At 44.4% G+C, this 72,089-nt stretch overlaps 1 protein-coding gene across 1 annotated transcript; it reads right to left on the bottom strand.

Annotated features, from left to right (window-relative positions):
• Positions 1 to 18,808: 18,808 nt before the first annotated feature.
• SMO (smoothened, frizzled class receptor) lies at positions 18,809 to 67,748 on the bottom strand. Its single transcript, XM_040343244.1, has 12 exons — positions 66,807 to 67,748; positions 53,087 to 53,292; positions 44,974 to 45,183; positions 41,878 to 42,050; positions 40,031 to 40,250; positions 37,207 to 37,330; positions 29,219 to 29,311; positions 28,216 to 28,324; positions 24,583 to 24,768; positions 23,064 to 23,212; positions 21,154 to 21,288; positions 18,809 to 20,000 (listed from the first exon to the last, which is right to left on the bottom strand). The coding sequence occupies exons 1-12, from the start codon at positions 67,051 to 67,053 to the stop codon at positions 19,408 to 19,410; spliced, it is 2,445 nt and encodes an 814-aa protein (XP_040199178.1). The 5' UTR covers positions 67,054 to 67,748; the 3' UTR covers positions 18,809 to 19,407.
• Positions 67,749 to 72,089: the final 4,341 nt, after the last annotated feature.

Genomic DNA, 72,089 nt, shown 5'->3' with positions numbered 1-72,089 from the left:
TTTTTGCACGTGCATTTATGAATTTTAATGCACATTTCTGTCCATTTTAACAGCACTTTTCCATGAATTACTCATGTAAGATGGTGTAGCAAGGTGTTACCATTGAACGTATCCTAACAGACTGCAAATTGTGCCTAAATAGGAATTTGGCTCCCTCTGGTGTTCGGCGTGTGCTATAATATTGGAGTTTGTTTGGTTCAGTCATCCCAAAAACAAAGCATTATGGGCATTGTGGTACAAGAGACAGAGACTCTATGGCCAAGGGTTGGATTGAGACTGCATTACCCACAAGGTCATAGTGCTACCAAAAATGCAGTGCATCACGCACAGCCTGCTGGGAGAACTTATTTGAGACCAGGGAGGCCTCAGCCCGCTCTCTCGGGACGCCATCTTTCAACAGGCAAGATGCCTGCTGTGAGCGTGCCTAGGCCGGAGAAGCCTGGGCCCAAAGTTAGAGAGAGCGGATCGCCTAGCCTCGAGAGGGACCGGTCTACACCTCACAGCTTCTGGGGTCACCTATCCACCGGTACCCAATGAGTGGCCGCGCAGTGGACCAGGGACCTCGTGTTACAGAGAGACTGAAAACTGAAGGGAAGCTTCGGACTGAGAAAACCGACGAGGCAAGGTCTTTCGGTGAGAGGGCACTTGCCTACCAGCATAGTTAACTGTGTCGCAGGAGTGTAGTTTCTATAGTTCCACTTGTACTTGCTGGCGTCTGCAGCGCCGCAAGTAGGGACACATTGCTCCCGGGAGTGATACACCGACTTGGGAGAACTAGCGTTTATTTTACCACCACACTGTATGCATCAAGTGATCATTCTTTCTCTTCACCCTGTTTATTGGAATACAAATAGATAAGTGCACCAACAGAGCTAGTCGAAGATTAACTGACACTTAAAGGAACAGTCACCGGTCTTCTCTATTCTCAGAAGTGTTGTGTCCGGAAATGCACCCGTTGAACTGCTCACTAGAGGGAGTCATACAGTTGTAAATTTATGGGTTTAATATACTGTTGGCATCACTTTGTTTATTTTGCTGTTTGGGTGAGTTGTGTGAGACTTGGTGGAGAGGTGTCCCAGTGCTGATGTTATTGCATTGGGAGATTCCTCCACCTCACACTGAGGCCTCGTACACACGACCGAGAAACTCGACGGGCGAAACACATTGTTTTGCTCGTCGAGTTCCTTGTGAAGCAGTCGAGAAACTCGACAAGCTAAGTTTCTCCATTCCCGTCAAGGAAATAGAGAACATGCTCTCTTTTTGGCTCGTCGGGTTTCTCGACAGTTTCCTCGACGAAAATGTACACACGACCGGTTTCCTCAGCAAAAAAATATCTCCCAGCAAGTTTCTTGCTGGTTTTTGCCGAGAAACTCGGTCGTGTGTACGAGGCCTTACTCAGGTCTGACCCCAGGTCAAGTTATTTGGGTCTGACGACAAAGAAATCTTAAACCAGTTGTGTACTATTGACTTTTGCAGGGAGCTGTGTGTAGTCAATATTATCTGTATAACCATTGTTTTATTCTTATGCCAAATAAACATCTTACCACTGGTTAAGCTATATCTCGTGTGGGACTCTGTCTATTGCAGCTGTGTAGCAGGTGACCAATACCAAGGTAATAATATCTAACTACATTTATTATTGTGTGGTATCATTGTGGTCCCCTATTGCCATTTGGGTTCCACAATCATATTATTGTCCAGTTGTGCCAAGGGAAGATCGAGAAAAACTTCAGGGGTTGACAGGCAGAGTGCAGGCCCAAATTCAATCCAGCAGCTCCTTCTGGGGTAGTGCTACAATGATAAAAGGAACATTTAAGAATGCAGATTTTTTTTTTTCATAGTGCAGATGTGCTAAAGCTCCCATAAAATAATAATTTTCAATATGGTTACTCATTGCATCAAAATTTAAGAACATACTGAGCTGAGTAAAACACATTGTGGTAGTTCTGTGCCCTGCCACGGTGTAAAAAGAGTTAATGACCCAAGATTTTAATGCAGGCAAGTTAAGGGGCTCCAGAGAAATCGTGTCATTCAGAGGAAACTGACGAAATCCTGATTTGGGACCTGGACCCCGAAGATTTTGTAGTGATCTGGAAGGGATGAAATCTCCAATCCTGGATCCATGTTTTGAGAACTGGCATCACACTAATTGGGCAGGTCCATGTTGGACTTTTAGGAGAAACCTGTATGGGGTTCTGTGCTCTATCCCGGCAGACAGAGGAGGCTTCTGCCAAGGAGTCAGGAGGGCTCCACCTAGGTGAGACAAGTGGAAGTCAGAGCAGCAAGGGGATGCTAGGTATGTGTCCAGAGTTGTACTGCATGTATAAGCTGAAGGTGGATTACTTTGGATGGAAATGCTGAAAACCCCTGTGAGAGAAACCGGTTAATTTTGATTTCTGAAACTTTAAACCTTCTTTAAATAAAACTGGGCAAGAAAAGACCTTAAAAAGAAGAAAAACAACTTTAGACTGAGTCCTAGGACCCAGCGGTGACGGACGGAGCGGCTGAGATGGCGCGGCTTGCTAATGCACGGCACAGTATGTACGTCCGCATCCGGTCTTTATTTAAGGCCGCTGGCTCCAGCTACCAGATGCTGCTGGAACCCAGGGACACAAGCATGCTGTTACTAAACATCAGGAAATTGCTTGAAACTTTAACTATAGGGAAACCATCACCTTATAACTATGCTTTGTTGTGATATAGTCTATGGCCATTTCGGAACATATATTGAGCACCTTATGCTATATTGATGCAGTTTTAAACAATCCTTGCTGTTATTATACTGCAAGTGTCTCTTTTCTTTTAGCAGTTTTTAATTGCCTCCCCTTTTTCCCGTTTTATTTGCGGATAGCCTTAGGCCTCGTACACACGACCGAGAAACTCGACGGGCGAAACACATCGTTTTGCTCGTCGAGTTCCTTGTGAAGCCGTCGAGAAACTCGACATGCCAATTTTCTCCATTCCCATCAAGGAAATAGAGAACATGCTTTCTTTTTGGCTCGTCGAGTTTCTCGACAGTTCCCTCGATGAAAATGTACACACGACCGGTTTCCTCGGAAAAAAATATCTCCCAGCAAGTTTCTTGCTGGTTTTTGCCGAGAAACTCGGTCGTGTGTACGAGGCCTCAGAAATAGGCATTGGTGGGTTTAACCAGTTAGCAACCGCCCTATAGACGAAATACGTCTACAAGGCGGTTGCTTAACTCTGGGAGGGCGTCAATGTACGTCCTCCCAGAATCGTGCTCCCGCGCGCCCTGTGGGGCGCGCACACGGGAGTCTCCGTGACCGCCGGGTCCTCCGGACCCGGCTGATCACGGTAAATCGCCGCTGATAGCGGCGGTTTACCACGTGATCGCTCCGTCCAATGACGGAGCGATCACTAGTAAACAAACCGGCGTCATGTGATGACGCCGGTTCCTCCCTCTCCTCTCTGTACCGAACGGTACAGTGTGAGAGAGGAGAGGGGAGAGAGCGGAAGCAGCAGCAGCTGCTGCGGGCTGGATCTGTGACACATGCAGTCACAGATCCAGCCATCGATCCCTCCCTGTGCAATACTCTGCAGTACCAGCCATACTCTGCAGTACCAGCCATACTCTGCAGTACCAGCCATACTCTGCAGTGCCCCCACACTCTGCAATGCCCCAAAATACTCTGCAATGCCCCCACACTGTGCAATACCCCAAAATACTCTGCAATGCCCGCAATACTCTGCAATGCCCGCAATACTCTGCAATGCCCGCAATACTCTGCAATGCCCGCAATACTCTGCAATGCCCGCAATACTCTGCAATGCCCGCAATGCCCCGCAATGCCCCACAATACCCCACAATACTCCGCAATACCCCGCAGTACTCTGCAATACCCCACAATACCCTGCAATACCCCGCAATACCCCACAATACCCCACAATACTCCGCAATACCCCACGTCGTCGTCTATGGGGATTTTTAAGTAGCGAAGTTTGGCGCCATTCCACGAGCGTGTGCAATTTTGAAGGGTGACATGTTGGGTATCTATTTACTCGGCGTAACTTCATCTTTCACATTTATGCAAAAGAATGAAGAAAAAATACTAAATTTGCCAAATTTTATAACAGAAACAAAGAAAAATTATTATTTTTTTACAGAATTTTCAGTCTTTTTTCTTTTATAGCGCAAAAAATAAAAAACCCAACGGTGATTAAATACCACCAAAAGAAAGCTCTATTTGTGTGAAAAAAAGGACGAAAATTTCATTTGGGTACAGTGTTGTATGACTGAGTAATTGTCATTCAAATTGTGAGAGCACCGAAAGCTGAAAATTGGTCTGGTTATTAAGGGGGTTTACGTGCCTAGTGGTCAAGTGGTTAAACAGCATTCGTCCCTCGGTATTGAATCCACTGCAGAACTTGTTTTTGTAAGTTGATCGTCCTCTAATAAGTCTTTATTTCCACTTTGGAGATTTACCCCCATCTTTTGACATTCAAATACAATTTGTTATATTTTATTACCATCTTAGCTGGTCCTTGAATGCCCTCTATGGCCGCCTGTAGCACACTGTTCCCTTGACGCAGACAGACACCTGTGAATTCTGGCAGTGTTTTGATTAACATTTCAAGAGACAAAGGTAAGCAGCATCGCTTTGGTAATAAATATGCACATGTACAGGGAGTGCAGAATTATTAGGCAAGTTGTATTTTTGAGGATTAATTTTATTATTGAACAACAACCATGTTCTCAATGAACCCAAAAAACTCATTAATATCAAAGCTGAATATTTTTGGAAGTAGTTTTTAGTTTGTTTTTAGTTTTAGCTATTTTAGGGGGATATCTGTGTGTGCAGGTGACTATTACTGTGCATAATTATTAGGCAACTTAACAAAAAAAAAATATATACCCATTTCAATTATTTATTTTTACCAGTGAAACCAATATAACATCTCAACATTCACAAATATACATTTCTGACATTCAAAAACAAAACAAAAACAAATCAGTGACCAATATAGCCACCTTTCTTTGCAAGGACACTCAAAAGCCTGCCATCCATGGATTCTGTCAGTGTTTTGATCTGTTCACCATCAACATTGCGTGCAGCAGCAACCACAGCCTCCCAGACACTGTTCAGAGAGGTGTACTGTTTTCCCTCCTTGTAAATCTCACATTTGATGATGGACCACAGGTTCTCAATGGGGTTCAGATCAGGTGAACAAGGAGGCCATGTCATTAGTTTTTCTTCTTTTATACCCTTTCTTGCCAGCCACTCTGTGGAGTACTTGGACGCGTGTGATGGAGCATTGTCCTGCATGAAAATCATGTTTTTCTTGAAGGATGCAGACTTCTTCCTGTACCACTGCTTGAAGAAGGTGTCTTCCAGAAACTGGCAGTAGGACTGGGAGTTGAGCTTGACTCCATCCTCAACCCGAAAAGGCCCCACAAGCTCATCTTTGATAATACCAGCCCAAACCAGTACTCCACCTCCACCTTGCTGGCGTCTGAGTCGGACTGGAGCTCTCTGCCCTTTACCAATCCAGCCACGGGCCCATCCATCTGGCCCATCAAGACTCACTCTCATTTCAGCAGTCCATAAAACCTTAGAAAAATCATTCTTGAGATATTTCTTGGCCCAGTCTTGACGTTTCAGCTTGTGTGTCTTGTTCAGTGGTGGTCGTCTTTCAGCCTTTCTTACCTTGGCCATGTCTCTGAGTATTGCACACCTTGTGCTTTTGGGCACTCCAGTGATGTTGCAGCTCTGAAATATGGCCAAACTGGTGGCAAGTGGCATCTTGGCAGCTGCACGCTTGACTTTTCTCAGTTCTTGGGCAGTTATTTTGCGCCTTTGTTTTTCCACACACTTCTTGCGACCCTGTTGACTATTTTGAATGAAACGCTCGATTGTTCGATGATCACGCCTTAGAAGCTTTGCAATTTTAAGAGTGCTGCATCCCTCTGCAAGATATCTCACTATTTTTGACTTTTCTGAGCCTGTCAAGTCCTTCTTTTGACCCATTTTGCCAAAGGAAAGGAAGTTGACTAATAATTATGCACACCTGATATAGGGTGTTGATGTCATTAGACCACACACCTTCTCATTACAGAGATGCACATCACCTAATATGCTTAATTGGTAGTAGGCTTTCGAGCCTATACAGCTTGGAGTAAGACAACATGCATAAAGAGGATGATGTGGTCAAAATACTCATTTGCCTAATAATTCTGCACTCCCTGTATATATTAAGTTGCTATATATTTTAAATAAATTAAATATTATGTATGTGATATGCAATTTCAAATTAACTCCTGATGTAATCGTCATATGTATGTTTTTTTGTTTCTTTGATAGAAGGCTTGTACCTCTAATTGGACAGCATCCCCTGAAAAAAACCGAAATATGGGCGAAACATGTTGGGAACTTTACTCATTAGTGTTGTTTCCATGAAAACTTGTTAAATTGTACTTGCCAATTGTTATGTTTTAACAATTTTTTATTTTGCTCTTTAAAATAATTTATTTTTATACATTATTGTTGATACCACCTCAATTTATTCTGCACCCTAAAAATCCCCCCAAAAAACTTTTTTTCCCCATCGACCTAAAGGTTATGGCTAGAGCTTGAGTACTGCATGTATAAGCCAAGAGGCCAAATGTGGATTTATTTGGATGAAAATGCTGAAAACCCTTGTGAGGGAAACCTGTTAATTTTGATATCTGAAACTTTGAACCTTCTTTTAATAAAACTGGGCAAGAAAAGCCCTTAAAAAGAAGAAAAGCAAGTGGTGGTGTCCTTAAAATGCTCCATCATTTGAAATGAGTTTTCACTTACATGCATTATATATTGCAGGAAAATATACCTATTTGAATGGACTCTAAGGGTGGAGTCACAACTATGTGTTGTGGTAATGCGTGGCAAAACCACAATACACATTAACGCATGGGTCTAAATGCATTGCTATGCAGTGCCATTCATTTTAATTGCCTCCAAACATAGACAGGGCACCGCAATGCAGGTTCCTTTTGGCTTAACTCATACATGCCAAGGCTGTGGGTCTGATTTTCTAAAGGCGAATAGGCTGTTCACTTTGCAAGGTAAGTTTCCTTTAGCTTAGTGCAGGGGTGCCCAACCTTTTGAAGCGCGAGGGCCACTTAACCAACTTGGTAATTGGTTGCGGGCCACAATCAGTGGAGGGGGCAGATGGCAGGTCCATTTCCGCTCTGCATATGCAGAGCAGACACGGACACAGCCGGATCGGATTGGAGGTAGGACACAAGTCGGTTTCATCTGCCACTCCTTGGAAGTGAATGGAGGGTCCAATTGGGTTGGACTGACCATGTGAAAGCGGCCCATGGCTGCGTTCACACGGATGCGCTGCGGTTTACCCACACCATGGGTGCAACACAGTGGACCTTTTGGCTTTTTCTGCACTTTGCAATAGACTTCTATTATATTCTACAGGTTTGGTGCACTTTCAGAAAGCTCACCAAACTCGCAGGTAATAAAACAGAAGTATATGGCTCAGTGCAGGTAACCTTGAGGTGATTAGTTTAAAAGAAGCCCAGTAACCACTGCAGAACAGATATGCCCATATATACACTTATTTGAGTAATAAACTGACCTTTAATAACAGTATTCTATTCCATCCCAGAGCAGGTCGCGGGCCACATCAGAGGGCTCCGCGGGCCACATGTGGCCCCCTGGGCCACTGGTTGGGCACCCCTGGCTTAGTGGATATGGTAAAAATTCACTGTGCAAATAATACCTAATCACATGCAAGGAAAAAAATATATATATTTTTGCTTGCACATGATTGGATAATTGATAATGGCTTCAATCCATTCAAGAAATTAAGGGGACTTCCCTTGCAAAGTCAACAGCCTTTTTGCCTTTAGTTAATCAACTCCTGTGTGCATTGAGATAAAAAAAAAAGTACAGGTGCAACATAACTTGTCCTGTGAAGTGCCTAAAGTGTCTAAACGTAACTTGAATTATTGCACAAACAAGGAATACCCAAACTCAACTGCCAACGTAGTAGAAATGCATGCCAAGACCAGGTGCTCAGGCTGGGGTGTCAAACTCCCCTGGTAGAAATTCAAAGCAAAAATTGATGCCTGCCACCCGCTAACTCCTATAAATGTTCTTTACTGGCTACGTCATGTAAAATAAGATCAATGCTAACATATTTCAGCTAATACAGCCTTCCTCATAGCTTTGAGGAAGAATGTAATAGCCAAAACACGTTAGCATTGATCTTGTTTTACATGATGTAGCCAATAAAGAACATTTATAGGAGTTACCGGGTGGCCAGCTTTAATTTTTACTATGAATTAATGCACTTCAGTTGTGTGAATCCAACCAAAGCATTTGTACGAGGTCTGAAAAAAAGATCAAACACACTAGCAAATATGTAAAAGAGAGCACATTTTATTCATATTTACAAATCGGAAATACAAAAATACAAAATCATTTTGGTAACAGCTTTTCCTCCAAGTTTGAGGTTTACAAGTTTTATCTGCAAACATGTATTCTGTCAGCACAAAACTTGCTTTGTGTATTTGTTGCAAGGCACAGGTTCAGAATGCCCAAACTTCACTGATCCACCACTGTTTGAGTGGAAACCTTTTCACCTTGTACTATATTATGCCAATTTTATTAGAAAAAAATAAACAAAACAAAAAAGGTATTACAAGTTCAAATCTACAGCAACAAGCAACTAAATAAGCCAAGCATGATATGTTATAGAATAAAAGACATAAGCCAAGCCGGGCTGTCTTTAACATAGGGCAAAAGGGGAAGCTGCCCCGGGCCCAGACCTTGTTGTGGGGCCCAAAGCAGCTTCCCCTTGATCCCGCATAGCCCTCAAATAGTTGATAAAAGGATTCGAGAAGGCCCAAGAAAATGTTTGCCCAGGGACCAATCAATATTAAAGAGGGCGCTACAGCCAAGTACATGCGACAGGAAAATCGCAAACCTCCAAACATTTCAAATCAAGTCAGTTAAAATGACTGTGAAACACACAATTTTCCAAATCATCATCACGCTTTTGATACAGTCCTTACCACAACTCTAAACACTATTACAAAGACTACAAAACACTGATATGTAATAAAATGAGTCAATGTGGTTAGACATTTAAAAGCCAAGTCACTTCTGAGTTAGTATTAGATTCTGACAATGCAGATCTGTCAAACAGCTAATGTAAACAACATGAAAGAAGAAAATGTTAAGATGCTTTTTTATGATGTATGAAGAGCTTGCCAATTTTTTACATCCAAATTTGGTGGTGTTTGAAGGCACATTAATGGAAGTCTTTTGGTTGATTTCTTATTGACTACATGTTACTAGAATGTAATAGAAAAAATTATAAAAATTCAGGAATTTCAGGGGTAGTGTTAAGCATTGTAACGGCAAGATCACCCAAATCTAAACTGTATGCTTGGGATCTGGGGAATATTTACAGTAAGATTCCTCAGTAGATCCCCAGCTTAGCAATCATCTCCTTGCCTGTGCCGTGTACCATATCTTTTGTAAATGCAGCTGTTGCAACACTATGATCTATTCTGTATAGTGTATATTGTGAATAGGCTGATGGCAGATGGTGCTGTCAGTATAAACAGTACAGTAAGGAGGTTTTGGATTCATTAACCACTTCAGCCCCGGACCATATTGCTGGTCAATGACCGGGCCCCTTTTTGCGATTCGGCACTGCAGCGCTATAACTGACAATTGCGCGGTCGTGCGACATGGCTCACAAACAAACAAAATTGGCGTCCTTTTTTTCCCACAAATAGAGCTTTCTTTTGGTGGTATTTGATCACCTCTGTGGTTTTTATTTTTTGCGCTATAAACAAAAATAGAGCGACAATTTTGAAAAAAAATGAATATTTTTTACCATAATAAATATCCCCAAAAATATATAAAAAAATATGTTTTTTCCCTCAGTTTAGGCCGATACGTATTATTCTACATATTTTTCGTAAACAAAATCGCAATAAGCGTTTATTGATTGGTTTGCGCAAAAGTTATAGCGTTTACAAAATAGGGGATAGTTTTATGGCATTTTTGTTAATATTTTTTTTTTTACTAGTAATGGCGGCGATCAGCGATTTTTATCGGTACTGCGACCTTATGGCGGACACATCAGACACTTTTGACACATTTTTGGGACCATTGGCATTTTTATAGTGATCAGTGCTATAAAAATGCATTGATTACTATAAAAATGGCACTGGCAGGGAAGGGGTTAACACTAGGGGGTTAAGTATGTTCCCTGTGTGTGTTCTAACTGAAGGGGGGTGGGACTGACTGGGGGAAATGACTGATCGCTGTTCATACATTGTACATTGTATGAACAGACGATCCATCATTTCATTTCTCCCCCTGACAGGATCGGGAGCTGTGTGTTTACGAGTGATCGCGGGTGATCGTGCCCGCGCGTCGGCACCAGGGGCGAGCGCGCCCCTATTGGCTGAAACGCGAGAGGACGTATAGCTACGTCGTGATCTCGCGCAGCCGAGTCGACCTGCCGCCGTATAACTGCGGCGGCGGCTGGTCAGCAAGTAGTTAAGGCTGGCCATACATTATACAATTTTCTTGTACAACCTTCCTTTAGATTTAACAAAACCATATAATATGAGGTCAAACCTAAACACTTTCAATTTGTATACAATCAGGTAGGCACTACACATTTCAAGGTAACTCTAAAGAAAATTGTATGGTGTATGGCCAGCCCAAGTCTGCATTTCAAACTTGTGTTCAATTTAATTATTTCTAATAAAAATCGATTGGGAAAGAAACAGTACTGTAGGAAAAAAACGTTTACATGCTACCTACGATGAGGCTGATTTACTAAAGGATTTGCGAATGTTCAAAACAATAATTTGAGTTAAAATTCACTTCAAATACTCAATCATGTGAAAATAAAAATCTAATTTACTTATTTTATAGGCACATAATTGGTGAATATTCAAACATTTATTGTGTAAACAATAACCACATTCTTGGGCTGCTATGGTATTCGTTTTTGTACACAAAATAGTAACCACATATTCGTAACCACAATTTATTTGCTTAAAGGGGTTGTAAAGGTAAATGGTTTTTCACCTTAATGCATTGAGGTGAAAAAACATCTCAGCATTAGCGCCTCCCCAAGCCCCCGTTTACTTACCTGACCCTTCGAAAGTCCTCGCCGTGAACGCGCATGCTTCTCGGCTCATTCATTGGTTGATTGAAAGCAGCGCAGCCATTGGCTGTCGCTGCTGCCAATCACATCCAATGAAGCGGCACGCCGGGGGGCGGGGCCGAGAGATACAGTGAGCGGCTATGGCCGCTGGCTGTATCACAGGAGCGCGCCCGCAAGAACTCATCACCATGCAAGCGAGCTCGCATGAAGGTGATGAGTTCTTGCGAGGGGGAGCAGAAACAGCCGCCGAGGGACCCCAGAAGACCCTTTTCGGGGCCACTCTGTGCAAAAAGAGCTGCACAGGTAAGTATAACATGTTTGCTATTTAAAAAAAAAATAATTCCTTTACATACCCTTTAAATATATTCATGAAGACTTGTCTGATCTGTGGAGAATCATATGCTTTATTGACACACGTCTTTCTGGCTTAATAATCGGGCAATTCCCTTAAAATCACACAGGTCTGAATGAAAAATTGCGGAATCAAACAATAAATCGCAAATCGATGTACAGAGAATCATACAATTCAGGAATCCAGACACAATGGGGGAGATTTACTAAAGCTGATACACACAGAATCTGGTGTAGCGGTGCATAGCAACCAATCAGCATTTAACTTCATCTTGTTAAGTTTTTTTTTATCTTATTACATTCTATGCATTAAGATAAAAAAACCTTCTGTGTGCAGCAGCCCTGCCCATACTTATCTGAGCCCCATCTCGATCCAGCAATGTTGTAAGAGTCTCGGCTGTCCGGGACTCTCTCACCTGATTTGCTGAGAAACAGCAGCGTGCACCAATGGTGCCCACTGCTGTCAAAGTCAGTGAGCCAATGAGAAGAGAGATGGGGTGGGGCCGAGCCACTGCTCTGTGTCTGAATGGACACCCAGAGCAGCCACTCGGCTTGGGTGCCCTCATAGCAATCTGATTGCTGTGGGGGCACTCGGCAGGAGGGAGAGGCCAAGAGCGCAGGCGAGGGACGCGAGAAGAGTAGGATCTGGGCTGCTCTGTGCAAAATCACTGCACATGTAAGAGCAAGTAATTATATGTTTGTTATCTTAAAAAAACACAATTATTATCACTTTAAGCTTTAACAATACAACCTAGAAAGTGATTGCACAGCTGCAACAGATTCTGTGTGCTCCAGTTTTATTAAATCTCCCCCTTGTCGTGAGTAAATTGTATGATTTTCTGCAGACTGGACAAGTGTCCCTCAATATGCTTAGGTCAATTGAAAAAGTTGGAGGTTTGCCTTATGTTTAAATCAGTATAATTGTGGCCATCAGTGACCTTTGTGCCAAGCAGCCAAGATGGCACTGCAAATACTTTACATATTTTAAGTAATCACAGGGGGTGCTGACACTATACTGCAGAGTACAAAGTAGGGCAATATGCCTTCTGGAATCCCTAAAGCCTAATGGATGATCCAACACTATGCAAAACCTGGTCTGGTGACATGGCATTAAAATGACATTTAGTAAAAATATTTACACAATAACGTTTGCATTTATAAAGAAAAAAATGCATAGCAATTCACTCAGTCCATGTGCATGGACAATCGCTCTGTGCAATTGTGAGAAAAAAAAAAGTTATTAGCCCCAGAGGTTGTCACCTACGACGAAACACGTAGTGTGGAGCTAAGTGCTGACATCATCACTCAACCGGAAAATGTACATAGAATGGAAGTTAGCATTTGCCAGCTGGAATACATTTTTTACTGCACAGTTGGGCCTGTTGGATGCAGGACTAAAAATGTTTTTTATTTTACCGATCTGAAATTAAATGTAATGTTGTCTATGGGACATTGCACACAGCTGAGTAAAGATCAGTAATACAGCGTTGAGTACAGAGCAATAAAACAAAAATAGTAAATTTTAAGTTTTTAAGTGCAGTAATTTACTTGATTGTTTACTCGCTTAAGGTTTACGTGAGTATATTACAATAGTAATAATGGAGAAAAATGTTACTCGTCTATACACTTGCACACTTTACTCTCCTATGCTCAACATTACTGAGGTTTTTACATACATTTTTTGGCCTCTTGCACATGGGGGTCACAAGTTCCTGAGTACACATCAATAAATTATGGCGCCTGTGTACAAGCCTAAAGCCTCTTGCAAATGGTACTGATGTTTGAGAATGTTTTTTTTTTTTAATGTAATTTCAGGTGTTTGTTTTGCGCGTACTTTCGCATATGCCCGGCCATCCATTTGCACACACATAGGCCCGGATTCACAAAGCACTTGCGCCGACGTATCTCGAGATACGCTGCGCAAGTGCAAATATGCGCCATCGTATCTGTGCGCCGTGCCCACAAAACTAAGATACGCCTGAAAATAGGCTTCATCCGGCCGACGTAACTTGCCTACGCCGGCTTAGAGTGGGCGCATATTTACGCTGGACGTATTTGGCGCTCCCATTGATTTTTTATTCACATATGCAAATGAGGGAGATACGCCGATTCACGAACGTACGTCCGTCCGACGCAGTGCTCGTAAAGTCATACGTCCGGCGTAAAGTTATGCCCCATAAAGGAGGTGTAACTCAGCAGCATCCATGCAAAGGGCAGCACCAGGGAACACAAGCCAACGTATTTGACGTAAGACGTGAATATGACTAGGCGTAGGTCACGTTCACGCCGTAGGCAGTGATCCGTCGTATCTTAGGGAGTAGATCCGACGTGATTCTGAGCATTCGCACTGGGATGCGTCCACGGGACGGCGCATGCGCCGTTCATTATACGTATCTGTCTGAGACTCAGCCCATCATTGCATGGGGTCACGCCTCATTTGCATGGCTCACGCCCACTTCCACATACGCCGGCTTACGCCTAGGAAACCCAGCGCAGATTTGGCAGCACTGGCTTTGTGAATCTAGTGCTTGCCTCTCTGCGCAGCGTAAAGAAGATACGCTACGGCGGCATAAATATGTGCCGCTTTTTGTGAATCCGGGCCAATATATTCTTAAGGAACATTCATTGACATTTATGCTCAATTACGTGTACGGGCACAAAATACTGACTATTAACACAGATTTTTTTTTAATTCTACTCCAGAATAAGCAACGCTTGTTTACGTGCCTGTGTGTACAGGCACATTGTAAACAATGGGCTGCATTTTAGATCAGTAAAAAAAAAAAAAAAAACACTGTAGTGATCTTTTTCAAGCTACAGTGTGCAAGGGGAGCTTCTGGTCTCCTGATCTTTCCTGAGCACATTTTAGGTTGGGCAAGCGGATTGAGGATAGATTTGTAGGCAATCGGTAACACTCCTTGAAGAAATTGGAAGCTATACCTGCTGTTGATCATTTTCATCACATGCTACCCATGACTTCTCTATAATATGTGAGTTATGTTTTTCTTTTAAGCCTTAAACTGTAGCTATCTGGTGACGGAGATCCTTTTTGGTGTGGGAAAACACATTTGGTCTTTTCTGACACACATTTCTGTTTGAACTGGTCACAGTGTGGATTTTCTCCATTTTGGATTTGATAATTTTTGTTTAAATTTGAACAAAACAGTGGTGTGACTTACTAAAACTGGAGAGTACAAAATATGGTGCAGCTGTTCATGGTAGTATCAACTTCTTACTTCAGCTTATTCAATTAAGATAAGACAAAAAAAAAAAAAAAACTGGAAGCGGATTGGTTTTTATGCAGGCCTGCAGCTAATTTTGCACTCTAGTTTTAGTAAATCAACCCCAATGTGTATTTTATTCAGCTGTTTCATTGATTTAAAACAGAAAATACTCCATTTGGTCACTAGATGGCATTATATACCATAGAAAATGTCTCTAATATCTTACGCCATCTTGTGGCTAAATGTGTTATTTTCTGTTTAAATTAAATGAGAAACATTTGTCCAGCACAGGCAATAGCCTAATAACAATGGCCCAGATTCAAGAAGCAATTGCGCCCGTGTAACCATAAGTTACACGGCGCAATTGCTTACTTGCTCCGGTGTAACGAGTGCTCCTGATTCAGGAACCTCGTTACACCGACTGCAGCCTAAAATCTGCGCGGCATAAGGCACTTATGCCTCACAGATTTTAGGCTGCATTCTTGTGCTTGCCGCTAGGGGGCGCTCCCATTGTGATCAGCGTGTAGTATGCAAATTGCATACTACCAACTGATTCACAAACTTGCGCGGGCCCCGCGCAAGCCAGGTACGGAGTTTCCGTACGGCAACTTTAGCGCAAGGCTGCCCTTTCTAATAGCAGGGGCAGCCAATGCTAAAGTATAGCCGGCCTTCCCGCGCCGTGAAATTTGAATTTCACGGCGTTTGCGTAAGTGCTTCGTGAATGTCGCTGGACGCCATTCACATTCACTTTGAAGCAAATGACGTCCTTGCAACGTCATTTGCCGCAATGCACGTCGGGAAAGTTTCCCGACGGAGCATGCGCTGTACGCTCGGCGCGGGAGCGCGCCGAATTTAAATGATTCCCGCCCCCGGCGGGATCATTTAACTTGCGCGCGCTTACGCTGGGCAAATTTGCCGGCGCGCCCTCGCAGTTCACGGAGCTACTGCTCCGTGAATCGAGGGCAGCGCAAAATATTTGCGTGGGCGCAGGGCAAAATCGTTGCCCTGTGCCCGCGCAAATATAGCACAGTTCTACCTGAATCTGGGCCACTATTTTTTGCCCTATTGGCACAGATCAAATGTGCATGCACTTTCACTGGGCAAACTGCTATGCATTTTTATTTATTTTTTTTGTAACAAGAGATCTATGCATTTTTTTTTAACTGCACCCCTAGATAAATGTACAAGTAATGGAAAGTAATTTGTAGAAATGATAATACCTATAGTCACCTACATAAAAGGATACTGTGATTTGTTCCTCTGCTAGCAAGTACAATTCATCAATTGACTTTATCAGAACATTGTCACTGACTCTTAGCAAAAAACACAATAAACACACAAAATATAAAAATAACTACTGACTGGATGGGCAAATAATAAAAAGAATACATTTTAACACAACAATTAATTCTTTTGTACAATATGAAAAAAAAAATAGCATGCACATAAAGGATAATTTAGGAGAAGCACCAAATGCTGTATGCTCTGTATATGAAGAAGAAGGGTGTGCTAAACTGAAAGATTTATATATACAATTCTGTTCAGGTAATATTTCCATAGGAAAAAAAACAGTACTATTTCAGTTAAATAAAACATCAAAAACTGAAAATAAAATATACAGTTTATCAGAAATCATGTACAAATAATGGTCCATATTTGGCCATTTGTAATTTTTTAATAGTCATCCAGATATTTACTGTTCCATTGCCAGGATCTTATATGTATTAACGGTCTGGGTCCACATCAGCTACTTAAAAACAGCAATCCAAGGAAAAAAGCAGATACCAAAATGAGTAGGAGGCACTATATATGAGGTCTGTTCCTGTGACATGGTTGTTCCATGAAGGCTTTATTAGGTGTGTGGTGTTTCTTTGGGTAATTGTTTGATACAGACTCCAGCATGATAAACTAATGTCAGCCCAGACACAAATGTGATGAGTTTATGCTCCAACTGAGAGTTTCTTTTAAATTTGTCTGTTGCAAATCTACGTGAAGTTGAAGATCTCCAGACAGATAACAACCTTCGAGTATAATAGGTGTGAAAAGCACATTTAGGATGCACTCATTGTGCAGGGAAGTATGAAGGCCCGTACACACGATCGGATTTTCCATCTGGAATTGTGTGATGACAGGCTGTTGGAAAATCCGACCGTTAGTATGCCCCTTCGGACAATTGTTGTTGGATTTTCCGCCAACAAATGTGGGATAGCATGCTTTAAAATTTTCCTACAACAAATGTGTGTTGTCGGATTATCCTTCGGAAAAAAATCCAAAGTGCAAACACGCATGCTCAGAAGCAATGCTAACCATAACACAACATTAGCAGAAGTTGCCCAAAGGGTGGCGCTAAAGAGCTGAAAAACCATGTCATTTTGTGTTTGTTGGCCGACAATTCTTTGCCGTTTGTATGCAAGACAAGTTCATGGCCAACACCCTTCAGACAAAGTCCTACGCTTTGTCCACTTAAAATCTGATCGTGTGTACGAGGCTTAACTGTAGATATTTTCCTGCAAGTTCAGATTCTTGATTGATTCTGAATGGTCACATTTCATGTATTAACATAGAGAATACCCATATATGAGATTTAACCAGCATACAGGCTTTTTCACATGGGTGGCATAGTAAGAACAGGAGACCGGCGCTCACAATATTAAGCACCAGCCGCAACTCATACCCATTAGAGTTCTAATATTATGTTATTAGATACCAAGTCCTATATTTATTACAGCTACTCCTTTGAATCCCGTTTTCTCTTCTAATCTGACATAAATTACAATAAAATACAGCTCTAAGAAGATGATATGGTGGGTTGCAGATAGTGTCTTATTTTTAAAGGTCCTTTAAAGAAATGCTGTATTTCCTGACTCTAAAGCCTCGTACACACGGGGTAGAATCTCGTCAGGAAAAAAAAACGTTTTCCTGACGAGATTCTTGGCAAGAATCTCTTGCTGCCGAGTGTACAGACACTCCATTCAAAAGAACCGTGGTTCTCTTGAAAGGCAAGAATGTGGTGACGTCGCCGCCATCTTGCTGCACCCTACCTATGCCTAGGAAGCTACCACGCATGCATCAAAGTAATTTCGAGCATGCATGGTTTTCCATGGCGACCAGGTAAGTATACACACTCTCGGGTTTCTTGGCAGGAAAACTGCCGAGAATCTCACGACGAGAAAATAGAGAACATGTTCTCTATTTTTCTCGTCTAGATTCTGGGCAGTTTTCTTGTTGAGAAACCTGAAAGCCTCTTACACACGCTCGGTATACCCGGCAAGAAAGCTCTGCCAGCAGTTTTCTTGCCGAGTAAACCAAGCGTGTGTACGAGGCTTTAAGATATTAAGCCTGCTTACAAATATTGTTAAAGATGCCCTAAAGTTACAACTTTCCTGCATAAAAACATAATGTAAGCGTTTTTTGTTGTACTGCAAGTGTATACATATCGACACTACAGAATATTAAAATCTTATGCAGTATGATCTCAAGGCAAAGGAAAGTTCCAGCATTATAGCATTGATCTCATGTGTAAAAGGAATACATATGCCTAAACATAAATTCAAAGACCAGGACCTGATTAGATTGGCCATATGACGCATCCTTATGCCCTGTACACACGACATGCCAAAATCCAACGTTTTTCCCCGACGTGATTCCTCTCAACCCTGCCTTGCATACACACGTTCAGTCAAAAAAATGCTCGACCAAAGCACGGTGACGTCCAACGCGTATGACGGCACTATAAAGGGGACGTTCCATTCAAATGGTGCCACCCTTTGGGCTGCTTTTGCTGATCCTCGTGTTAGTAAAAGTTTGGTGAGAGAGGATTCGCGCTTTTTAGCCTTGTGCTTTTCAGTCCGTTACAGCGTGACGATTGTGCTATCTCCATTACAACGCTAGTTTTAGCAGAACAAGCACTCCCGTCTCATACTTGATTCTGAGCTTGCACTTTTTTTCCCCTCGGAAAAGCATACACACGAGCGGTTTTCGTGACGAGAAAAAGACTGACGGGGAGCAGGTTCGATTTTTTTTCCGGGCAGTTTTCTCGTTGGGAAAATGCTATGGAGCATACACACGACCGCTTTTCCCGACCAATCTAAAAAATGGCAGTTTTCTCGTCGGGAAAACCAGTCATGTGTACGAGGCATTAAGGTTTAATAAAACCGTGAAAGCCAGCCTCAACAGCCAGCTATGTAAGGCACATTGCTAAAGATTTATACAAAGTATTGCGTTGTGTGTTCATCTTTCAAATAGTACCGTAAGACAACGGATCAGACAAAATGTAGCTTGGCCCAGGTATACATTTCCATGTATGTAGGTCATCTTCACAGAGAACTCTAATTAGTTGCCATATACACAATACATAGCCAGCAGAATAACTCCCATCAAATAAAGCAAAAAGGCTAATATGGAAACTCTGCATTGCATAGTTGTATTGCGAATGAACAATAAATCTAATTCTTTTTGTCTCATTTTTTATCCATCTGTTGGTGTCATTTTGAATCATTCCAAATAAATCCCACCATCTTCTGCACATATCCATTCACCCAGATTCCAGGGCTCTGTAATGGTCTCCATTTTAAGAACCTTTGTTATTCAATGCAAAAGGAATCCAGAAGACCTGGATTGTGTCTGTTAAATGCATTCTATTAACTCCGAGGGTGTAGTTCAAGTGTCTGTTGTAGAGTTAAAAATCAGAATCTGTGTCCATGAGTTCGGCATCCATGAGGTTTGCTCTGGAATGCATGGGGGGAATCTCTGATCTTCTAGTTTGAGTCCTGTCATTGCAGGGACCATGTCTTGTGGAATATGATGGCAGATTCCCATTTGAGTACTGGAATACACCATCACGCCTTGGATGAGGGATACATTGAACACCACTATGTTGAGCTATAGGAAGCTCATCAGTGGAGAAAGGATGAGAAATAAAACTGGCATGAGTGTATGGTTTGTATCCAAGATGGTCATCCATATCCTCCGCATGATATAACCCTTCATTAAAAGGTGGCCATCTCCTATATTCTCTATAGGATCCTGGAGGAGCCTCTTCAAATTCCTGAGGTTTCACTGTTCTGGTCACTAGACCAGGCTTAACAGGCAGCTTTGGGAGACGAGGTACTGCTGTTGAAGCTCTTTTATTATACTTTTCAATTCCTTTACTTTCATTTAATGGTCTGACCTCTTTCTTCTTTCTCTTTCTCTTTTTCTTAGATTTTTTCTCCAGCCCATAAGGATTATCAGCATCTACCAGCCAATAGTTCTCCCTCTCTTCAGGAGGCACTGCAGGGAAAAGTGATACAAACAGCATGTTTTTCAAAGTTTGCAAATCTATTGGCTCTTAGCTCAAAAAACCGGTCATTTAATCACTGTTTACACAAAATGATATGAATAAAAGTGGAGGTCCACACAAAAATGGAACCTCCGCTTTTCGTAACCCTCCCCCCTCCGGTGTCACATTTGGCACCTTTCAGAGGGGAGGGGGGTGCAGATACCTGTATAATACAGGTATTTGCACCCACTTTCAGGTATAGACCCCCAACAGGGTTACGTCACTTCCCGCCCCCCCTCACCGCTGTCTTCTGGGAAACACACAGGTCCCAGAAGATAGCAGGGACCAGTGAAGACGCTCAGCGCGACTTGCAAATGCGCAGTAGGGAGCCGGGCAGTGAAGCCACAACGCTTCACTTCCTGATTCCCTCACCGAGCATGGCGGCGGGGGCAGCCTAGAGCCGAGCAATTGCTCGGCTTCGGCTGTCGTTATTGCGGGCACCCTGGACAGTTAAAAGAAAAGGTTTTAGGGTGAACCTCCACTTTAACATTAGATTTAGGCTTGTTTTGTCAAGGGGAATCGGGTGTTTTTTTTACAATCGAAGCAGTACTTACCGTTTTAGAGATGCATCTTCTCCGCCGCTTCCGGGTATGGGCTGCGGGACTGGGCGTTCCTACTTGATTGACAGGCTTCCGACAGGCTTCCGACGGTCGCATACATCGCGTCACGATTTTCCGAAAGTAGCCGAACGTCGGTGCGCAGGCGCCGTATAGAGCCGCACCGACGTTCGGCTTCTTTCGGCTACTTGTGACGCGGATGTATGCGACCGTCGGAAGCCTGTCGGAAGCCTGTCAATCAAATAGGAACGCCCAGTCCCGAAGACCAAACCCGGAAGCGGTGGAGGAGATCGCTCTCTAAAACGATAAGTACTGCCCGGATTAAAAAAAAAACTACCCGATTCCCCTTGACAAAATGAGCATCAATCTAAATCTTAAAAAAAAAAAAATTTCGGGTGAACTCCCGCTTTAAGTGTCCATTTATTAAAAGTCAGCAGCTGCAGTATTTGTAGCTGCTGGATTTTAATATCTTTTTTTTATAGGTGGACCTCCGCTTCAACAGACCTACATTATGTTTATATCTAAAAAGGAAAATGATTGCGCTTACCTGGAGTTGCCACCGGAGTTACAGAAACATCTTGAGGCAAAATGGCTCCTCTCCTGGCAACCATCTTTGTGACATGCTGTGCCCATGCCGAGGACATGTCAGCTGATGGCTCATTAATGTCAAAGTTAAGGCCCGCTGAGGAATAAATGAAACAAATGTAGTGACTTCAACCACATGACTAAAGGATAAACTTCATAAGACGTTATCTCTGCTTTATTTATTTTCTTTATAAACTCTGGGGTAGAACTCCAACATTTTAAACATCTATCCTGTTGAACACCCATTATATGTTGGATACATCATTTTTTTTCTTGACTATTAGAGGTCAAGACAGATTATTATTTCCCCCAAAAAATTGTGTGCTGTTCCTTTAAATAATAAAAAATCATTCACTAAAATCAGTTCATAACAAAGTGTAAAAAAGTTGTGCAAATTACTGCAGTATATGGACCTTAAAAGGGGTTGTAAAGGTTTGTTTTTTATTTTCTAAATTGGTTCCTTTAAGCTAGTGCATTGTTGGTTCACTTACCTTTTCCTTCGATTTCCTTTCTAAATGTTTTTTTTTCTTTTTCTTTGTCTGAATTTCTCACTTCCTGTTCCTCCTCAGTAACCCCCAGCCAGAATGGCTAGCAAGATGGGGGCAAGCTTACTGAGGAGAAACAGGAAGTGAGAAATTCAAGCAAAGAAAAAATTGTTTTAGAAGGGAAATCGAAGAAAAAGGTAAGTCAACCAACAATGCAATGCGCTAGCTTAAAGGAACCTATTTAGAAAATAAAAAACAAACCTTTACAACCCCTTTAAGTGCCCCACATATACGTATGTTATCACTGCTTTCAATTGTATAACACAATACAAATATAATAAGAACAATCAATGAAAGACTCTTGTTATTAAAAGTCCACATATGAGTGAAGGTAATAAAGGTGTTCAGTGTACAAGGATTTCTCAAAAAGTGCTCAAAGGTATCTCCTTTAAAGGAGATGGCCGCTTAACAAATGATGTTGATCCTGAATTACAGGGATCATAAAAGCATGATATCCATCTCCCGATAGGAGGTTCCCATATCACACTGAATCCTAGCAATATAATCCACAGTGAATTTGACAGGATCACAAAGGAACAGCTCTCATAACCTCATTGAATCGCTCCCCAAAAGAGTCAAGCCTCGTACACACGACCAAGAAACTCGACGGGCGAAACACATCGTTTTGCTCGTCGAGTTCCTTGTTAGGCTGTCAAGGATCTCGGCGAGCCAAATTTCCCCATTCCCGTTGAGGAAAAAGAAGACATGCTCTCTTTTTGGCTCGACGAGATACTCGACAGTTTCCTCGTCGAAAAGTGTACACACGACCGGTTTCCTCAGGAAAAAAAAAAAAATACCAGCAAGTTTCTTGCTGGTTTTTGCCGAGAAACTCGGTCGTGTGTACAAGGCTTCATGTGTAGGAATCATGGAACATGACCCTTTTGGAGAGCGATTCAATGAGGCTATCAGGGCTGATCCTTTGTGATCCGGTCAAATCCATTGTGGAGTATATTGCTAGGATTCCGTGTGATATGGGAACCTCCTATCGGGAGATGGATATCATGCTTTTATGATCAACATTGTTTGGTAAGCGGCCATATTCTTTAAAGGAGCACCTTTGAGCACTTTCATCACCTTCACTCATATGTGGACCTTCCATAACAGAAGTGTTTCATTGATTGTTATTATTTTTTTGTTTTGTACTGTATATATTGTGTTTTACGTGTGTTATCACTGCTTTCAATTGCATATGTGGGGCACTTGAGGTCCAGATAGCGACTTGAAAAAGTATTCATACCTCTTAAAATTTTCCACATTTTGTAATGTTTTACAACCAAAAACATAATTGTATTTTATTGGGATTTTATGTGATTGTTTTCATACATACCAACTGGTCCTTCATGGGAAACTGTATGGAGACTGAAGGACAGTTCCTTTTCGGGATTATTAAGCAACTCTTTCCTCTTGGAAAATGCCTTTGCAATCATTTTACTTTTCTTGATTCTCTTTGGTTCATCATCACTGCGACCTAAAATTCTGTTCAATATAGGCATAAAATAAAATACTGATGAAGTTATAGTATATCTATATATATATATATATATATATATATATATATATACACACATACATACATACATATACACACTTCTTAACCAAATAAAAGCCAATATAATTTTTAAAAAGAAAACTCCTGTCAACACTTGGTTATAGCTCTATTATGCCCCATACACAAGATCGGAATTTCCGTTGAGAAAAACACTGACAGATTTTTCTCACGGAATTCCGTTCAAGCCATCTTGCATACACACTGTCACACCAAATTCTGACCGTCCAAAATGTGGTGACTTATAACACTACGACGAGCCGAGAAAAATGAAGTTCAATGCTTCCGAGCGTCGACTTGATTCTGAGCATGCATGTTTTTTTCTACGTCGGAGTTCCATACAGACGAACAGAATTTCTTCATCGAAATATTTATTCATCGGAAAAAAAAGAGAACAGTCGGAATTTCCGATGGAAAAACTCTGATGGGGCACACACACGGTCGGAATATCTGATGAAGAAATTCCGTCTGACTTTTTCCATCGAAAATTCCGATCGTGTGTACAAGTATAGAGCGAAAAACGACATCCCTGTATCTGCTTTTTTTCCCCAGATCCATAATAAGGTGGAAATTAAATAAATCATACAGCTTTAAGCATCTATCAATATTTAAGCCTGTCATAGAAAATTCAGTATTTTGATTATCCTGGATAGTTCACCACCCATTAGACACAGGATAGGTCAGTCTAATAATAGACCATCCCCTTTTTTGGTTCCTTTGAGTAGGATAAGCTACTCACAGCCAACGTAACAATCCAGCAATTGTTCTCTCCCGCTGCCGTGAATCACAGCCAGTGCGGAGAGGCTGAGTCGCTTGTCAATGGACACACAAAGCATGTCTCGGGAACGAGCCCACATGAGTGCCCCCATAGCAAGTGGTTTGCTATGGTGGACAGTGGGACACTCAGCAGGAGAGAGGAGCATCAGTGGTGGACCTGAGAAGAGCAGGATCAAGACTGCAGGTAAGTATTTTAAAGAGAAAATATGGGTTTACGATCACCTGAAATCTGAAGGTATGTGGTAGAGTTGCCTGCTCTGAATGGGTTACGTTAGTCTAACATTTTATTTTCTTGTTTTCTTACAGGTTTAGGACCCACAGTACACTGCTCTAGTAGCAGTTGCAAGATAAAGCTTGTAAAGAATGGTCAAATGGTAATTTTCATGGGTCCTCAATCTGCATCTGATTATTTACTGTGAGCCAACAAATACTTTTCAAATTAAACCCACATGGATAATCATGGCCATTGCCGCTATAAAGATTTCTATTGTCAGACATGACAGGATGATCGCTATTGTCTTACCTGCACCAGGCTCTCTTCCAGATGATAATGGTTGCTTTGGTCCAAACCCATGTACTCATGACTATGCCAGTGCCAAACATGGCAAAGAGGTTAATCTTTTCTACCAGGAGACTGGGCCTGTTCTTTATTTCACACTCTGGAATTGGCTTATTAGTTTGAGTTGCAATAGTCACATTGGCTTCGCACCTGAAGGACAACAAAAGTGAAAAGTACATGATTTAGAACCCAAAGACCAGAAGGAAAAAATCTACAACACACCGCTTGTATTTCTCTGAGACTCTTGTGTGGTGATCTCCCAAGATACCTCAAAAAGTCCTAGTTTCACCCAACTGATGTAGTCATTACAAATCTTAGTAATGATGGCTGTCACACTTCCCAGAGCAATTTTCCAAATGTAGAGTAAACAATAAAAGTATTCGCCACACCCCTGCCTCCACCAAATTGGCATATAAGCTCAAAAGATGGGAAAGGGTGATAGGTCCCTTGGAGGATGAGGAATGGGAGGAGGCACTGGAATCCTGCAAGGCTGTCTCACCCAAGCTCTCAGACAGATTGACTCAAATTTACATCATCCATCAGGCATATCTCACCCCCCTTCGGGTGGCCAGATAGATATAGAAACACCCAATCTACCCTTTGTCAGATGTGTGGGAGGGAGGTGGGTACATTCTTTCACTTACTGTGGTCATGTCCCAAGATACAGGGCCTGTGGGCGCAGGTGGTAACCTTCCTACATGACCACATGGGTTCTCCGGTCACCCTAGACCCGAAACCATGCCTACTCGGGGTGCTCCCAGATAACATAGACAAATACACAAAGACGTTCTTGCATGAGACATTGTTCTCGGTGCGTAAGGTAATTGCTCGACAATGGATGCGACCCGTGCCCCCTGGGTTGGTGGAGTGGAAGGTGGAGGTCAATATTAATTTACCGTATAAAAAGGTTATATACATTAACAGGGAATGTCCAACCAAATATCACAAAATATGGAATCGTTGGCTACAAGACTCTGATTCTTGCATGTAGGGCACTCTGCGTCTGTATTGCCCGAGGAGTGGCCTGCCCCTAGCTGGGTACACTGTTACAGGTCAGGGCGACCCCCACGTTTGGCTCCAGATACTGTTATTTTTTATTCTGGTTTTCATAGGTTTCTTACTCATCGCGCCAGACTTGAACTGTATGTATTCTGATTGCTACACACCCTCATGTTATCAGTAACACTGTGGTTGTATGTAATGACATGTATGCACCTTTTGTTATAATGAATTTGTTTAAAAAAAAAAAAAAAGTATTCGCCACAAAACTAGAGACTGGAGTAGATAACTTATTGTAAACCCACATCCCAGCCTTGTAATACACCTCCCTACCCACAGCCAGCTTTAAGGCTGGGCTCACACCTCCGACGGATGCGGCTCGCAGCAGGGGTCCGGCACGTCCCAGTTCTCAATTAGGCCGTGAAACTAAGCCAAAGATGCACAGCGTTCCTGTGCAAGCCGCTTCGCAGCCGCAACGGAGATATGTGGCTCCATAGAGAGTCGGTCATAATCTCCTGTCGTGAATTTTATGCAGAGAAACCCCAGTCCTACCTGCACCCTGTGTCCCATCCTTACCTCTGATTACAGTTATTTGAGAAGAAGAGAACATAAAACACATCACTGAGCAGAGATGATGTAAGTAGATGGCAAGAATAATGCTTTTTTTTTCTACCATTAAAAACATATGGCTGAAAGGTTCTTAGCAACCCATTTTCACAGAATATATACCTTTATGCCTTGTACACACGACCGGGTTTTCCGATGAGAAAACTGCGAGGAGAGCTTTTGGCAGGGAATCCGGGCCGTGTGTTCACCCCCTTTTGCAGTTTTTCCGACTGAAAAACTACCAAACCTGCCGGCAAAAAAAAAAAGGAGAACCAGCTCTCTTTTTTCCCGTCGGTATTCCCGACGGACTTTTTCCCGTCGGAAATCCTGAGCGTGTGTACAAGGGTGCCCACATGTTCCAGATTGCCCGGGACTGTCCTGTAATTGACATGTCTGTCCCTGGGTCCCGGGCACTTGCATTCCGGGACAATACAGTGTCCTGGAATGAAATAGAGGACACAGCCACCCCCTACTATCTAGTAACTACATTTCCGGAACTAGTTACTAGGGCCGGCGCTGCCTGGCGTCTTGCAGCCAGTGACAATTTACTCTAAGACAGTGAGGCCGGGAGCGAGGCCTGCGCCTAGTGCAGCACTGCTGTCCCCACCCCCCTCGGCACCTCCTCCTTCTCCGGCACCCAGCGGCAAGCAGCAGGGACTGGTGTGATCTTCACTTTCCAGATAGCGACTCCACTCCTTTCCTGTAATGCACGTGGCTCATGCAGGGGGATTGACAGCAGCACCAGGGTTGTCTTAATGAGAGGGCACACCTGGGCACTGCCCAGGGGCCCCAGCTGCATGGGGGGCCCCTGCCCTTTCCCCAAAGCAGCTGGTTCTTGAGCCCAGGCTGCCCCTTTACATCCCAGATATTCCCCCAGCACTCTGACCCCTCTAAACCCTAGTAGCCGGATTCACAAAGACTTACGCAGACGTATCTTTATATACGCCGCGTAAGTCCATGGATGCGCCGTTGTATCTATGTGCCTTATTATTGTAATAAGATACGCCTGAATTCTGGCTCCATCCGACCGACGCAAGTCTCCTACGCCGTCGTATCTTGGGCGCATATTTACGCTGGCCGCTAGGGGCGCTTCCATTGATTTACCCGTCGAATATGTAAATTACCTAGATACGCCGATTCACGAACGTACTTGCGCCCGTCGCAGTAAGCTACGCCGTTTACGTAAGGCGTACGTCTGGCGTAAAGATAAACCACCAAATAGTTGGTCTAAGTCATGTTAGGGTATGGACGTCGGAACTGCCGTCGGATTTTACGTTGTTTGTGTAAGTCATACGTGAATGGGGCTGGGCGTAGGTTACGTTCACGTCTTATGAATTGAGCCGGCGTATCTTAGGGAGTAAATTCGACGTGATTCTGAGCATGCGCGTGCATGCGCCGTTTGTTCGGCGCTTCATTTACATGGGGTCACGATTCATTTTAATACACACGCCCACTACCTGCCTACTTTGAATTAGGCGGGCTTACGCTGGGCCATTTACGCTACGCCGCCGTAACTTAGGGAGCAAGTGCTTTGTGAATACTGGTCTTGCCTCTCTATGTTACGTCGGCGTAGCGCATATGAGCTGCGCTACGCCCGCTCAAATATACGCCGCTCTACCTAAATCCGGCTATAGATATCCCCTTTCTCCTGCCTACTTGATTTCTGTTTACCTGCATGGTCTCCATTGTGGGGGCCCCAGAGCATTACTTTGCCCAGGGGCCCATGATGCCATTAAGACGGCCCTGAGCAGCACTGCATCTGGCGGAAGGCTATGGGTGGCAAGCGGCACTGCATCTGATGGCAAGTGGCACATTCACCTGACAAATAACCCACCACCAAATTTCCCATCAACCCCGAGACCCCTCATCTTTTTTTGGGGAAGGTGAGGGGGGGCGCGGTGTCCCTGAATGGCAATTTGGAAATGTGGTCACCCTAGTGTGTACGGGGCATTAGAGTATGAAGCAGAATGATGCCTGACTGGTAATACTCACAAGACATATTCACGGAAACTTCTCTCCCACTCTGCCTGGTTAAAGAAGTCATAGAAATGACAGGTGAAGGTGAGAAGTACAAATCCAAAGGCTAAGAATCCAAAAATTCCTGTATCAGAACAAAGCACAAATTTATTTCAACAAACAATGCAAACAGTCATATTTCATTGTATAGTCTAAAACGACACATATACAGTATATAGGCAGATTCGATCACTTAGGCTGGCCATACATTATACATTTTTCTTGTACAACTTTTCTATGGTTTTGGTAAATCTAAAGGAAATGAGGTAAAACCTAAACACTTTCAATTTGTAAGCAGCCAGGAAGGCCCTTGCACTACATACATAGGCGTGCGCAAGGGGTGTGCCAGGTGTGCCTGGGCACACCCTAATCCTGGGGTTAGCAACCTGTCAATGGTGACAGGTAAACCGCAATACTTCCCTGCTGACCCTCAGAACTTGGACAGGAGAGGTGGCAGAGGTGGAATTTAGTGGAACCGATCTGTATTTTACGCCTGCAGCAGATGAAAGTAGGCTTCTCTTCCTCTCCTTTTTGTCAACATTCAGCTGCCACAGGAGGAAAATATAGGGGATCGGTACTAATATATGCCACCCCCACCACCCCTCCTTTCCCTGTTCTTCTTCCTTCTGTTGCCCGAGTCCCCTATGTGCTCCCTTGCTCCCCCTTCCTCCCATTGTTTCAGGATGGAGAGCAGGGAAGAGGCCGGCAAATATATCAAACGCATATGTGCTGGAGCTTTGGGGTGCACACCGCAATGCAATAGGCTGCGACTACACCTATGACTACATAGTTCAAAGTGGTTGTAAACCTCTCTGTGTCACTTGTACTTATAAGTAAGCCTATAATACGATCTGGAAAAAACGGACAAAGCACAGCAAGATTCAAGAAGGAATACACATGGCTCCTGTATTTGGACAATATATGCCTATCCTGGAGTTCAGCTTTAAATTACTCAGAGACTGAATAGGAATTGAGTTACCTAGCCTCAGCATGGTCTCATTAATTTTACTGGCTGCTTTCTCACTCAGGAGTCCAGGATGATTGCTTTTGATAGAAAATAATGTCATTACGCCTATAATAAAAAAAACAAACAAAAAAAAACACATTTAAATATTATACATAATGAAAAAAAAAAAAAAACATTTATAAGAAAATAAAATGTATCTATCTAAATTACATTTAAATTGTGAAATATGTGAAATACGTATACACAGAAAATTTCAGCCTTGCTTTAGGTCATTTGAAATTAGGATGTATTAAAATAATAATAATAAAAAGAAACAGAATAATAAAAATGTAACAATCCTAAGAGATGAGGTGTAGATTCAGTTATGTTACTCAAGCACTTAGGACCAATAGTACTTTTTCCATATTATTATGCTGTAAGGACACAATTCCGATTTCCCCCTTTATACATAAGCACAAGTGCTAAGGGTCATGAAATACCAGTGATATGACAAGACTAATGCCACGTACACACGATCGGTTCATCCGATTAAAACGGACCGATGGATTTTTTCATCAGATATCCGATGAAGCTGACTTTCATCAGTCTTGCCTACACACCATCAGTTAAATATCCGTTCGTGTCAGAACGTGGTGACGTAAAACACTGCGACGTGCTGAGAAAAATGAAGTTCAACATACCTGTACGTTATTTCGTGCAATAGCCGGTGGGTGGCATGCATGCGCCGCTGGAGGTGCAATTGTGCACTGATTGGACACAGAGCATACCAATCAGCGGCCACTCGCGATTGTTCCTGGGAGAGGCAGAACGGCGATCTGCCTATGTACACAAGGCAGATCGCCATTCTGACAGGGAAGATGGAAATCTTGTGTTCCTGCTAAGCAGGAACATGGATCTCTGGATCTCTGACTGGATGTCTTCATCCAGAAAGAGCAACCCCCACACAGCACCCCCTAGGGACACACTTAACCCTTTGGTCTCCCCTAATGTTAACCCTTTCCCTGCCAGTGTCATTAGTAGAAGTTAGAATAAAAATATCCCATCATTTGTAAACGCTATAACTTTTGCGCAAACCGATCAATATACGCTTATTGGGATTTTTTTTACCAAAACTATGTAGTAGAATGCATATTGGCAATATACAACATGCACTTGTTTTGGTAGCATAGTTATTAGTGTGGGATGTATGTTCCTTGCTAAAGAACATCATTTTCCTGACGCATTCATGGCAGCACACACTGGGTTGTGACTCCGCCCCCACAACCTGACAGGATTGGTTAGCTATAAATTCTAAGAGGAGACACCCGGCATCATTCTCTTTTTTATCCTCACCTGAACAGGACGTGGACGTACAGCTTGCCTCCTACCGCTATCGCCCCAGCAGGTTCAGCCTCTCCTGTTTGGAAGTCCCCCCTGTACAGTCTCTAATAGAGCTATATGGGGGGATCCCCGCTCTGGTGGTCTCAGGGGCTAAATCCCGGCAAAATTTCCTGGCATTCACAGGCTCTAAATGAGCTTAGAACTCTGGCAGTGGGTCTCCCTCTTTTCCCAGGTATTTGGCTAGATGCCTTCTGTGTGCCTTTTTTCACTATTTATATGCCTTTATATATATATATATATATATATATGCCTATTAGCTGTGCCTGTTAGTATACATGTATGCACCTGATTAAACCTTTTTGGGAAGTTTCTACCTTTTGTTTTGCCTGCAGGCTTGCTGGGCTGTGTTGTCCCATGCTTCCTCTCCACTCACCGCGCTCCCTGTCTGCTCTACAATGAGCGCAGCACTCTGATGATGCGGCAGACTCCCTCGCCCTCATCCAAAATGGCGTTGGGACGCGCGCGACGCTACTGCGCATGCGCGATGACGTCATCAGCGCCGCGACGGCGGCGCCAAATTTAAAAAAAAATGTCATTTTTTTGATTTTTCCTTTTCCCAGCTGCTGCTCTGCCGTTTTTCCTGTAATTTTTTCCTGCAAGGTACCTAGCTCTTCTCCTCTGCTAGGCTCACCTCATTTTATCTTTTTTCACCTCTTTAACTATTTCTTTGCTTCTCCAGCTCCCATATCTGCTGCTGTCTTCTCCATGGAGCCCACTGCCCTAGCAGACCACTACCAACAAACGAGGTATGGAGGCCATCATTTGACGGGTAAGTACTGAAGAGAAAAAAAAGAGAGCCGGCCACTGAACACTGCCTTTTTTTTGCAGTCCCACCAGGCCTAGAGACGCAAGCCCACGGCGCAGGGAGAGATCCAGGCATGTATCAAGCAGAAGGTCTCACAAGAGTCGGTCAAGATCATCCTCCCGTTACCACCGATCAAGGCATAGCCGATCACGCCACAGCCGTTCCCGTCGCAGCCGGTCCCACCGCAGACGGTCTCCCTCATCGCACCGTGAACATTATCATGCCCGTCCTGCAGCAAATGCCTGCTGGGTATGCGGTGCTACTGCAATGCCAGGGAAGCTAGCCTGTCACTCTTGCTTTAATGAAGCAACGAAGGAAAGGGAGATGGATGTTAGAGCCTCTTCTGACCGTCCAAGAGAGCCGGCACAGGAAGCAGCCTGGGCGGTGGCCCCTCTAGCCTGCGATGACCCCACTCCGGGAACCTCTTCGGCCTTTAGTCCGTATGTCCAGCTACCAGGAACCCTTCCCGATCCTGAGGAACAGGAGATGATATCGGGGTTTGATTTTAGTTTGGTCGAACCCTTTGCACGCTCAGTGAAGGAGGCCATTGGCTGGGAAGAACCCGTAGCGGATCCCCCGAAGGTTGGGAAATACTTCCCAGAATTAAGAAGGGACCCCGAACTGTTCCCCTTCATTGAGGAATTGGAGGACCTCATCAAAGACGAGTGGGAAAAACCAGACAAGCGGCCTGGTTTGTCCAATAAACTAGCTAAGTTATACCCGCTGAAGGAGTCTAAAGTTTCCCCCCTCATCAACGCCCCCATCGTTGATTCATCCCTAATGCGGCTCGCCAGACATGTCACGCTGCCTATAGAAGATGCAGTCTCGTTCCGAGATGTCCTTGACCGCAAGATTGATTTGGAGCTAAAAAAGGCATACTCTACGGCAGGGGGAGCATGCAGACCAGCCATTACCACGGCAGCTGTCGCCAGAGCCATTTCCACATGGGCAGCCAATGCTGAAAAGGCCCTCCTGGAAGGTACCGATCAGGGGGAGGTGATTTCCACTTTACAGGAAATCAGACTGGCGGGCGACTTTGTGGCGGGGGCTTCAGTAGATGCGATTCGCTCCTCGGCTAGATCCATGTTAGCCTCAGTGATGGCCCGCAGAGCCTTATGGTTGAAACCCTGGGTCGCTGACACAACATCAAAGTCAAATTGGTGCAAGATACCATACGATGGCGCAAATCTGTTCGGCGCTAAATTGGACTCAGCGATCTCTAAGGTCACTGGAGGAAAGTCGGGGCTTATTCCATCGGACAGGAGACCCAAGCCTCAGAGGAATCCTACCTTCAGGCGCAATCTGCCTGAGAGATACAGGGAGGCCAGAACCTATCGCCCGGCAGGGAGTTTAGGAGAGATTGGAGAACTACTCGCCCTCCCTTTGCAAGGGCTCAGAAGACCAAGCCCGTCACCGCGGGGGACCAACCAAAGTCCTTTTGAAGCTTTGCCTGCCCACCCAGCTCATGTGGGCGCCAGGCTCAGGGCTTTTTCACAAGTGTGGTCAGAGCACATAAAAGACCCATGGACTCTTTCTACGATCAGTCAGGGTCACAAGTGGAACTTCATGGGGGCATTGCCTCACACCGTCTTCCAACCCACCAAGATTCCATCTTCTCCGGACAAAAAGAAGCTTCTCGTTCAGTATATTTCAGAGCTGATTCTGAAGGGAGCAATCATAGAAGTTCCTTCGCACCAAAGGGGCAGGGGATTCTATTCCCCTCTATTTTTGGTCCGAAAGAAGTCAGGGGACCTTCGGCCCGTTCTGGACCTCAAACGTCTCAACAGGAGAATTCAGATAGAAGCTTTCAAAATGGAAAGTCTCCAGTCTATCCTTCTTTCAGTGAATCTAGGGGATTGGATGCTGTCGGTGGATCTTTCCGACGCCTACCTCCATGTGCCAATCCATCCGGCGTTCCAGAAGTTTCTACGCTTTTCCATCAGCCAACAGCACTTCCAATTCCGATGCCTACCGTTCGGCATCTCTTCGGCACCCAGAACGTTCACAAAGGTCCTCCTACCTCTCATAGCTCTCCTCAGGGAAAGGGGACTTCGCGTGCATCACTATCTGGACGACATCTTGCTCTTAGCAGCGAGCCAGGAGACTCTGCTCCTCCAGCGGGAGATCCTGACCTCTACCCTTCAGAATTTCGGCTGGCTGATCAATTGGCGGAAGAGCAGCCTTCAACCCTCACAGGTGATGATATTCCTTGGGGCAGAGTTGGACACCAAACAGAACAAGGTACAGCTGCCCCTGGAGAAGGTGGAACCTCTAGTTCAGAAGATACGGAATCTACTGTCCTCCAAACTCGCGTCAGCCAGAACCTGCCTCAGCGTACTGGGCTCAATGTCCTCAACTATTCCCATGATGCAGTGGTCCCAGTGGAACATGAGAGCCTTCCAGAACTCCTTTCTAAGACAGTGGGATGGAGTTTCAATGCACCAACGCATCAGAATCCCCACTCAAGTGAAGCACGCTCTTGTGTGGTGGACATATCCTCCCAACCTCAGGAGATCCAGACCGTGGCACTTCCCTGCCCGGGGCACAGTTTCGAACATTTTAGAGCTCCGAGCTGCGTTCCAGGCACTCTTAGCCTTCGCGCCTCTGCTACAAGGGAAGACCGCTTTAATCCGGATGGACAACAGGGTGGCGGTAGCCTATGTCCAGAGACAGGGCGGTACCCGGAGCCACACTCTATTAGAGGAGGTTCACCCCATAATGGAATGGGCACAGGCTCATCTATTAGACCTGAGGGCAGTTTACGTTCCAGCGGCACAGAACACGCTAGCCGACTTCCTGAGCAGGGAACTTCGTTCAAACAACGAGTGGTCTCTGAACCTCCGGGAATTCTCCATTCTGACGGAGGCATGGGGGACTCCAGAGATCGACCTGGCTGCAACACCAGCAAATGCCAAATGCGTGAAGTTCCTTTCCAGAGTTCCCTTTCCGACAGCAGAAGGGACAGATTGCCTTCTTCATCCATGGGACTTCAGTCTGGGGTACATCTTCCCCCCAACTCCCTTGATAGCAAGGTTTCTATCTCGGCTCCGAAGGTCATCAGTCACAGTGATCGCGGTAATACCATTCTGGCCGAGGAGACCGTGGTTCACGACTCTACTGCAACTCAATACCCGACCTCCTATCCACCTACCGGTCTCAGCAGACCTCCTTCACCAAGGTCAGCTCCTCCATCCGGCTCCGGACAGACTCCACTTGACAGCCTGGAGGTTGAGAGGGCTAGGCTTAGAGAACAGGGATGTTCCCAGGCAGTTATAGCAACCTTGATGCAGGCCAGGAAGGTCACCACGAACTCTGTCTACACCAGAGTCTGGGAAAGATTCGCCCACTTGGCGCAACTCAAAGGTTGGAATCACGTCTCGCCGGATCCTTACCAAATCCTAGAATTTCTGCAAATAGGAATCGACAAAGGTCTGAGCTCAAGCACCCTGAAGGTACAGATCTCCGCTCTGTCTGCCAAAACGGGCACTAGATGGGCCCTGCACCCCTTGATAATTCAGTTCATGAAGGCATGTATTAAAATTAGGCCGCCCAGGAGACCATCCTTTCCGGCTTGGGATCTTTCAGTAGTTCTGGAGGCGTTGTCCAATCCTCCCTTCTTCCCACTCAACTCAATCTCCTTGTGGGACCTGACCCTAAAATTATCCTTCCTCATTGCCATTGCTTCAGCTAGGAGAGTGTCGGAGTTGCAAGCTCTCATGTCAAAGGAACCATACTTAGTTTTCCTGCCCGACAGGGTGGTACTAAGGCCTTCGGATCGCTTCCTTCCCAAGGTTACTTCAGCCTTCCATTACGGCCAGGACATCGTCTTGCCATGCCTTTCTAACGAAGATGGTGAACCGCATGCCTTGGACATTAAGTCTGCAATTTCTAACTACCTATCAGCCACTATCCACCTTCGGTCAACAGACGCTCTCCTGATCATACCTCACGGAGCCAGACGAGGTCAGGCAGCCTCCTCTCGAACCATCGCCTCTTGGCTAGTTAAGGCCATCGAGAAAGCATATTCCACTCAACAGCTGGAGATCCCAGAAGGCATCAAAGCGCATTCAACTAGGGCAGTGGCTACCTCTTGGGCAGCATATTGTGGAGTCTCTTCAGAGACCATCTGCAGAGCAGCAACCTGGTCTTCCAGGCATACCTTTATCACCCACTACAGAGTGGACGCCGCTCTGTTGGCAACCTCCGAGTTTGGCAGATCTATCTTCAGGGCCAATTCTTCGGCTCTATAGGAAATAAAATAATTTTGCATTGAACCCGCCCGACTAGCGAGTTATTTCCCAGTGTGTGCTGCCATGAATGCGTCAGGAAAACGGAAAATTGTATACTCACCTTTCCGTAATTTTCCTTTCCTGACGCATCTTCATGGCAGCACACAACTGCCCACCCTGTTGTTCAATGAAGATGATATTTACGGAGAATGATGCCGGGTGTCTCCTCTTCGAATTTATAGCTAACCAATCCTGTCAGGTTGTGGGGGCGGAGTCACAACCCAGTGTGTGCTGCCATGAAGATGCGTCAGGAAAGGAAAATTACGGAAAGGTGAGTATACAATTTTCCGTTTTTTATTGTTATGGGTAGTTCCATTGTTATGGTAAAGTTCCACTTTAAAGGCTAGAACGAAAATTGCATACATTGTAGCTTACCAGTCCTTACAAGGTCAATATCGGGCACTTTTACACCCTTCCTGCCCAGGCCAATTTTCAGCTTTCAATGCTGTCACACTTTGAATGACAATTGCGTGGTCATGAAACATATGAAACTTTTATAATTTTTTTCACACAAATAGAGCTTTCTTTTGGTGGTATTTAATCACCACTGGGTTTTCTATTTTTTTCTAAATGAACCCAAAAATAAATAAATAATAATTTGTTATAAAATTTTGCAAACAGGTAATTTTTCTCCTTCACTGATGTGCGCTGATGAGGCTGCGCTGATGGGGGCGGCACTGATAGCTGGCACTGATTGACAGCACGGGTGGGCACTGATTGGCACTACTGTTGGCATCTGTTGGGACTGCACTGATAATCAGGACACTGATAATCCATTTTACACAAGCCGGTTATCGTCTCTCTTTTTCTCTCCTTACACTGTCAGCGTGAGGCTAGGAATGCAGATAACCGGCTTGTGTTTACATCATGATCAGCTGTGATTGGACACAGCTGATCATGTGGTCACATGGTAAAGAGCAACTAATTGGCTCTTTATCTCGATCTGCAATCAGCTGTGTCCTGAGGACACAGCGATCACGATCATGGGAGAACATCATATGACGCCCTCCCAGAACTGGCCTGCCATGCTGTAGCCGTCATTCTGCTATAGAGCGGTCGGCAAAGGGTTGAATGTGGTGGCTGCACTAAATTCAATTTGTCACTTCCTGCGAGCTGAGCTGGAAGCAAAAAATGTTTTATCGTTCTTCTATAGACTACTAATCTCCCTACTCCCAATGTAATGAAGACGGAGAAAGAAAGACATGTTGAAATCCAGCTTGGGTGACAAACTTGGCTCTCTCAATAGATACAATGGAGAGGTACTCACCCAGGGACAGTACATGTTTTAGTCACATGATTAGCAAGAGAAAAAAAGTAAGCTGCAATATATTATATATTTTTTTTGGACTTGGATACACTTACAATAGCGCGTCCAGCTGCCTAACTATGCAGCTTTGCAAGAATGTCTGAAGCAAACAAATAATAAATCAACAAAATAGCCATTATCTGATTTTAAGTCTGTGACAGCTTGAATTTTTTTTCCAATCATTGAACATGACACCATTTCCTATATTTAATAATCTCACCTCTGATTAAAAAATAACCTCCAACAACTAGTACAATTCCAATTGGAGCCAAGACAAAGCCGGCTCTGTAGCGGTAGTTCTTGTATCCCACAAAGCAGATCCCACTCACAGAGTCTCCATCAACCTGTTTGGAACACAACAAGCAACACAATGAATCTTCCAATCCGAGTACTATTCTACCATGCTACTATAGCTTGTTTTTTCATTTCTATAATAAATATGATAAATATTATCATTAAAATATCATGATGTGTTGTAGGGGGTTAACTCCTTACTATCTAATAAAGACTAGTTGTAAAGTATGTTGTAATACTACTCATGCACATGACAAAGATATATACGTTTGATTATTTGCAATTTATAAAGTATATCAGTACATGCATTTACACTAAGGTGGTATTGCTTCTTAGGCCTGGTTAACACCTATGCCTTTTTTGGTGCTTTTTGCAGAAAAGCACAACACATATACAGTTCCAAAAACCTTTTGCAAGTATAGCTATGTAAAACATTATAAAAACAAGTGCCTATGCGGTTTAAAATCTAGTAATACACTGTCTAACCCTGCTCTACACAGCCTCAGTTGCTCTGTAATCAGTGAGCCCTTAGAGGCAGATCTGCTGAGGCCTAGTACACACGAGAGGATTTATCCGCGGATACGGTCCAGCGGACCGTTTCTGCGGATAAATCTTCGAGGATTTCAGCGGATTTGGATCCGATGGAGTGTACTCACCATAGGATCGAAATCCGCCCCGAAATCAGCTCGCGATGACGTGTCGCGCCGCGATGATGACGCGGCGACGAGCGCGACGCTGTCATATAAGGAATTCCACGCATGCGTCGAATCATTACGACGCATGCGGGGGATCCCTTCGGACGGATTGATCCGGTGAGTCTGTACAGACCAGCGGATCAATCCGTTGGGATCGATTCAAGCGGATAGATTTGTAGACATGTCTACAAATTTTTATCTGCTGGAATCGTGAAATTCCCGCGGATAAATATCCGCAGGAATGTACACACCATAGAATCTATCCGCTGAAACCGATCCGCTGAGATTTTTCAGCGGATGGATTCTATGGTGTGTACGGGCCTGAGAGTCTCAAAATGTACTGCTGCAGAGGGGAGGGTGGTGGAACAGGAATGACCCAGACTGAGGATTTTAGGGAGAGAGAAAGGGAAATAAGGGAAGGTGACATAACAAACTCTGCTGCCAGGGAGACACAAAAGAGTTAAAAACGTACAAGTCGAGCTGGGCAATTTTTCACCTAAAAAATCTGCATTTTTCAAAAAACTTAATTTACGATTCAAATCAAGTTTTTTTTTTTGATGGACACCGCGCCGGTCCTGAGGAGCTGCGGGCAGGAGTTTTTAGGCGAGGCCGCGGCTTCGGCCTAGTCCGCAGCGTCCAGCCTCGCGGACTAGGCCAAAGCCGCGACCTCGCCTAAAAAATCCTGCCCGCAGCTCCTCAGGACCGGCGCAGTGTCAGCGCTGGTCCTGGGGGGAAAAAAATGTAACAAAATCGATTTTTTTTTAAATATGAATCGATTTGACCTACCAACTCGATTTTTTCCCAGCCCTACTTACAAGGATAGTGTCTTATTTTATCTGATATTCTCTCCTTTCTCCCTTAGCAGCAGCAACCTGTAAACTTTAGCACTGTAAAGCTTCTGTCAGCTTCCCCCTCTAGCTGAGCCAAGACATACAATCAAAGCTGAAAATGCACGTTTTATTTACAGAATGTGTTTTTGTAGCGTATTGATGCTCATTTTTCATGCATTTGCTGCATTCACACCAGAGCGTATGGTTTTCAGGCAGAAAGTGGTGTGAGTTTGCAGCGATTTTTCACAGGTCAAAAAGGTCACCAATGTAAAAAGCAGAAAAAAAAAAAAAAAGCCAAAATCTGCCCGAATTGAGCTACAAAAAAAGCTCCAGAACTTTTTTGAGCTTCAGGCATTTGGCTTCAGGCAATTTGGAGTGGAGATGTGAACCATCTCCATAGAGAATAATAGATTTTCTCCTCCAGCATTTTGGAACTTCAGGCTTCAAGCTACAAAACGCTGAGGTGTGAATGAGGCCTAAGGTGCCATCTTCCTTGTATCGGCTTCCTGTGTTGTGTACTTGGTGCTATCTCCATACAGAAAGAGGTAGAGAGAAGTCTATATCCCATTCTTTATAAACCTCATGGGCATGTCCTCTAGGCTCTCCTGTACTTGCAGCAAGTCTTGTTATTGTTGCTGGAATCATACAGCAATATCCCTGACCTTACTAGCAAAATTAGTTATTCAGTATCAAGCAAGAATGGTGTGGCCTACTTTCTACATTTTCCTATACAGACTCTTTAGTAGAGTAGATGTTGCTAGGAGGTTATGCATTAAAAACACACCAAAAATGCATTAAAACACATGTATATGTGCGTTTCACGTGCTTCTATTGAAATCTATGGGACTAAAAGCACACTCTGACACACCACAAGACATGTCTGCACCTTTTTCTCAAGATGCATTGAAGTGCATTGCATAGGTGCGAAAGGGTTCCATAGGCAATAATGTTTTTATTGTAGCACATTGTTGCACAACAATTCGCACAGGTGTGAACGGGGACAAGAATAATACACTTTTTTCCTGATGATCTGAAAGTAAACTTTTATGTGTTCGTTAAAATACTAATGTCACAGAGCGATTTTATATATCTACTACTTCAAAGCTTAACTGAACACGCTGAACTTAGAAGCTGATTGGCTACCATGCACAGCTACACCAGAGCTTGCACTTTCCAGTTTTAGTAAATCAACCCCATAGTATGAATGTCTACCGAGTCCTGTTACCTGAGCCACTGCAAGGATGGCCACCGTGAGGACAAATGGAATAGACCACGTGACCAGGTGGAAGTACGAAGTCTTGCCGGAGAGGGGTTGGTAAGTGGTACCCAGGGCTTTAAAGGAGGTATGCCAAGCATATGTCAGCATAACAAACCAGATCACTCCTGACATCATGGAGTAGTAAACAATGATAAATATAATCACACATGAGAGAGTTTCATCTGATCTGAAAAAGTAAAAGAACAGAAAAATATGAACATTTACTGCCATATTTATTAAATTACAGGTGCTTATATAGCACCTTCAATTTACACAGTGCTTTACACACACACACATACATACATATACATATATATATATACATATATATATATATATATATATATATATATATATATATATATATATATATATATATATATATATATATATATATATATATATATATTAGGGTTGTCCCGATACCGAGTATTAGCGGGAGTACTCGTACTCCCGCTAATACCCCCGATACTAAAATAGAATACTTCCTACCCCCCGCCGCCGCCGAAAACGCCGCAGCTGCCACGTTAATCACCGCGGCGGGGAACATTACAGACAGCGTTCGTTTGAACAGCTGTTTTCCCCGCCGCGCATAGACACTCCCCCTTGGACGGATCTGTCCAATCGCGAGCAAGGGGGAGTCACATAGACACTCCCCCTTGCTCGCGATTCAAACGAACGCTGTCTGTAATGTTCCCCGCCGCGGTGATAACAGTAGGTACGGGGGACAATGGCTGCTGTACGGGGGACAATGGCTGCTGTACGGGGGACATGGCTGCTATACGGGGGACATGGCTGCTATACGGGGGACATGGCTGCATTTGAGGACACATTTAAAAAAAAGTATCGGTATTCGGTATCGGCGAGTACATAAAAAAAAGTATCGGTACTTGTACTCAGTCCTAAAAAAGTGGTATCGGGACAACCCTAATATATATATTGTACATGCACGTCAGTCCCTGCCCCCAAGGAGCTTACAATCTAAGGTCTCCAACTCACATACTAGGGCCAATTTAACTACCAATATGTTTTTGGAATGTGGGAGGAAACCCACACAGACCATGCAAACTTCAGGCAGGTAGTGCCGTGGTTGGGAAGCGAACTGACATGCTTAGTGCTGCAAAGCGGAGAGTACCAACTACTTAGCCACCGTGCTGTGCAAAGTGACCCCGCAAATTTGTAAACCCTTTCACCAGTTGTATTGATCAGAGAGGAGTTCACACTTATGGGCACCAGAAAATGTATTTACTGGCTTCCTCTACACGTAAAGGGACTTAAAAAAAACTTGCAACGGATGCTTTAATAATGTGTATTTTATTACATTGCACATAGTTAAGGCTTGAAACTAACAGGCAGATATGGGTGCTTCTTCAATAGAAAAAGGAATGATTTGTATCTGCTTTTGAATAGATTTTTGTGCCTGTTACTGCTCTAGGAAAGACCTTGACCTTTGACTCTACCCCTGGCCAACCATTGAAAGTGATGTTTGAACCGGGAGAGCTGCTGGCAAACATTTGGCTATGTATGGCAACGCTAATGTTGTCTCAATTACTCTATTCACAAGCAGTAGCACTTACTGGAATGGGACTCAAAATATACAGGAAAATGTAAAGCTATGTTATGTCCACACCGTGCTACAGTTCTGGATTGAGGCCAAGGCCAGATCCAATTCAAATAATTTGATGTAATAAAAGCTTATTTACACCTATGGCAGTTCATAGCTGATCCTCTGGCCTAGGCGAGCACTATTCTGTCAGTGGGCTGTTGTAGCAGATAAGGGGAATATTTAAAAAAAAAAAAATAACTGGACTTACGTGGGCTCTCCAAGTCTCATGGTACCATCTCCCCGGCAAACAATTTCATTACGGGCACCATCCATAAACTGAGCAAGCCACCCAATGCTTCCCATGAAAAAGCAGGCATTGACATAAAAAAGAATCACAGCAGGGTATCGGTTAGAGTTTTTCCAATCTGATAGAAATGTGGCCTGGAAAAAAATGGAAGAGAGAAATACATAGTCACAAACAGGAACCGTACCCCTAACAGGTCAATAGGAGTTAGGGCACCCGAAGACTGAGGATCAGGACAGGAGGTATTTCCTGATGTGCTGGTCTTAATGTTTTTCGTGGGTCAATTTAGTGATAATTAATTACTATAACTGCAAGTGCAGAATACACTACCCATAGCTAAACTGCACTAGCCCCACTTCTGATATCTCAAGGGGAACAATGGTCAGTAATTATCTCTAAACCAACCAAAGTACATCAAGTATGTATATATATATATATATATATATATATATATATATATATATATATATATATATATATATATATATATATACACACATACACATACACACATACACACATATATAGTGTCATTTTATATAATGAGTGAGCATCTCACAGCAATAGACATAATGAGCTAGATTCAGGTAGCTCAGCGCATTGTTTTGCCGGCGTAGCGTATCAAATATACGCTACGCCGACGGTCCACACAGAGCCCAGAGCCGTATTCACAAAGCACTCGCCCCGTACGTTGCCGCGGCGTATCGTAATATGGTCGGCGTAAGCCCGCCTAATTCAAAGTAGGCTGGTAGTGGGCGTGTTGTATGGAAATGAATCGTGACCCCATGTAAATGAAGCGCCGTACGAACGGCGCATGCTCAGAATCACGTCGCATATACTCCCTAAGCTACGTCGGCTCAATGCCTTCGACGTGAACGTAGCCTACGCACAGCCCCATTCCCGTACGACTTACGTAAACGACTTAAAATTTGACGGCTGTTCCGACGTCCATACCTTTGCATTGGTTGCGCCACCTATAGCAGGGATAACTTTACGACGGACGTACGCCTTACGTAAACGGCGTAGATTACAGCGACGGGCGCAAGTACGTTCGTGAATCGGCGTATCTAGCTCATTTACATATTCTACGCATAAATCTACGGAAGCGCCCCTAGCGGCCAGCGTAAATATGCAGATACAACGCGTACTAAGACTAGATACGACGGCGTATCTTGTTCCCTGAATACCGCGCATAGATACGAGGGCGCATCCTTTAACTTACGCGGCGTATCAATAGATACGCCGGCGTAAAATGTCTCTGAATCTAGCTCTGTTTGTCTAGGGCAACTTTCTCAATCAGGATGCCGTGGAACGCTAGGGAACCTCCAGAGATTGTTAGGGGTTCATTGGATTGTGGCTGATTGACCACCTATTTGCAGGGGCCTGCAGAGTTCCAGAGCCAATACTAACTACTTGACAAAGCAAGCATCATAAAGCCTCATACACACGATTAGACTTCCATTGGATTTTTGTCCGAAGGGGCGTTGGCTGTGAACTTGTTCTGCATACACACGGCAGAACATTTTCAGCCAACATTCACCAAATCATGTGGTTTTTCAGCTCTTTACCGCCACCCTGTGGGCAACTTCTGCTATTGTTGTCTGATGTTTAGCATTGGTTCTGAGCATGCATGTTTGTACTTTGGATTTTAGTCCGATGGACTTGTGTACACACGATCGAGTGATCCGACATAACACATTTATTGTCGGAAAGTTTGAGAGCATGCACAGCGAACATTTGTCCGTGGAGATTCCAACAATTGTCCGATGGAGCATACAGACGGTCGGATTGTCCGATAAAACACGTCCGTCGGACCGTTGTCGTCAGAAAGGGTTGCATTCTTCCCACTGATCACCAATGAAAGGGCATTATCCTCTCTGACCCCAAATGCACTGATTTTTTAGGAGTTCCTCTGGGGTAAAAAGACTGAGATGTCTAAAGCAACATTAGAGCAAATTCTGATGTTTAAATGCACAATCTGTTCATAGAAACACAATTTAGAACTTCAAGTCAGGTATTTGACTTGTGTAATGGACAATGAATCCCATCCATTCATAGACCAAATTTAGTCCTTGTTGATCTGCACATCCTTCACCTGACCTCAGTTTATTTAACCCTCTGAGCGGTGTTCCCGAGTCTGACTCGGGGTGAGATTTTTTGGCCAGGATCGGTAACCCCGAGTCAGACTCGTCTCGCTGAATCCACAGGCATTGTTTACTTACCTTGTCCCTGGATCCAGCGATGCCACCGCGCTGTGTGAGCGAGCGGGACCTCGCTCGATTCACACAGTGCCTCTGTGTGCCGCCGATCTCCGTTCCCTGCGACGTTACGACGCACGGGGGCGGAGATCGGCGCCAAATTCAAAAAGGTAAACAAACACAATACATACAGTATACTGTAATCTTATAGATTACAGTACTGTATGTAAAAAAAACACACCCTCCTTGTCCCTAGTGGTCTGCCCAGTGTCCTACATGTTATTTTATATAATAAAAATGTTTCTTTCTCCCTGCAAACTGTAGATTGTCCATAGCAACCAAAAGTGTCCCTTTATGTCAAAAATGGTTTTAGAGCAGCTAGAAAACAGCGATAATAAATTATAATCACTTGCAGAATTGTGCGATAGCGATTTGTGGGGAAATTCGTCATAAAAAAATAAAAGTAATGACAGCGACAATTCTGCAACTGAGCAAATTTCAGTGATTTTGAGTTGATTACATTATTGAATAATTTTTATTTTAATTATATTATTTGTTATAATTATTTATTATATTATAATTTATAATTTTGTTTTTAAAAAAATTTCATACCCAGGATGCCTACTAGACTCTTGTTTGGTCAGATTTAAGTGAGTTATTCCTAAGAATTACAGGCCTACAGTATAAAACACCAAATTTCCTTGCAAATAATGGTCCCGCTTTCAGCACCTTTTTTCTGAAAGAATCATACCGCCAGGGAGGTTAATAAGCAAAGATGAATCGAGCTGTAGAAAACAACTCCACTTATTCATAAAGTAGCCGATGTATTCTTTAAATTGTACATATCTTTAGACTAACTTACCAGTGTGAAAAATGTACAAAATATGGTGACTGAACTGAATATGGCAATGAAGACATGCATTTCTCGGTGCTCTTTCTTGGTAAATAGCGGATTCTCACACTGAATGCCACAACCTTCCACATCCTCGTACCAGCTCTTAGGATTATCTGTGCGGACCAAGGGAGCCTCACATTGCCCGGAGCTGTTAAACTTGATGTTTTGCACCTCATTCTGTAAAAAGTACAACAATTCATTACCTGAGAAAAAAAACCCTATAGTCTTAAGTAGAGGACAGAGAGAATAGAGAGGCAGAAGAGTAATTCATTCACTTGTGTTTAAAGGTCAGCCTGAGCTACTGAGCTCTGTAAACAAAAAGCTTTTATAGGAAAAGCAGGAAAGGACATCCTAGAAACTTCATGAACTTGTTAGCAATTGCTTGCTAGTCTTTACAGGATCTCTGCTCATTATGCCAATAAACCAAAGGTTTGTAGTGCCTGATGCATTTTGGTGGGTCATAGATTAACTGTTCATTATAACATTGTTGGTCCACTTACCCTTTCCTTCGATTTCCCTTCTAAATGTTATTTTTCTTTGTCTGAATTTCTCCCTACTTGTTTGTCCTCAGTAAGCTTGCCCCCATCATCCATGGGGGTTAGTCAGCCAGAACAGCTTACTGAGGAAAAACAGGAAGTGAGAAATTCAGACAAAGAAAAAAAAACATTTAGAAGGGAAATCGAAGGCAAAGGTAAGTGAACCAACAATGCACTAGCTTAAAAGGAACCTATTTAGAAAATAAAAAACAAACCTTTATAACCCCCTTTAAATGAAGCATGTGGCTTTTTTTTTTATAAATTTGCAGTGTTCTTATTTGTTCTCCAGATTTGTTTCATTTTTAGAGACTGTAATATTGCTACATAATCAAAAATCTAATGCTAGCCATACACATCTTGCATTTTGTCCGATTACTGCTGGCCCTGTCAGCATCACCCAGCTCAAGAAACTTTTGAGAAGGGGAAAGCGGACATCTTCTAACACCCACCAGAGTTTTGCATTTTACACTTATAGTTAACAGTAAAGTGAGTTTATATACCGAGTCTGCTCATCTCATAGGTTTGCTTATCTGACAGAAGTTTGCTGCTTTTTAAAATTCAATATCTAACCAGTCAGACGGACTTCTAAGTACTGTATTTCCCTATATAAACTTACTTTCCTGTTAAAAATAAGTGTAAAATGAGTAACTCTGGTGGGTGTAACAAGATATCCGCCTTCCCACTTCTCAATGTATCCATACTATGGAGAAGTGCAGGGTGTAGCAAGATGGCGGCGACGGAATGTCACTTCTGTTACCAATTCTGATGGGTCGCAAAATCTGACGAAACACCGGCACCCATGGAGGTGGGGGGCAGGGGAGATTCCTTGATCTACGCTGCTTAGCGGGGAGATTCCTTAATCTACGCTGCTTAGAGGGGCAATTCCTTGATCTACGCTGCTTAGAGGGGAGATTCCTTGATCTACGCTGCTTAGAGGGGAGATTCCTTGCTCTACGCTGCTTAGAGGGGAGATTCCTTGCTCTACGCTGCTTAGAGGGGAGATTCCTTGCTCTACGCTGCTTAGAGGGGAGATTCCTTGATCTACGCTGCTTAGAGGGGAGATTCCTTGATCTACGCTGCTTAGAGGGGAGATTCCTTGATCTACGCTGCTTAGAGGGGAGATTCCTTGATCTACGCTGCTTAGAGGGGAGATTCCTTGATCTACGCTGCTTAGAGGGGAGATTCCTTGATCTACGCTGCTTAGAGGGGAGATTCCTTGATCTACGCTGCTTAGAGGGGCGATTCCTTGATCTACGCTGCTTAGAGGGGAGATTCCTTAATCTACGCTGCTTAGAGGGGCGATTCCTTGATCTACGCTGCTTAGAGGGGAGATTCCTTGCTCTACGCTGCTTAGAGGGGAGATTCCTTAATCTACGCTGCTTAGAGGGGCGATTCCTTGATCTACGCTGCTTAGAGGGGAGATTCCTTAATCTACGCTGCTTAGAGGGGCGATTCCTTGATCTACGCTGCTTAGAGGGGAGATTCCTTGATCTACGCTGCTTAGAGGGGAGATTCCTTAATCTACGCTGCTTAGAGGGGAGATTCCTTAATCTACGCTGCTTAGAGGGGAGATTCCTTAATCTACGCTGCTTAGAGGGGAGATTCCTTAATCTACGCTGCTTAGAGGGGAGATTCCTTAATCTAAGCTGCTTAGAGGGGAGATTCCTTAATCTAAGCTGCTTAGAGGGGAGATTCCTTAATCTACGCTGCTTAGAGGGGAGATTCCTTAATCTACGCTGCTTAGAGGGGAGATTCCTTAATCTACGCTGCTTAGAGGGGAGATTCCTTGATCTACGCTGCTTAGAGGGGAGATTCCTTAATCTACGCTGCTTAGAGGGGAGATTCCTTAATCTACGCTGCTTAGAGGGGAGATTCCTTAATCTACGCTGCTTAGAGGGGAGATTCCTTAATCTACGCTGCTTAGAGGGGAGATTCCTTGATCTATGCTGCTTAGAGGGGACATTCCTTAATCTACGCTGCTTAGAGGGGAGATTCCTTAATCTACGCTGCTTAGAGGGGAGATTCCTTAATCTACGCTGCTTAGAGGGGAGATTCCTTAATCTACGCTGCTTAGAGGGGAGATTCCTTAATCTACGCTGCTTAGAGGGGAGATTCCTTAATCTAAGCTGCTTAGAGGGGAGATTCCTTAATCTACGCTGCTTAGAGGGGAGATTCCTTAATCTACGCTGCTTAGAGGGGAGATTCCTTGATCTACGCTGCTTAGAGGGGAGATTCCTTAATCTACGCTGCTTAGAGGGGAGATTCCTTAATCTACGCTGCTTAGAGGGGAGATTCCTTGATCTACGCTGCTTAGAGGGGAGATTCCTTGATCTATGCTGCTTAGAGGGGACATTCCTTAATCTACGCTGCTTAGAGGGGACATTCCTTAATCTACGCTGCTTAGAGGGGAGATTCCTTAATCTACACTGCTTAGAGGGGAGATTCCCTGATCTACGCTGCTTAGAGGGGAGATTCCTTAATCTACACTGCTTAGAGGGGAGATTCCCTAATCTACGCTGCTTAGAGGGGAGATTCCTTAATCTACGCTGCTTAGAGGGGAGATTCCTTAATCTACGCTGCTTAGCATGGATGAAGACATCTATGGATAGGGATAAAAGAGTATATGGCTAGCCTAAGTTTAAGACGCATAGCAAGTCTGCACTGCTTATTGAGTAACACAATCTGAGGGTTTCAGAAGTATACGTTTCTATAGCAGGAGTTCTTAACATTTACATTCACTATACAGCCCCTCCCCTTGTCCCAATCAATGGTTTCACATTGATTGTGAAATTAAAGAAAACGCACACTGCCACTGCTTATAGTGCCTACCGCTAAACGCCTCTTGACTCGTTGGCCCATGTTTACTATTTAAATTTCTATCAACATTTTCTGAACTGCCATTCCATAATAGCAAGAGCTAATTCTTATTTTCTAGTAGTAGTATAATATATTTGAGCTGAACTAAAATTGTTTTGTTTAATTTGCACAATGATTGTATTTAATTTTTGTAATGAGTGGGCATTACTTTTTTCATGAAAAGGAGTGAGTTTTTTTGTTAAGATTGTTTACTTTATTCAAACTTTGTGAATGCCATATATGTATGAGGCAATCACATTTTTTAAAAAATAAAGTACATCTTTGCATGCAAGGTTGTGTTTATGTGAATATTTATGGGGAGGGGGTCCATATCTTTCATCAGATTCTTAAAAGGGTCAATGACTCAAAAAAGGTGTTATAAAACCAAAAGAGCAACTGTTTTGTTAGTAAAGAAAATGAGTCCAAAGGCTGAATTTTAGGCCGGGTACTCACGAGCAAACATGTACGATGAAACCGGTCCGTCGGATCGTTTTCACCGTACATGCCTGCCAGAGGGCTTCTGTACGATGGTTGTACTAACCATCGTACAGAAGTCCGCGTGTAAACACTACGCGGGGCGTGTCCGCGTCGTCGACGCGGCGACGTGGGCGGGCCTGCCATTTAAAGGCTTCCACGCATGTGTCGAAGTCATTCGACGCATGCGAGGGACGGTGGGCGCTCGGACATGTACGGTAGGTCTGTACTGACGACCGTACATGTCCGAGCGGGCAGGATTCCAGCGGACGGTTTTAAAACACGTCCAGGAATATTTGCCCGCTGGGAAAAGGCCCGGTGGGCAAATGTTTGCTGGAATTCGGCCCGCTCGCGCCTACACACGACCGAACATGTATGCTGAAACTGGCCCGCGGACCAGTTTCAGCATACATGTTTGGTCGTGTGTACGGGGCCTTAGAGTTCAGAAAATGCATAAGACAAAAAAAATTTGTGCAGACATGCTATCAAGACATGGCCTTAAAGCCCTGTATACACGGTCATAATATCGTAAAAAAAATACTGCTTTCCAAGCGATCATACGATAATCTGATCATTAGTACACAGCGGTTGTCCAAAAGGGACAAACACAAAAATCTTTCTCGTACGTAACCAGATTGCCTGATTTCCGATTAATCAGTAAAGTTTTTGTCTGAAAATACAATACGAATACATTAAAACACATTACATCACTTCTGATTTTTTATTCCTTACATACGAGACTGTTCGTAGTTTAGTAAACTATTCGTTTTCAATATGGAAATTAGCATCCAAAATAAAACGGACGATCATTCATCCGATAATCTCATTGGGCCAGATTCACGTAGGAGAGCGTATATTTCTGCGGGCGTAGCGTATCCTCTTTACGCTGCACCTCCGCAACTTAGTCAGGCAAGTGCTGTATTCACAAAGCACTTGCTCCGTAAGTTGCGGCGGCGTAGCGTAAATTGGCCGGCGTAAACCTGCGTAATTCAAATGTGGAAGAGGTGGGCGTGTTTTATTAAAATGATCCGTGATCCCATGCAAATGAAGCGCCGATCGTACGTCGAATTTACTCCCTAAGATACGCCGGCTCAATGCCTGTGACGTGAACGTAACCTACGCACATCCCCATTCACATACGACTTACGTAAAAAGATACGCTTGTTCCGACGTCCATACTTTGCATTGGCTGCGCCTCATATAGCAGGGGTAACTTTACGCCGGACGTAAGCCTAATGTAAACAGCCTAGCGGGCGCAAGTACGTTCGTGAATCGGCGTATCTACCTAATTTACATATTCGACGCGTAAATCTACGGAAGCGCCCCTAGCGTCCAGCGTAAATATGCACCCAAGATACGACGGCGTACTAAGACTTACGTCGGTCGGCTGAAGCCAGATTTCAGGCGTATCTACGTTCAAGAATACCGTGCATAGATACGACGGCGCATCTTGTAACTTACGCGGCGTATCAATAGATACGCCGGCGTAACCTGTATGTGAATCTGGCCCATTGTGTGTACTAGGCTTAAAAGTTGCTCTGTGGACTCAATTAGCTGTGTGGCAGTGTTTACCTCCCCTCTGAATGGTGGTTTGTGATGGATCGCTTTTTAAAATGCATTTGACAGGCGATATGTAGCCTTCTTACTGCCTGTATTACCCGTGCATTACATGTGTGGGTCACTTTTATTGGTGGCTCTTCGAGCCAAGTGGGACATGAAGTATCATTTTTACCACTCCATGCCTCAACTACGGCAATGTGTACTAACATTGCCAACATGCAGCTTGGCCAGCCGTGTAAACAAGGAGTAAAATTGCTGTGATAGCCAGTTCTTAGAAGAGTTCTCTTATGCAAAAAATATATACTAATAACAAGGAGCACTCCTGTATTCTGGTAACAAAGATCTTCATGTCTTTCACCTTGTAGCTGCATGTATACTGTAGTATATCACACACAGCCATTCTGTATAAACAATAGGAGTCTTAGGGCACACTTATATAATAGAACCTAGGGTTGTCCCGATACCACTTTTTTAGGACTGAGTACAAGTACCGATACTTTTTTTCAAGTAGTCGCCGATACCGAATACCGATACTTTTTTTAAATGTGTCCCCAAATGCAGCCATGTCCCCCCACAGATGCAGCCATGTATCCCCCCCATCCAGCCATGTCTCCCCCCATGTAGCCATGTCTCCCCCACCATGCAGCCATGTCTCCCCCACCATGCAGCCATGTCTCCCCCCATCCAGCCATGTCTCCCCCCATCCAGCCATGTCTCCCCCCATCCAGCCATGTCTCCCCCCATCCAGCCATTGTCTCCCCCCATCCAGCCATTGTCTCCCCCCATCCAGCCATTGTCTCCCCCCATCCAGCCATGTATCTCCCCCCATCCAGCCATGTATCTCCCCCATCCAGCCATGTATCTCCCCCCATCCAGCCATTGTCTCCCCCCATCCAGCCATTGTCTCCCCCCATCCAGCCATTGTCTCCCCCCATCCAGCCATTGTCTCCCCCCATCCAGCCATTGTCTCCCCCCATCCAGCCATGTCTCCCCCCCATCCAGCCATGTCTCCCCCCCATCCAGCCATGTATCTCCCCCCATCCAGCCATGTATCTCCCCCCATCCAGCCATGTATCTCCCCCCCATCCAGCCATTGTCTCCCCCCATCCAGCCATTGTCTCCCCCCATGCAGCCATTGTCTCCCCCCATCCAGCCATTGTCTCCCCCCATCCAGCCATTGTCTCCCCCCATCCAGCCATTGTCTCCCCCCATCCAGCCATTGTCTCCCCCCATCCAGCCATTGTCTCCCCCTCATCCAGCCATTGTCTCCCCCCCATCCAGCCATTGTCTCCCCCCATCCAGCCATGTATCCCCCCATCCAGCCATTGTCTCCCCCCATGCAGCCATGTATCCCCCCATCCAGCCATTGTCTCCCCCCATGTATCCCCCCATCCAGCCATTGTCTCCCCCCCATGCAGCCATGTATCCCCCCATCCAGCCATTGTCTCCCCCCTTGCATCCCCCCATCCAGCCATTGTCTCCCCCCATGCAGCCATGTATCCCCCCATCCAGCCATTGTCTCCCCTCATGCAGCCATGTATCCCCCCATCCAGCCATTGTCTCCCCCCATGCAGCCATGTATCCCCCCATCCAGCCATTGTCTCCCCCCATGCAGCCATGTATCCCCCCATCCAGCCATTGTCTCCCCCCATGTATCCCCCCATCCAGCCATTGTCTCCCCCCCATCCAGCCATTGTCTCCCCCCATGCATCCCCCCATCCAGCCATTGTCTCCCCCCATGCAGCCATGTATCCCCCCATCCAGCCATTGTCTCCCCTCATGCAGCCATGTATCCCCCCATCCAGCCATTGTCTCCCCCCATGCAGCCATGTATCCCCCCATCCAGCCATTGTCACCCCCCATGCAGCCATGTATCCCCCCATCCAGTCATTGTCTCCCCCCATGTATCCCCCCCATCCAGCCATTGTCTCCCCCCATGCAGCCATGTATCCCCCCATCCAGCCATTGTCTCCCCCCATCCAGCCATTGTCTCCCCCCATCCAGCCATTGTCTCCCCCCATCCAGCCATGTATCCCCCCATCCAGCGTCTCCCCCCATCCAGCCGTGTCCCGCTTACCTGCATCCCCGCTGCCGCCGACTGTGTAATACGCCGGGAACATTACAACTTTGAATCGCTGTAATGATTGGCGCCGCGCTGCGTATAGACACTCCCCCTTGCTCGGGATTGGACAGTTCACCCGAGCGAGGGGGGAGTGTCTATGCGCGGTGCGAATCATTACAGCTATTCAAAGCTGTAATGTTCCCGGCGTATTACACAGTCGGCGGTAGCGGGGATGCGGCGAACGGCGGCGGGATGCGGCGTCACGGCAACGGCAAGTATTCTATTTTGGTATCGGGGGTATTTGCGGGAGTACGAGTACTCCCGCAAATACTCGGAATCGGCCCCGATACTAGTATCGGGACAACCCTAATAGAACCCTTTATCTTTTTTCTCCTAAACACCACAAGAGCATCTGAACAGACTAAATATATTACAGGGACAAGTTTAAAAAACCCTATTTTTGACAATCACTCCACCAACAAATTATATTTTAAAAATGTAAATGGCTTAAAAAATTAAATACAATTTTACAAGCAATTTTTCTCAACATTTTGAAATATATTTCTGAATGTAATTATGACTGGTAATTTACCTGACAGCCATCTGGAAATCGATCTGTGGTGCACTTTAGAAAGTCTGGCCAGCCCCTCTCACGCTCTACAATGGCGCAGGGCCTACGCGTAGCCTGACAGAGACTTTGACTTGGAAGTTCTACTTTGCCCCCTTCACACTTTGGCATGTACACAGCACATAGGAGCGGTTGTATGGCCTCCCAGCAGCGCGGAGCATTCCGTAAACCTAACACAGAGGAAAAAACATTAGTCGTTTGTGAAACTGGAAGAATAAATTGATCCACAGACGCTATACTTTACTGTATATATAGTTGGAACAGATTGTGATGTCCTAACAAAGTACATACATCTTTATCCAGTGAAAAACTACACCTAAGACATGATTTCAATTTTTATCCATTTTTTGTGCTATGTACATACAAGAGACAGAACTATTCTAATGCAGTACCATGACTTGAAACTTTATGTTTTAATATTGACGTTGAATATCAGGGCCAATGCTTTTTTGAGCCTGATGGTCGAAACGCGTCGTTTTTTTTTTACTGTTCATCTGCAATAATAAAACAATGTTTTAGCAGACTTCCATGGCACCAGCCTTTCTCCCTTTTTTGCATGGATAATATATTCACTTGCTGGCTGCCTAAAATATCCCACCAATTTTCAAATACCATTGTAACAAGATATTCCCTTTACCTGTCAGTGGTCATAATGTTATGACTGATCGGTGTATACAGTTACATTACATACATTACATATAAATTGCTGAGGATATCCCACAAATATTAGACGTTACAGGGATGGTTGGGTAGATCATATTTGCGATAATACGTTTCAGTTAGATTTATATTGAAGTGATCCTTATAGTCATGTTTTACCTCTGCTGACGTTTATAAGTTCCAAAACAAGCGATGTCATTTTGTGCTGTAAACTTAGTGCTCGGTGATATCACCCAAATTTAGGAAACGGCAGTATAATTTGCCATATGAGTAATCCTGAAAGTTTTCCATGATATACTTCACAGCTGTGACTGTAACTACATCTGGTTATTACCACATTCTTATCTATTTGATATTGATGCATGAAACATTGGGAAACAGCTTAGAGGCCATCATGGACGCCGTGAGCAGGGGGGGGGGGGGGGGGCTTTAGCTGTATATTCCCATAATTTACAGTATGGTTAGTTACATCACCCCCTTCCCCTATAAACACACACACACACACACACACACACTGAAAACAGTTATAACACCTTTAAAGACCTTTGGTACATGTGTGCCCCTCTTGCCTGTGGAATTCATTGTACTATATAGAAGCTATGTTTTATTTTAGTTTGGTGCTTCTGCCAAGGTGTGTGTTGGCGTCTGAGCACATAGCCGGAATGCAAACAAGAAGCCGTCTGCAAACATCTCCGAGGTGTAACTCTTTGGATACACAAAAAGCTGGTAATACTGGGCCTGATACACAGAATTTCAGGAACTCTTGGAACAAATGACACATTTGTGGCCTTGTGTCAGAAAGTACAACTGTCTGTATTCCCAGATTCTTAATTTCATGTTACAAGAGTAACACAATAAAGACTGCTGGTATCTGTGCCTTACATGGGTTTTTATTTAGGACACCTTTGTCAGACAGGTGTTAATTTACTTAGTCTAGATTCACATTGCTGCAATGCGATTTATACTAGTTTTTTAGTACAATCAGTAGTGTGACTTTGCTGCCATTCTGGATATACTATTGGAGCTAAATCACACTGTAAATTGCACCAAAGTAACATAGAAACCTTGTCTAAAGTCGCACTGTGCAAACTGATGAGAATAGGCATCTTTCAGTGGTGGCTGGTGCTGAAAGATTTTGTGGGGGCATGGAAGAAGCAAAAGCAGAAAATCGTTACTTGTCAGCTGCAGTACTGTCTGTGTCTCATGTGGCGGCCATCTTGGATTTTGTGCCGGCTGTGACATAGTCCTGCAGCCAGCGGGGGAGAGACTGTGAGCTGGTCCCGTTTCTGGCCACAAATCGCTCCATCGATGGAGCAGGCAGCAGGCTGGGCTAGAACCAGATAACCCAGACTCTGCACTCCCCCTATGGGCAGAGGCCTCCAGCAGTCACGGCTCTCTTGGTGCTCAGTGCCGCAGCTTCTGTGATTATACGGTCTACAGCCTCCTGTGCTGATTGGCTGGGGCCGGAAGCCGATGCCGATTCGCTGGTATGTCAGGGTGGGAGAGCTTGGGGCCCAGTGCTCTGCGCCCAGAAGACAACATAAAACTGGCCAATTTGTGCCTCAGGCTGTGGTGCTTGTGAGGGGGTGATGAACCAGGTAGAGACCTGTTCGTCCGGCGCCCCTCACAGTGTACGGCCACACAGATGGTGCAGGCTGGGGGGCCGGTGCCCATTGTGGACTGGCTGCCACTGGTGGGGAGGAATTTACTAATGCTGCTGTGCCACTTTTCTGGTGTTAACCTTCCTGGCGGTATTCCCGAGTGTGGCTCGGAGGTAAATTTACAGACACACAGTCATGTCAGAGTACAGATTCTGCCTGATAATGAAATATTTCCACTTCGAAAACAAAGAATTTGGTGAAACTACTCATCGTACACCAAAACTCAAGAACATTTGGGAAGTATCTCAAATGATTCTAAAGAATTTCCAATGGAGCTATGTGCCAGAAAGAGATATCAGCATAGATAAAAGTCTGATGGCCTACAAGGGAAGGCTTAGCTTGATAGAATACATTACATCAAAGAGAGCGTGATTTGGCGTAAAATCCATCATACTATACAAATCGTCAACTGGCTACATTTGGAATTCAGTCCTATACACATAGTAAATCTGTATGTTGCATGTATGCATTTTTATTTACAAAGCCAGTAACAAGGGTCTTCAGCTGAAACAGATCCCAACAATGTCTATCCAAAATTTTAACCATACAGTGCCTTGAAAAAGTATTCATACCCCTTGACATTTTCCACATTTTGTCATGTTACAACCAAAAACGTAAATGTATTTTATTGGGTTTTTTTATTGGGTTTTTCTGTGATAGACCAACACAAAGTGACACATAATCATGAAGTGGAAGGAAAATTATAAATGGTTTTCAACATTTTTTACAAATAAATATCTGAAAAGTGTGGCGTGCATTTGAATTCAGTCCCCTTTACTTTAATACCCCCAACTCAAATCCAGTGGAATCAATTGCCTTGAAAAGTCACCTAGTTAGTAAATTTAATCTTAGTCTAAATACAGCTGTTCTGTGAAGCCCTCAGAGGTTTGTTAGAGAACCTTAGTGAACAAACCTCATCATGAAGGCCAAGGAACACACCAGACAGGTCAGGGATAAAGTTGTGGAGAAGTTTAAAGCAGGGTTAGGTTATAAAAAAATATCCCAAGCTTTGAACATTTTTACAGAGCACTGTTTAATCCATCATCCAAAAATGGAAAGAGTATGGCACAACTGCAAACCTACCAAGAGACTCTGATACTTTGCCAGATTAGGGTAAATGGCAGGTTAATATAGTATACAGGATTTATTTAGCGCCAACAGATTACACAGATAAAGGGGGACAGTACCAGTGGCGGTTCGTCCATAGAGGGTGCTGGAGCGCCGCCCCCTCTGGCTCTCACCGCCACTGAAATAACATAGATTCATGCATTGCACGAATCTATGTTATTTTCGCCGCTGTTATTCAGATGGTCGGCGCTCATGTCCGGCCATCTGAATAACGCCAGCTGGTTAGCTGTACGGAAATATCTATCAAAGCCAACAGCTCTTATAGGCTTTCTCAATACAGCCCTCGGGTCCCGGAAGCTTATTAAGATGACAGGCGTCTCAGCCAATCAGGTTGGCCGGTTCTGGCTACCGGTAACCTGATTGGCTGAGACGTCTGTCAGTCATCGAGGGCGAGAGAAGACATCGTGGGACGTGGATGCCTAAAACCAGTAAAGGTAAGTGCCGGGCGGGGGGGGGGGGGGGGGAAGCAATTTACAGGGCACAGTGGGGACAATTGGCACAGCGGCGACCATTGGCACAGTGGTGACAATTGATGGCACAGTGGCTGCGTTTAATGGCATGGCACAGTGGTGACAATGGATGGCACAGTGGCTGCATTTAATGGCATGGCACAGTGGTGACAATGGATGGCACAGTGGCTGCATTTAATGGCATGGCACAGTGGTGACAATGGATGGCACAGTGGCTGCGTTTAATGGCATGGCACAGTGGTGACAATGGATGGCACAGTGACTGCATTTGATGGCATGGCACAGTGACTGCGTTTAATGGCATGGCACAGTGACTGCGTTTAATGGCATGGCACAGTGGTGCGAATTGATGGCACAGTGGCTGCATTTGATGGCATGGCACAGTGACTGCGTTTAATGGCATGGCACAGTGGTGCGAATTGACGGCACAGTGGCTGCATTTGATGGCATGGCACAGTGGTGCAAATTGATGGCACAGTCAGTGGCTGCGTTTGATGGCATGGCACAGTGGTGCAAATTGATGACACAGTGGCTGCGTTTGATGGCATGTAACAGTGGCTGCGTTTGGGCACAGTGAGACTGCAATTTTTATTCAATACAAGAGGGATCAGATGGCCTTGCTCATGACAGCTTACAATCTAAAATGTTTTCTTGAAAATGCCGATATTGACCTGCAATGAGCTTAACAACTACCACCATTGCCCTTGGGATATGCCCAGTTCTTCCCAGTATAGGGGATCACCTTGTGTAAACTCTGCCACCATCCAACATGGAGTTTATACAGGTTTGGGCCACCAGTCTTGATGGAGGAACAGAGTGGTGGGGGAATGCCAGCAAGGTAAGTGTCAGTGGGGGGAATGAACCTTCATGAGAACCTGTAATTTTGCCCATTTAGAGTCTCTATATGGGAATTGCCATTGATTACTTTTTTTTAACAAAGCTGTAAGTACCGCAGTCTTACAAGGTTGTAGGAAAGTAAGATATATAAAGGAATATGCGGTTCAGAGACAGATTTTGAAGAAATACTCTTTTGACCGAAGCCTAAATGATAATGCAGCCATTGAGTTTGTCCTGCTATTATGTTCTTTGTCACATTTTTCATTATCTTCATTCAAGTACACAAAGTAAGATTGCTTAAAACAAGGCGCACTTCCCCTTTTTGTCCCTTTATCCCAGGGGTCTCCAAACTGCGGCCCGAGGGCCAGATGTGACCCTTTGCTAGACTTTATCCAGCCCTTGGTGCTTTATTCCTCCCACTGATATGAGGCACTATTCTTCCCACTGCTGGCTTCACATCTATGGGTTATAGTAACACACTTTACTACAATGCACAGCACAGAAACCAGCTCTATATTGCAGTGCCATTCCGTTTGATTGGCACTCCAATGCAACATGTCATCTAATCACAATGCACAGATGGGAACCATATGTGTGTTGTCATGCATTTATAAAAAGATTTAGTTCCCATTCATACGTATACAATATCACAATGAGCGATTTGTGGCGTGTGCTACAGTGCCATTCATTTTGAATGCTACCATGGGACAGTATGAAACTCTCAGGCAATTATATATATAAAATCTGATAACTCAGATAAATCCGATTAATGTTGGCTCAAACTTGTCTTGCATACACACGGTCGCACAAATGTTGTTGGAAATTCCGAACGCCAAGAACGTGGTGACGTACAAGACGTACAATGGCACTATTAAAGGGAAGTTCAATACCAGTCGTGTTAGTAGAAGTTTGGTGAGAGACGATTCACGCTTTTCAGCCTTGTGCTTTTCAGTCCGTTACAGCGTGACGAATGTGCTATCTCCATTACGAACGCTAGTTTTACCAGACCGAGCGCTTTCGTTTCGTACTTGATTCAGAGCATGAATGGAATTTTGTGCGTCGGAATTGTCCACACAATTTTTGTTGTCGGAAATTCCGACAGCAAATGTCCAAAGGAGCCTACACAACCGTGTGTACGCGGCATTAGAGGTATCATCTTTTGCGTATACAATTTTGGTATGGTATACAATTCACTCAATGAAGGACAGGTCCCAAATATTCTTCTGTTGTCAGTAGGGTTGTGCCGATACCGATACTAGTATAGTATCGGTACCGATACCGAGCATTTGCCCGAGTACTTGTCCTCCGTGCATCTGTCCCCCTCTCTTCTCCCCCTCCGTGCATCTGTCCCCCTCTCTTCTCCACCTCCGTGCATCTGTCCCACTCTCTTCTCCCCCTCCGTGCATCTGTCCCACTCTCTTCTCCCCCTCCGTGCATCTGTCCCACTCTCTTCTCCCCCTCCGTGCATCTGTCCCACTCTCTTCTCCCCCTCCGTGCATCTGTCCCACTCTCTTCACCCCCTCCGTGAATCTGACCCACTCTCTTCACCCCCTCCGTGCATCTGTCCCACTCTCTTCACCCCCTCCGTGCATCTGTCCCACTCTCTTCACCCCCTCCGTGCATCTGTCCCACTCTCTTCTCCCCCTCCGTGCATCTGTCCCACTCTCTTCTCCCCCTCCGTGCATCTGTCCCACTCTCTTCTCCCCCTCCGTGCATCTGTCCCACTCTCTTCTCCCCTTCCGTGCATCTGTCCCACTCTCTTCTCCCCCTCTCCGTGCATCTGTCCCACTCTCTTCTCCCCCTCTCCGTGCATCTGTCCCACTCTATGTCAGAGGTCTGTTAAGACCCCTGATATCTCACCATAGCCCCCCAACAGGGCTGATAAAAAATAATAAAACAATTGCAAAAAATAATTAAAAACATTTTGTTTTTAAATAATAATAAAAAAAAAACAACAACACACTGACACTGTCCCCACATCCCACCCCCCTTAAAAAAAGAAAGCATTGTAAAAAAATATATATTTTTTTTAAAATACTGCCACTGTCACATGAGATTAAATAAAAGTATCGGTAATCAGTATCGGTGAGTACTTGAAAAAAAGTATCGGTACTTGTACTCGGTCTTAAAAAAGTGGTATCGGGACAACCCTAGTGTTCAGTACACTGGGAAAGGAATGTTGGGGTGGTCTGGATCAGGTGGCCTGGAAGCAAATCTGGCAAACTACAGCCCACTGTACTATCAATCCCTCCACCATAGATTCCAATTATAACTTACTAATGCATTGCATGTAAGGACCCAAATTGGTTTGCAAAGTTCACACCCAGTGCTTCCAGCCTATGTTTTTGATGCTGTTTGGCTCCAGGCACACATATCCTTATTTAGTGGGCATGCCCCCAAATCACACTGTAATGGACCAATGTCTTCTCCTTTACATACTCACTATTTTCCAAAATACCCAAAAGAAGCATTGCTCGATTTAGGGAAAGACGTACTCTCCCTCCGCCTCTCTCCCCGTCACTGCCCCCCTTTACCCGTTATGCTGGGCTCCCTTCAAATACTGAAGAATATTCAAAAACATTAATAAAAAATCACTCAAGTTTGAAGCTCATGACAAAATACATAAAAACACTTGTTAAAAAAAAAAGCCTGAAATACAACAAAGTGTGAATGGGGCCTATTAGAGTAGATAAATAATAGTGATCTATTGCCAGTCCTAGAGTGTTTCATATGGTTTGTGCACCACAGTACTTACTGGTCTGATCTACTTGTTTTCATTGAAGAACCTTTAATGGCCCGGATTCACATACATTGGTGCATATTTATGCCGGCGTAGCGTATCTAATATGCGCTACGCAGACGTAGCGCAGAGAGGCAAGCACCGAATTCACGAAGCACTTGCCTCCCAAACTGCGCTGGGTTCCTTCGACGTAAGCTGGCGTAAGTGGAAGTGGGCGCGAGCCATGCTAATGAGGCGTGACCCCATGCAAATGATGGGCCAAGCGTTATAGAAGTACTTAAAACGAACGGCGCATGCGCGGTCCCGTGGCCGCATCCCAGTGCGCATGCTCAGAATCACGTCGAAACATCCCTGGCTTACATCAATATTCTAACAAAAAAACATAAAAATCTATTTTCTTCCTCAAATTAGATATTACAATGAGGGTTTATCCCAGATGAAATATATATTATATATATATAACATCTATAAATAAATAAATATAAGAAGATTTCCTAATGGTAACCAAATTAAGAATCACATGCAATCAGCAAACGCCATGACCCCCCCTCTACTCCTCTGTGCATTGAACGTGACATTACTCCTAATATGGAAGATTTTATTGAAAAGCGAAACCAACGTAACTTTTGGAACAGAAAGAAAATCTGGATCTTTGTCTTTGTAATGTAATTTGGAAGTTGTAGTCGGATTTCCTTTGTGCTACATTCATTTTCCTTATTTTTCTGCTAGAAAGAACTTCCCTCTTTAGTAGGCCTTAAAAAAAGTGTAGGCCTCAGGCACTGTGCTCACAACTACCAATAGAGACTCCGATCCCGACAGTGTTATAACATAGTAAAGGATCTCCCTATTTATCAACATACACAGAAGAGACAAAACGCACGTCTGTAGAAAATGCCATAACACTATTTCTATTGTTATTTCAAGAGACACTAAACTCTGGTTGAAATCTATTCATATACATATTTCTACCTCAAAAAAGTACCTTCTATTGCTCTCAGCCTCTTCTAAATTCCTTTTTTTGTTGTTGCTGTGATCTGACTTCCTGTGGGGCTCTGTTTCCACTACTGTGAGTTGTTGTGTAACTTGACACATGTGAAGTCGCATGACAAATCAATACCCATGTATTTCAATGGTTCTAATTGGTGCGACTCAATTCGCAGCGACTCCAAAAAAGGTTCTTGCACTGCTTTGTTCCGACTTCAGTGCGACTTGTTCTCATCACATGGTTTTCACTGGTCGCATGACATTGCATCAAAAAATCGCGACTCTGGGGTTGCAATAGTGGAAACAGAGCCTTTTGCCCTGTACACACGATCAGAATTTCCGATGGGATAAAATCCGATGGAATTTTCCGTCGGAATTCCCTTCAAGCTGTCTTGCATGCACACTGTCAGACCAAATTCCGACCGTCCAAAACGCGGTGAAGTAAAACACTACGACGAGCCGATCAAAATGAAGTTCAATGCTTCCGAGCATGCGTCGACTTAAATCTGAGCATGCGTGTTTTTTTCCCCCCATCGGAAAAAAAATAAAACATGTTCTATTTCTTAACTCCGATGGAAAAAAGTCTGATGGGGCCCACACACGGTCGGAATATCCGATGAAAAAATTCCATTTGACTTTTTTCCTCGGAAATTACGATCGTGTGTACTCGGCATTAGGCTTATTTCACACTTGTGTGACTTGGGCAGGGACGGACTGACCATTGGGACTCTCGGGCACTGCCCGAGGGCCCCATGCCACGAGGGGGCCCCATCAGGGTTGCCAGGCTCAATAAAACCAGGGACAGTATGTAAAAATCTGGTTTTTTTTACATCTGTCCCTGATATGTCCAAAACCAACATGCTTTTGATGTGAAAATCCTGAGATTTTAGCTGCCCTGCCTATGCAATGCCTCCTGGCGTGGTGGCCATCTGTAAGCCCGGGGGCCCCATAATCTTCTATTGCCCGGGGGCCCCATGAGTTTTCAGTCCATCCCTGGACTTGGGGTTTGACTTGTGAGACCCCAAGTCGCAGGACATGTGAAATTCAATGTATTTCTATGAGAGCCGTTCCTACCGACACTACAGAAGTTGCTACGACTTCAGAAAAAGGTTCCTGCACTACTTTGGTCTGGCTTTTGATGCAACTTTTTGTTCAGACGATGTAAAGTCAGATTAAAGTCACACCAAAGTCGCGCTCCAAAGTCGCACTGGAAATTGTGCGACTTTCGAGATGCGCTAATGTAAAAGGTGCCTTACAGGGTGGCTACTTTCATTCTCCACTGTAAGTAGGAATGTAGCCACCCTCTCTTGCTCACTCCTAAGATGGTCTAGGTCATGGGTCTTCAAACTATGGCCCTCCAGTTGTTCAGGAACTACAATTCCCAGCATGCCTAGTCATGTCTGTGAATATCAGAGTTTTACAATGCCTCATGGGATGTGTAGTTCCGCAACAGCTGAAAAGCCGTAGTTTGAGGATGCTGTGGGGTTTGTAATGTGCAAAGAGCAATGAACCTGACTGCAACTAACGTGTATTGTTTTTTTTTGTTTGAAACAAACAGGCCGAAAAAAAAAAAAAAAAAAAAAACGGATTCCAGGGCCATTACTTAGTGAATGTGTACAGGTTATTTTTGGAGAATAAGGATATGGTGTAGAGTCAATTTTGCGCTTTTGGCCGTATCTTATAAATCCAGCGTATTTCGGCAGGGAGCCCCCAAGTGCTGCATACAGCTGCCTATAGAAGTCAATGGCTATACATGCATATGAGCGTACACAGGCAATCTGTGGCCAGAGTTGTACGCCAGTGCACATGTGCGTATTTTTGGGCTTTTATATCGTACAAACATATAGCTGTGTAAAGCCTCCGACAGCTGTGTGCCAGGAAATATGCCAGAATCTACGTTTTATGGCCATGTGTATGAGCCCTTACTTCATTCCCTATGCTCGACCTTCACTTGGCACAGTGTACATTTTCTGCTCCTTTGGTGGTCAATCAGCCTCAGTGATGATAAAGGCCTCATGCACACAGGACTCTTTTGGAGGCATTTTGTGTTTTTTTTTCTGCCTCTAATGTTAGCCTATGTGTTTGTGCACAGGCATTTAGCGTCAGAAAAAAAAGAAAAAAAACCCAGGCCCAGGGTGTTAAAGAGAGGAATGCTCCAGCATCAAAAAAATGCTTGACTTGCCTAAATGCGCATAGACGCATCGAAACGCTATTTAGCACTAGGTGCGTCAAGTGCTTGGGCGCTCATAATATTCTGCCCATTGGAATGAATGAACGCCCAAGTGCTTGCAAAACACTGCTTTATCCTGGGTTCACACTTGTGAAGCGGGATTCGGATAGGAATCGCACCGCATTCCCATTTAAATCACATGCGATTCTTTGCAGTGCCCATTCGTTTTGTATGGCCTCAATTCGCACTGCAACAAAATCGGATCGTGTGGGTGTTCACACTCACGCGATCTGATACTTGCAATCGCATTGCGTTTTGCGACCTGTTTTGGGGTGTCATTCATTTGACACAGGTGGCAAATCGCATGAACAGAGTGCGATTTTGCGACCTGTTTTGGGGTGTCATTCATTTGACACCGGTGGCAAATCGCATGAACAGAGTGTGATTTTAGCGCGGTGCGGGAAATGTTCAGGATTCGCTGCGCTTAGGCCCTGTTCACACTGGTACGATGCCAGACATTGCATGCGATTCGCAGCGCACTGCTGTTCACATTACATGCAATGTCTGTACAGATAGTATGGCTGATATCGCACCGCATTCCATCCAAACGCGCACAGGACCCTTTTTTCTGTTCGGACCAGAATCGGATCGCATGGGTGCTCACACATATGCGATCTGATTCATGTCCGAACTGTCAGTTCGCAGTGCGTTACGCGAGCTGAAATGGGGGTGTCGTTAACATATGACACTCCCCAGCAGTTGGCATATGGCAGTGTGAACTGCCGTGCGAGACGTGTGCGATGCGGGAAGCCGCAGTGGATTCGCATCGCACCAGTGTGAACCGGGCCTTAGGCTTGGTTCACATTGGTGCTGTGCAGGAAACCCTGCGATTCCTGTGCGGGTTCCCCCTGAATCGCAGGCGGTTCACACTGACATCTGCGAACCGCTGCGGGTGTCAATGTAAAGTTAATGGCACCCCCAAAATCGGTTCGTAGATCGCAACACTAACTGTGAAATGGTACAAGAATCGGATCACATGGGTGTGAACACCCATGCAATCTGATTCCAGTGCGGACCAAAATATGGGTCCTGCCTCATTTTAGTGAGAATGCGATTTTGCATCGCACAGACATCGCATGTGGTGCGAATTACATGCAATGTCTGGCATTGCACTAGTTTGAACGCAGCCTTACATGTGAGCCAGGCTAATGGCCCGTATACACCATCCGAAAACGGTCGTCCGAGGAAGAATCGTACGATTTTGGGATCGTGTGTACAATACTCTTCGAGAGCCGATCACGTCAGTTCATCCGATATTATTCGATCGGACATTCACGAAAATGTTCCTCGTACGATACCAGATCGTACGATTTTCGTTTAGTCAGTATAGTTGTCGTCCGGAAATGACATCACTTCCGATTTTTATTTCTGTCGTACGGGAATTTTCATGATTTTAGTAACCTATTCAATATCTACTTGCGACTATTAAGCGAAAAAAGTCGTATGATATTCGGATCGCGTGTACTGGGCATTAGGCAAGTTTTTACTTCCACTGGAGCATAGGCCTTCCAGGGTCCTATGTGCATGGGCCAAATCATTAGCTCAAACTTTCTGCTCCAACTACAATAACAAAAACAAATAATAATAAACATTGTAACAAATGAGAATGTTTCTTTCACTATAACACAAACACAACACTAGGAAAGGAAAACACGGGATTCAGTTTAGTGACCCCCCCACCCCAGACCACCCATGGGCAGGTAGTGAATGAGCCCCAGAGTTTTGCTCACCATAGGACCCAGCTACATACCTGACCACCCATGGGCAGGTAGTGAATGAGCCCCAGAGTTGGGCTCACCATAGGACCCAGCTACATACCAGACTACCCATGGGCAGGTAGTGAATGAGCCCCAGAGTTTTGCTCACCATAGGACCCAGCTACATACCTGACCACCCATGGGCAGGTAGTGAATGAGCCCCAGAGTTGGGCTCACCATAGGACCCAGCTACATACCAGACTACCCATGGGCAGGTAGTGAATGAGCCCCAGAGTTTGGCTCACCATAGGACCCAGCTACATACCAGACCACCCATGTGCAGGTAGTGAATGAGCCCCAGGGTTGCGCTCACCATAGGACCCAGCTACATACCAGGCCACCCATGGGCAGGTAGTGAATGAGCCCCAAAGTTTGGCTCACCATAGGACCCAGCTACATACCAGACCACCCATGGGCAGGTAGTGAATGAGCCCCAGAGTTGGGCTCACCATAGGACCCAGCTACCTACCAGACCACCCATGTGCAGGTAGTGAATGAGCCCCAGAGTTTGGCTCACCATAGGACCCAGCTACATACCAGACCACCCATGTGCAGGTAGTGAATGAGCCCCAGAGTCTGGCTCACCATAGGACCCAGCTACATACCAGGCCACCCATGGGCATGTAGTGAATGAGCCCCAAAGTTTGGCTCACCATAGGACCCAGCTACATACCAGGCCACCCATGGGCAGGTAGTGAATGAGCCCCAGAGTTGGGCTCACCATAGGACCCAGCTACCTACCAGACCACCCATGTGCAGGTAGTGAATGAGCCCCAGAGTTTGGCTCACCATAGGACCCAGCTACATACCAGACCACCCATGTGCAGGTAGTGAATGAGCCCCAGAGTCTGGCTCACCATAGGACCCAGCTACATACCAGGCCACCCATGGGCATGTAGTGAATGAGCCCCAAAGTTTGGCTCACCATAGGACCCAGCTACATAGCAGACCACCCATGTGCAGGTAGTGAATGAGCCCCAGAGTTGGGCTCACCATAGGACCCAGCTACATACCAGACCACCCATGTGCAGGTAGTGAATGAGCCCCAGAGTTTGGCTCACCATAGGACCCAGCTACATACCAGACCACCCATGTGCAGGTAGTGAATGAGCCCCAGAGTTTGGCTCACCATAGGACCCAGCTACATACCAGACCACCCATGTGCAGGTAGTGAATGAGCCCCAGAGTTGGGCTCACCATAGGACCCAGCTACATACCTGACCACAGCAGGAGCTTGTCATGAACTTCTTCTTGGGTAAAGGAGTCCTCAGCCAGGGCAACAGAGGTGAAGGCATAGGGCAGAGAAGATCCCAGGCAGATGTTGTATTTGAGGGATTCACAAGTGGTGCTCTTCTTGCACCTATCCATGTACAGGGATTCATTGAAGCGAATCTCTCCAGAAACAAACATAAAGAAGCTGATCAGCACCATCCAGGAGATTCTGAGCCCCATGGAGGAGGACATGTTTAGGAGGGGAATGGGGGTGGGGTAGTTGGGGAGGGGGGGGGGGGCAGGAAGACTATCCTCCAGAACAACACAAAGCAGGAATGGCCCCAAACTGCACACAGCTGTGTCTCAATGTGATGGGGACAATGTTCTTCCCTCCATCACAGTTCCTCCAAGTACTCGGCATCCAGAGGAAAGTCCAGGCATGCAATGGCAGACAACAGGGGACTTTTCTCTCCCAGAAAACTTGCAGGAGAGGAGTGGAAGAATGTAATGTGATCCAGGCTCTGGGATGGCAGACTCCCCTCCTTCCCTCCTCTCCCAGCCCCAATCTGGCTTCGCACTTTAATTCACACTTCGGAAAGTGTCCCCTTTCACTCCTTTAGACACTCCAGGCTCCCCGGGGTCACCTCTTCCAGGACAGATCATGGAGAAAGCTGCGATCCCGCTTGGCTGATGATCCTTCAATAGTCCTAATAAAGGCGCCCTATGCAGATTCTGGGGGTGGCCGGGGCTCTGAGCGCCCCCCCTACACAAAGAAGGGCCATGTTTTCCCAGGTCCTGGAGTCCGAAAAGTGGATCTCCTCTCTGTAGATCCTCAAGGATCTCATGAGTTGGGATCCCTATACTCTGTTTTCTTCTTAAAGGAGCCGATGGAATGTGTCTGCTGGAAGGAGCAGACAAAAAAAGTTTCCCATTTGCCCTCCCCAAATTGTGAGACAAGGAGAAGGGTGCTGATTGGCAGGACAATGTGCTGATCACAGCATCATCACTGCAGTCCTCCTTGCTGGGGGAGTCATGCTGGGACATCTCCTGGCTGGGGAAGACTTTGCAACCTATTCACATCTCTTTATTAATATATACAAAGTCTCTTTATATATATATATATATATATATATATATATATATATATATATATATATATATATATATATATATATATATATATATATAGCACAAAATCTCTTTACATATATATATATATATATATATATATATATATATCACAAACTCTCTTTATATATATATATATATATATATATATATATATATATATATATATATATATAGCACAAAGTCTCTTTACATATATATATATATATATATATATATATATATATATATATATAGCACAAAGTCTCTTTACATATATGTATATATATATATATATATATATATAGCACAAAGTCTCTTTACATATATATATATATATATATATATATATATATATATATATATATATATATATATATATAGCACAAAGCCTTCCCCAGGTCTAAGAAAAGTGAAGAGGCTGCCATTGGTGACCCCTTCCTCAAAATGCTAGTTGTGTGTCTGTCCTTGACCTGGAACACGCATGCATTTAGGCTTGCGTCACATCTATGCATGTGCGGTTGATGCCTTTTATGGCGCATTTGGTCTTTTTTTTTATGCATGTTTTGTTATTTTTAAATCAATTTTTTAATGTGTTTTTTGGGAGGTGTTGATGTTGCTAGGAGGGAGTGTTTGTTGTCATGCAGAAAAGCGCACCAAAAATGCATGTAAGGCTAGGTTCACATCTATGCGTTTTTTAGTGCCTTTTGTAGAAACAAACTACAGTCCATTTAACATAGTTTCCTATGGGACACATTCACATCTATGCGTTTTTTAGCCGCTGCGTTTTTGCTAATAGACAAAAAAACAAATAGACTGTTCTTGTAGTGCGACTTTGATGTGACTTTACACTCTCTGGCACTCAAGTAGCATCAAAGTAATGCAGGAACCTTGATGTGTCCATGTTAGGGTTAAGGGCTAGAAAGTGTTAAGGTTAGGGCTAGAAATAGGGTTAGCGATAGAGTTAGGGTTAGAGAAAGTGTTAGGGTTAGGGCTAGAAATAGGGTTAGCGATAGAGTTAGGGTTAGAGAAAGTGTTAGGGTTAGGGCTAGAAATAGGGTTAGCGATAGAGTTAGGGTTAGAGAAAGTGTTAGGGTTAGGGCTAGAAATAGGGTTAGCGATAGAGTTAGGGTTATAGAAAGTGTTAAGGTTAGGGCTAGAAATAGAGTTAGGGTTAGAGAAAGTGTTAGAGTTAGGGCTAGAAATAGGGTTAGCAATAGAGTTAGGGTTATAGAAAGTGTTAGGGTTAGGGCTAGAAATAGGGTTAGTGATAGAGTTAGGGTTAGAGAAAGTGTTAGGGTTAGGGCTAGAAATAGGGCAGGGATATGCAATTAGCGGACCTCCAGCTTCTGCCTCTGGGTGTCATGCTTGTGGCTGTCAGAGTCTTGCTATGCCTCATAGGGGTTGTAGTTCTGCAACAGCTGGAGGTCCGCTAATTGCTTATCCCTGAAATAGGGTTAGTGATAGAGTTAGGGTTAGAAAAAGTGTTAAGGTTAGGGCTAGAAATAGGGTTAGCGATAGAGTTAGGGTTAGAGAAAATTTGACTTAATAAAATGTGGTATGAGCACAGCGCCAACGAAGGGCACAGTCAGTGACATCAATGGGCACAGTGGCGACAATAGGCACAGTGGGGACAATGGGGACAATTGGCACAGTGGCATTAATGGGCACAGTGGCGACAATTAAAGGGCACAGTGACATCAACAGTGGTGACAATAGGCACAGTGGGGACAATGGGCACAGTGGGGACAATTGGCACAGCGGCGACAATTAAAGGGCACAGTGGTGACAATTAAAGGGCACAGTGGTGACAATTGATGGCACAGTGGCTGCATTTGATGGCATGGCACAGTGGTGACAATTAATGGCACAGTTGCTGCGTTTGATGGCATGGCACAGTGGTGACAATTGATGGCACAGTGGCTGCATTTGATGGGCACAGTGAGGCTGCAAATTTTCTTTTTCGTTTGCGCCCCCCCAAAAATTTTGAGCACCAGCCGCCACTGAGCAGGACGCTACATACACATACTACAGCTGCTGGCTTTTAATAATAGGACACTTAAATGTCCTGAAGTCCAGCGATGTTGGCACCCGCAGCTGATGTTTCCATCAGCTGCAGGTTGTAACATGAAATATCTATGCCCAGGGAATTTTTTGATACACTTTAATTTCAACATCTTCTACAGTTTCTTTTCCTTGTACTATTTGTAACAATTTAGTTGTACTTAGTGTCAGTTCTCTTTCAGATTCTAAAGTCTGACACACAGGTTTTTTTTTCCTTTCCTGGACGCCTTTGCTGCTGGCAGGAATAAAGCAAAAAATACGTGCCTAATGCCCAGTACACACAATGGGCCAGATTCAGAAAGAGATACGACGGTGTATCTCCTGATACGCCGTCGTATCTCTGAGTGCGCTTGGTCGTATCTATGCGACTGATTCATAGAATCAGTTACGCATAGATATCCCTAAGATCCGACAGGTGTAAGTGTCTTACACCGTCGGATCTTAGGCTGCATATTTACGCTGGCCGCTAGGTGGCGCTTCCGTTTGTTTACGCGAGGAATATGCAAATGACTATTTACGTTGATTTAGAAACGAACGACCGCCCGGCGTTTTTTTTACGTCGTTTGCGTTCGGCTTTTTCCAGCGTAAAGTTACCCCTGCTATATGAGGGGTATGTGCGGCGTATCCTATGATATGTATGGCCGTCGTTCCCGCGCCGAGTTTTGAATTTTTAGCGTTGTTTGCGTACGTCGTTCGCGAATACGGCTGGACGTAATTTACATTCACGTCGAAAGCAATGACGTTTTGCGAGCATGCGCACTGAGATGTTTTCACGAACGGCGCTTGTGGCGTACAAAAAAAAGGCAAATACGCGGGATCAAGCAAAATTTAAATAAAACACGCCCCAACATCCCCATTTGAATTACGCGGCCTTACGCCGCAACACATACGTTACGCCACCGTAACTTAGGGCGCAAGTTCTTTATGAATATGGAATTGCGCCCAAAGTTAGAGCGGCGTAATGTATCTAAGATACGTTACGCCGGCCGGACAGATACGCCATTGTATCTGAATCCGGCCCAATGAGATTTTCGGGCAAACAATTGTCCGTTTTTTTTTTTTTTTGCATACTAATCTCAGATCGAAACCTGAAGAGTTTACTAAAGTCACGAAAATTCTCGTTCTCGTAAAAAAATCAGAAGTGATGTAATGTGTTGTAATGCATTTGTATTGCATTTTTGAACGGATTAACCACTTCAACCCCGGAGGATTTGGCTGGCAAATGACCAGTCACTTTTTACGATTCGGCACTGCGTCGCTTTAACTGACAAATGCGCGGTCGTGCGACGTGGCTCCCAAACAAAATTCACCATTTGGCACTGCGTCGCTGTAACTGACAAATACGCGGCTGTGCGACGTGGCTCCCACAATTTCTTTTTTTTCCTCACAAATAGAGCTTTCTTTTGGTGGTATTTGATGACCTTTGTGGTTTTAATTTTTTGCGCTATAGACAAAAATAGAGTGACAATTTTGAAAAAAAAATTTTTTTTACTTTTTGCTATAATAAATATCCCCCCCCAATATATATATATATATATATATATATATATATATATATATATATATATATATATATATATATATATATATATATTTATATTTAAATCATTTCCTCAGTTTAGGCCGATATGTATTCTTCCACATATTTTTGGTAAAAAAATATAAAAAAATCGCAATAAGTGTTTATTGATTGGTTTGAGCAAAAGTTATAGCGTCTACAAAATAGGGGATGGTTTTATGTCATTTTTATTATTTATTTTTTCTAGTAATGGTGGCGATCAGCGATTTTTATTGTGACTGCGATATTGCAGCGGACACATCAGATACTTTTGACGCTATTTTGAGACCATTGGCCCGGATTCAAGAAGCAATTGCGTCTGCGCAACCATAGTTACGCAGCGCAATTGCTTACTTGCCCCGGCGTAACGAGTTCTCCTGATTCAGAGAGCTTGTTACGCCGACTACAGCCTAAGATATGCGTGGCATAAGCCTCCTTATGCCTTCATATCTTAGGCTGCATTCTTACGTTGGCCACTAGGGGGCGTTCCCATTGTGGTCAGCGTATAGTATGCAAATTGCATACTAACGCTGATTCACAACGTTACGCGAGCCCTGCG

This window comes from Rana temporaria, chromosome 3 (genome assembly GCF_905171775.1).
Source record: "Rana temporaria chromosome 3, aRanTem1.1, whole genome shotgun sequence".
NCBI classification, from domain to species: domain Eukaryota; kingdom Metazoa; phylum Chordata; class Amphibia; order Anura; family Ranidae; genus Rana; species Rana temporaria.
The sequence above is the reverse complement of the archived record's forward strand: the minus strand, read 5'-3'. Positions and strand labels throughout refer to the sequence as shown.

What these genes read in the sequence shown, in the direction of transcription:
- SMO (XM_040343244.1), bottom strand. Translation starts at nt 67,053, where the DNA reads ATGTCCTCCTCCATGGGGCTCAGAATCTCCTGGATGGTGCTGATCAGC. An exon ending in CCATCCTTGCAGTGGCTCAG is followed by an intron (nt 37,331 to 40,030) that starts GTAACAGGACTC and finishes TGTTCCAAACAG; the next exon opens with GTTGATGGAGACTCTGTGAG. An exon ending in AGTTTCCGTGAATATGTCTT is followed by an intron (nt 24,769 to 28,215) that starts GTGAGTATTACC and finishes GTTGTCCTTCAG; the next exon opens with GTGCGAAGCCAATGTGACTA.